We start from the raw sequence: 71,426 nt of genomic DNA on the forward strand, positions 1-71,426 counted from the left end.
CCAGAAATATGTATCTCTATATCTATAGATAGAGATATATGGCTAGAGACTCAGATATAGAGATAGGTATCTTCAGAGCAGGCAGCGTATCCTTTGCTGGGCTTGCCTGGCTAGGATTTGAACACCTGGGTGAAGGGAGCAGAGCACACCCCCTCCATCGCCAGGGCAAGACCTGAGCAGGAGTACACGAGTCCACACTGCCCAGTGAATGCAAGTTGGTCAGGAATGGGTGAATTCTCACTTAAGCCTCAGTTTTCCCGGAGGCAATGTTTAGATGAGGAAATCCTGCTACAACACATGGGAGTTTCATCAAATCTACTGTAAAACAGGAATTTCCCCTCCAAAAAAAAACCCACAGCGAAGACTTTTAGATAAGTGAATTAAAAACATAAACTCTGGCAGGAACAACGATTTTTTTTCCTTTACTAAATTAGTACCACTTGGTTAGAGGATAGTAGATCATATTTGTCAGGTTTAAAATTTATAGGATTCCTTTTGCTTTTGTCAAATTTTAAATCCATGAGTTAAACATAGTTGTTCACAGAGAAAATTAAACTCTACTCTTCATGTTGCCATTTATCTTTGGAAAACAAGGTGCTTCATGAACACCCACTGAACTTCTCAGAATTCCTGTTCAGTGAGTCAACACATGAATCCCATGTTGGGGAAGAAAATCTGAAACAGCAGTGGGCAATATTTTCATACACACGAGACATACCTATCTGTGCTGACAGTAGAACTTCAAGTATTCCACAACGCCCTCCTGGGTTCATTGCATGCACTATGTTTCCCAAGCAATCATGTCAGTGAATTGATTGTGGATTAAACCCAGCTTTGCAAATTGGTGTGAAGTACACTTATGGCAGACACTGTGATAATGTGTTTCTCAGGATTTATGACTGACACGTTAAAGAGAGTAGAGCAATGTAAGACATACAAAAAAAAAATCCAAGAGCTAGCACGATACAGCATGAGATGAAGTTCATGATCTGTCCTATGCTGAGTCCTGTATGAGTTACTAGGAACGAGCAAGGATTCTGAGTCAGATAAACGAGGGACAAATGATGGAAATGTTAGGCTTGGACAGGAAGGTTGAGGTGGGGTGTGCAGGTGAGATGAGACAGTCATACTGTGTGCAGACGCGCAGAATGAAGACAGAACTCAAGGTACCGATAGCATGGTTGGGGACTGAGGGCTGCTTTAATGTACCTGTAGGGAAGAAAGCTTCAAAGACACAAGGGAAATGAAAAGGTAGCACGTGGAACCCATTCTTGTCTTCTAGGTGAGCTTAGTGAGAAAGGTTTTCATCTGTCTGCCTCTCTTACCAGTTGGAAGAGAATGCATGTGTCACCGCTCTTCAAAGCCGGTGAAGGGAGGTGTGGAGACTGCACGGGGGTGAAGGGGTTCAGCTAGATGAGCAGCCTGTTAAGATGAAGCCTGAAGGAGCCAGGTGCAGGAGGAGGCCCACAGGCTGATGGAGAGACCGCTTTGCTGGGCACTAGGCTGATCCTGGGAGCCTTTCTGAGGGGCTGAAGACCTCTTCCCAAGCAGTAGGCGAGTCTTCTTGAGGCTACCACCACCGAAGTGTCATGTGAGGCCCACATCTGAAATGGCCTCTGCAGGTGTCTGTGAGGAATCTTGATGCTGGAGCAGGGCTGCAAGACCCCATGCCCGCAGGGGGCCTGTTCTCAGGGCCAGGGCCCCTTCCCTTCTGCCTGGTAGAGCTGCAGGAAGGAAAGCTTCTGCTCTGAAGCTCCCGTTGTCCACGGCACCCCCAACAGGGGAGGGCTGCTGTCTCCGATGTGGCTCTCTGGGAAGGTACCTTGGGAAGAAGCGAGACTGGACAGTGGGCATTGAGCCACTCAAAGAGGTTAATTGACCCAGATGTGCTCCAATTGTTCATGATAAACGCAGTTGTCCAGCATGGATGTGTTCTTCATGAGTAATTCCATCTAACGTCCCTTCAGTCAGCAGCTCCACCACTAGATCCATTCTTTCAGGTCATAATCAATACTTAAGGATAAATAATTAACTATATCATCCTTTACATCCTGAAGAATAAAGTGAGATGTTACTCAATGCTAATCTACATTGTATAAACTAAAAGGAGAAAAAGAAAAAGGAACTTAATTTATTACCTTTCACACAATTAGAAATTGATTACTGCAATTCTCATTTCTTTTTTTAGTTTTCATTATAGATTTTTCTTAACTTATACTACATATTCAAGGAGGATTCATTGGCACATTGTCACACATTTATACTGTCTTCCAATCAATCTCACCCCCTTTACCATGCTCTGTCCCCTTCTCAAAATATAGCTCCCTCCTTCCCTCCAGATTTCCTTGTTTGGTTTTCATAGTTGCAAATAATCTAGTTTGTCAGTATTAAACCTGTTTACCCCGCACTCAGGCACACACTGTCTGCTTGTTCACACTCAACTAGAGTCTATTTCTGTTCTTCTCATTCCCCTATTGACCATCAGCTTTTAAGTTTCTGTATGCTGTTCAACTATATACTTGCAATGTAATACAAAGTTATTTACCTTCCTCTCTTCCATTCTCCTCTCTCCTCCTCCTGAATATTCTCTTGATTCATTTTCAAAATTTAACCATATAAGAAATTAATTATATGCATGAAAAAATTATATGTATACCTACATATGGATGTCTATTTATATGCATGTATATAAATGTATATTCATATGTATATATTAACATATATACATATACACATATATGCATACTTATAACTATGTAAAGCTTTATGAATATGTATGACTTTTAACTCTAGATTTCATATACAAGTAAAAATATAAAATATTTTGTTTTTTGAGATTGGTTTGTTTCACTTTGTATGATACGCTCTAGTTCCACAGCTTCTTTTCCCAATGTATTTGTCACATCTAGAGGGTTTGTTAAACACAGGATTGTGTCATTAGAAAATAGGGATAGTTTGACTTCTTTCTCTAATAGAATTTCTTTTTATTTCTTTCTCCTGCTCGGTTGCTCTGATAAGGAACTCTGGCATAATGTTGACTATGAATGAGGGGAGTGGACATCCTTGTCTCATTCTTGAATGTAAAGTAAATGATTGCAGGTTTTCCTCATTTAATATAACATCAGGTATATGTTCGTTGTGCTTTATGAATTTTTTGTATGTCCCTTTTATTCCTAGTTTCCACAGAGCTTTTATTATAAAAGATTGAATTGTATCAGAGGCATCATCTGCATCCATTGAGATGATCCTGTGTTTTGTTCTGTGTCCTGTTTAGGTAATACATTACATTTATTGATTTGCGTAGGTCAAACCATTCTTGCATGCCTAAAACCAACTTGATTGTGGTGTACAATTTTGTTGATGTGTTACTAAATTATATTTGCAAGTATATTATTAAGAATTTTTGTACCAATAGTCATCAGTGAGATTGATTTATAATTTTCTTTGTAGCATTTGTGTTCGGTTTTGGGATGAGGATAATACTTGTTTCATAGAATGAATTTGGTAGTGGCCCTTTTTTATTTCATGAAGGAGTTTGAGAAATTCATTTGATTTCTCTTGTTTAACTTCTCTTGGAATTAATCTAGTTTTAAAAATATCTGTCCCTTTATTTCATTGGCAATTCTTGTCATGACTCTAATGAGCTGGTTATCTGGACATTTCTCCTTCATGTTCACTCTCACAGCCTTCCTTATGACATTACTGGTTTAGTTTTTGTGGCATGCTGTCTTATTTGTTCATGAATTTCATGAAGTTTTTTCTGGGATTTACTTATCTGGATCCAGAGTATGTGGCGGTTTCAATCTCCTGAATGCTCTTTAGTGGATGACTCTGCAGCTTGGTTCAGGTCTTGTGTATGCTGGGAGTGTGCTCATCAGTTGAGTTTTTCATTCTCAGTGCTCAAGATACTGTGCAGGACTTTTTTTATACTCAGGGTGAGAAAGCTTGGTTCCAAAGATTATTGTAGACAGAACACTACAGTTTTGTGCTGAGGTTAAGTTCTAAAGAAGAGTTACTGCTCCTGTTGTGATCTTCTTAGATAAATTGTGGACTTATGGGATATCTTTGTGTTCTTTAACCAGAGGAAGCATAGTGAGGATGCTGAGGGGACAGTCCTGTTAGAGTAATTCCAGACATTTTCGTGTGTGTGTGTGTGTGTGTGTGTGCACGTGTGCACCTGTGTGAAGAAATGGAAGTTAAGCTTTACAGAAGAGGTTAATGGGAAGCTGGGTGAGGTAAGCAAGCTGAAAAAAGAAAGAAATAGTTCAAATTTTATGGGGTCAGGGTACATTGGAGATGAGCTTGGGAGAAATGAGCAAGTATGTAAGCACTCACAAATAGATGTGAGACAGAAGCCACGGATTGTCAAATAAGGAAAAAGAATAAAAAGGAAACAAAGAGAAAGACAGGTAAACGGACTAATAAGGTAAACAGAGGCAGAAAACAGAAAATGAAAAACAAAAAACCACAACAAATAAAACAGAACAACAATGAAAAAACCCAGGTCATATTCAGGTAGTCTGGTTCCTAGGTGTTCAGGGAGAGAGATTAAGGGATGGGGAAAACAGGGTTAGGAGAGGAGAGGGCTAGGAGTTTCACTGGTAGTGTAGGGTGGTATAAATGGGGAGAGGCAGGGCTTTTGGAAGGGCATGAAACTGTGATTCACAAGAGAAGACTAAAGGCAGCAGTGGTACTCAGTAGACACTATGCTGAAAATGAACTGTACAACTTGTGGGTGGAGATGGGAGGGACAAACTGGGACAGAACAAGGGAAGGGGTGACATTGTCCAAAAAGGAGTATACTCCTTCCTCCTGACTGTAACCCCTCTGTACATCACCTGTACCTCACATAACAATTTTTAAAAAATAATTAAAAAGAGAAGACTGATGATCGATTATTGGGTTCAGAAATGACAGTTTCAGTAAAACAGGGAGAGCAGGCAGCTGAATGTGTTACAGTTCTATGATGGAAGGATGCAATTGAAGATAAAGTGGCCTTTTTCTGATTTGTAGACGAGAGGAACCATAGGGCAAGACAAGTACAACACTCAGAATGGTTGAAGCAATGTGAGAACAAGGGCAGACAGACCTCACACAGCAACTAGGGGTTCCTGGATGTTCTTTGTGACTGCATACCCACATGTGCAGTTTCAGTCCAAGTGTGGCAGCTTTGCTTCCATTGTAAGACCTCACACAGGGGAAAGGCCTCGGAGTTCAAGCTAAGGCTCATGGCTTCCGCCTCCCTCCTGTGTCTGTCTCCGTGGAGAGTCCCCTGGTTGCTGGGCTGCCAGTAGGGACTGTTCCAGACGTCTTTGAGCTTCTGTAGCTTGGTGGTTCTCGGGGAGACTACATGGAAGATGCATAGTTCCAGCCTTCCACTTTCCCTTGTCACTGTGCAGCAGTTCAATGCCGGCCTTTCTTCCTCTTGGCTGTTCTTTGGGTCCATGTAAAGGTCCCGCTCAGTGGCCCACATAGAACAGTTCTCAATGTCCCCCAGGGCAGTAATGAAGTGGCTCATCCCACAGTGTGGAGACCCAATCCCCAGTCCCAGGCACCAGTGTCCTGGTGTCCTCTGGTCTCCTGTGCAAGTACGGGCAAGTGAGTCACTTGTGGACTCTTATTGGCTGTAGGTTCCTTCCTCACCTTCTTCTTTGGGACTGGACATAGGGCACAGACTAGCACCTGCACCCTTGCCCAGAACTCCCTTCTCTTTTGCCCACCTCCACCTCAGCCTGGGGCAGCTCTGAGCATACCCTTCCCAGACCCTTCTCCACCTGAGGGCCACAGGAAGATTCTTCCGCAGCAAGATATTACCATTGGTCACATACCTCTCCATCCCAAGGCTGTGTGGGTCTATTCTCCTGTGAAGAGAGTGGGCTGTGCAGCACCACAGATCTTTAAATTTAAATACAGAGTTTTGAATTGTACGCGAATTCTATTTGTTTCCTCCGGCTTTCTGAGTGAAATGGGTGTTCCGGGGACAGGCATCCCCCTCTCCCTCTGGCTTCACACCAGTTGGAGGGGAAGCGTGGAGGCAGGAGCAAACTGCTGCCCCCTGGCCACAACTCCAGGCACCATTGCAGAAAGGGGGTGGGTGGGTGGACGGGAGCTGCAGAGGGGTACACTGGTGGACTGTGCACAGGCAGACTACAAAGAGGTTCCTACAAAATGCACTCCATTGGAGCATTGATGTCCCAGAGGCCCCTCAGGCCCCTCTAAGCTGGATCTGATGTGTACCAAACATGAGTATTGTTCTAAAACACACAGGGAAACATTACCATCTGGTGGCTAAATGTTAGCATTACACCCACAGGGCTGGAAATCAATCCAATCAGGGATCACCTAATTTCCTTTGTATTATCTTCAGTTGTACAAAACAGGTTCAACAACATGTATGTTAATGAGTACAATACATCTTGGTGACTGCACCAAAACTATCATTAAGACATGTCTTGAGGGCAAGAAAGATACATAGTCTTTTGTAAATACATCTAGAGAAATAAGAAACATTCCATTTAGAGTTTTCCCCAGTTCATAGACTATTGGCCACCTCAGTGGAATCATGTATTTCTAAACTTAATCAAATGTCTCCTCACTACATTCAATTGCAAAGACTTCATTTCCCCAGGTTACAAGTGCCCGGGGACAGTTCAGGAGTGGAGTCCAGAGGGAAACACTTTCAGGTGTTGAGCCTTGACGGGGAATGGGAACCCATAAGTCCATCCTCGGGATTATAGCGCTTCTCTTGGCAGAAAAAAGTGTTTTTGCATCCTTCCCCCTGAGGATGTGTCTTAAGCTATTTTGGGTTGCTAAGAACACAATGCCACAACTGGGCAAGGTCCTATAAAGAGGTAAAATTCGACTTGTGTTCTGAAGGTCCAAGGCCCACAGGTTACACCTGGGTCTTCAGGGACTTCTTGCAGGCAGGGTCCCAGGGCAGCACAGGGCAGTGGAAGACAAAAAGAGGAAGGTGTGTGTGTGTGTGTGTGTGTGTGTGTGTGCACACGCGCGTGCGCCACCCCCCCTCATCTTTCTCTCTCCTCCCCGATTCCTGTCAAGCCATTAATACTTACCGTATTCATCCCATGGGGTCCAAGCCTGTTGACCTCATTGAACCCTAACCACTTCTCAAAAGCACCCAAACACGCTAAGCGCCAGAGTCAGGTTAGATGCCCACTCTCCAAATACTTAGAGATGGATGGGGATGAAACCCTAATAGGAGCTTTGGAAGTGACAAACCATATTTAAATGACAGCAGATTCCCCAACTTCCCCCCACATCGGGTCCCCATAGCAGCATACAGTCACTCCAAACAAAAAGCCCCAGCATCGCAACATGGTTCAGAATTGATTCAAGGTCAAAGCCTTATTCTCTGGGTAATTTTTTCTGGTGCAGAGTCCTCAAAAAGTCAAAACCAGGTTACCTCTGTCCAAGATACAACAGCAGCACAGACACAGCACTAACTCTGCTGTTTCAGAGGGGAGAAAGAAACTGAGAATCAGAAAAAAGCAATCAGCCCAAATCAAGGGCAGACATTAACTTTTAGGGTTAATGTCTGGCCTCCTCCTGGTTGGGTCAGTGCTCCTAGATGCTGCATGGAGCACTGCTCTGAGAGGTGCAAGTTTAAAGCCCAGAAGCTGCTCTCTTCAGATCCTTTTGACAGACCGCAGCTCTCTGTGGCAGATGCTGGAAAGCTGGTTGCCAACCTTTCTGGCTCCACTGTGCATTTGCAGCTGAGGGTACTTTGATGCTGTGGCAAATGTCTGCCTGGCTCCTAGGCTTTCTTTTGCAGTCAGGGTCGGTGGAAACTGCAGTGACCCTGCCACTTTTGTGTTCTATCTGCCCTGGAGCCCAGGGGCGCTTCCTTGTGAGCTTTACACTTGAACTATGGTTGTAGCTGCGCTTTGTCAGATGAAAGCAGCCAGAGAAATGCTGAGGCGGCGCTAGGCGCTGAGTTCAAAAGTGGTCAGCTTGGTCTCTAAAAACGCTCTGTCCCTGAAGGCCACTTTGTTCGTAGTGTGGGGCAAGGCCTCCTTCCTCCTCTCATGAACAAGCCTTTTCATTTCCCTGGCAAAGCTGCCAAGTTTCCAAATCTTTCTATTTTGATTGTTATTATCATTAATTATCAATTCAAGTCTCACTGTAAATCTGACTAACAGCAGCCAATAGATTCGCATAATAGTCTTAAGTGCTCAGCTTTGTAAGTTCCTCTACGGAGTAAACTAATGTATTACTTTTTAGTTCAGCCATTCACAGGTCTTAGGGCATGACACAATGTATGCACGTGTCCTCACAATTTCCAGCCCTATAGTTATTTACACCGGAAGCTATTCTCAGTCTCACGTACCAAGCCTTCACAAAAACCTCCCCCCAAAGCTTTGCTGCAACATTCTGGTTTTTGCAAGATTCCCTCCGCCAAATTTCTATGACCTTTGCCTGTCATTGAGTTCTAATGCCTAGTGCACATGTTCAGAAAGGTTTTGCTTCGTAACTGTAGTCCTGGATTTTGTCTGGTCTGTTTTCAGATGGAAAAGCCTGGTGCGATCTGGAGGCGCAGCTAACATTCTCAAGGCTCCCGTCGAATGGTTTAAAGGACCGGGCAGCCACAGGTGTCCCGTGCAAATGTGGGTGGGGATAAGGTGTGGTTATCCCGAACTGGTCCAGCTGTGAGGAGAGGCCTGAGGAAGACCCAATCTCGGGGCGTGGCCGGGCCTGAAGCCTTTCACCCACGGCGGGTGGGCGGGTGGCGGGGACGCGGCGCCGGCCCGGGCTGCAGGCTGGTCCGGTGCGGACCGCGAGCCGGGCTGGGGATCGGATGACAGCTGGACACGCGGCAACGGGCAGCCCGGGCGCAGGCGCACAACCACCAGCAGCGCAGGCCGCGGAGCTGCTCCGCGCCCGGGCCGGCGCCCCCTCCGTCCCCGTCCTCCCCTCGGTCCCGGCCCCCCTGCCGCCCCTCACCCGGCCCCGCCGCACTCGGGGCGCATTACGCGGTTGTAAACCGTGCGCGTTCTTGTCCCGCACCGGGGGGGGGTGCTCCCGCTCCGGCCGGCGCCTGTGACGTCATCGCGAGTCACCTCATTCACGGCCGGGCCCCTTAGGTGTCTATTAAGAGCCTGTCTCGCGGTGAGCCGTCCATGAAGGAGCCACCTTCGGCGAGGGGCCGAACGTGTGGTGCCTCCACTGTCCCTGGCCGTCTGTGTTTACCGGCGTCTTTCCGCCGCGCCTCGAGGCGCCCCGCGTCTTCTGTGCAGGCACTGGGCCGGGCAGCCCCGCGGCGGCGAGGGGCGGGGCCGGCCGGGGCGGGGCGGGGTCCTAGCCGGGGCGCGTCGCGCCGGGGGCCGCCGGGGCGCGTTTCTCCCGGGTGCTGGCGGCGCTTGCGGCCCGCGGGGCGCCTCGTCGTCTCCACGGGGACGTCCGTGCACGGATGGACCCGCCCGGCGCCGGCGGGGAGCGGCCCGGCAGGCGGCGGCCCCGGCGGCGGCACCAGCAGCGGCGGAACAGGGCGGACGCCGTGGGTGTCTGAGGCGCGCGTGCCCCGGGCCCAGGGCGGCACCATGATGCCGGGCGAGACCCACTCGGCGGCGCCCGGGACGGCGGCCGACCTCGCGCAGTGCCAGGGCTGCGCCTCTCTGCAGCAGGTACGCGCGTCCCCGCGCCCGCGCCGCCCGCGCTTCCCCGCGTCGTTGTGGGGACCGTTCCCGAGGCCTTGCTGGGCTTTGCATCCGGAATTCGTTCCCCGGGATGCGGCCTTGCGGGGTGGGGTGGGGAGGGGGCGGGACGCGCACGTTCCGGGGGGGGCCCTTGTGTCCCGACCCAGCCCCAGGGCTTTCGGGGTCGGCGAGTGACAGGTGGAGGCCCGAGGAGATTTGCCCTTCTGAGAAGAAGGCCGTGCACCGCCGGCCCCCTCCTGAATGTGTGCAGTTCGCAGGCAGGGTATTAGGTGGCGTGCGTGGATTGTCTGGTTCCACGTTTGGAACCGCAGTCTGGCGTATAATCCCAAACTTAATTTATAAAGCTAACTGACGCGTTAATTGCAGGACTAAAAGAATCAGAAGCATCCGGAGGTATAGTTTGTAACAGCAGCGGCGTGGATTGTTTATTCTTTACGCCGGATCGGCAGTCTAGCTCCAGATCCTCAGGGAGCAGTGGGAACAGCCCCCAGTACTTATTTCCAGCGACGCCCCCAGCTAGCTGTCTGAAGGCGGAGCCTCCTTCACACTGTCTTCACGGTGAACATTGTGGTGAAGCTGGTGGACATCACCTTTCATAAGGAAGACCTTTATGGTGTTTGGGAAGGAAATATAGGAGGATGTTGAGATGGTGGTCTTGCCTCTTGGCCGGGGTGGTCAGGTGCCCAGTCTCGGAGGCAGTGACAGTCAGACGTTGGAGTGAATTGCTGATCATTGCTGAATGCCCTAGCAGGTGCGGAATGAACCTTCTGGGAAGGGGGATTAACAGGTGGAAAGACAGGTGGTGAGGAGGGCAGGGGTCCCTTTGACTAGAAGAACTTGGTCTGTGTGGCATGAGCAGAGGAGAGGGTAGAAAGAGCCACAGACTAGATGGCCATCATGGGAAGTGTGGCTTTTATTTTAAGTGCAGTGTCTCAAGTGACTCCCCACATATTTACAAATGGTTAGGAGCAGGAGATTGAGGGCTCAACGCTGGCACTCTGGTAGAACAAACCCAAGAGTCGGTTCATCGCCCTAGTTAGACTGCCTTGTGTAGCGATCTTATCCTCAATACCTCTCAGAAACATAGGTGAAAATCTTCTGAATCTCGAGTCATATTTATTAATTTATTCATTCAGCAAATCATTGATCCCCTGCTGTTAGGCCTAGAAGATCTTGGAGCATCATTTCTCGTAGGTGGGGTGACAAAGAAGTTAATGTTAGAAGATAGTAAATATATCAGTGATAAACAGGCAAGAAAAAGAGGGCATGCACGGGTAAGAAAAAGGGCAGTGGCTGTTGGAATTTCAGCAGTCCTAGGAAAGCTAACATTGAGCTGTGGGGTGAGAGAATATGCTGTTGAGTATTGGGAGAAAAACCTGTCACTGGAAGTCTCAAGTATGCAGCGCTGATGGAGTAGGTGCTTGCCCAGTTCCTTGGACAGACCAAGAAGGCCAGCAGGTCTGGAGAGAATGGATGTTTGGGTTTTGTGAGACTATAAGTGTAAGAGCAGGGCTGGTTATGTGAGGGTGTGACTGGCTTTTGGAATGAGATGGTGAGCCATTGGAGGTGTTTTGCTGGAAGACAGTGGATGTGAAGTGTGTTTTTCAGTCTTGGGTTGATTTTCTTTCATGAACATGTCTACCAGCCATAGTTCGCATTTTGTTAAAAGTGATGTCCCTCAGGATGTTTAGCCTGAAACTGGATGCCACCCTTACTGCCTCTTTTCCCTGGCAGCCTGCTTTTACCATTGCTTCTCTGGAGTCCTCCGTTGTCTCCCCTCTCCCCCCACATCTCCCCACTTACCACCATTTTCACTTTTTACACCATGGTCAGAACCCCTCTCACCTGTTACCTAGAGATCTTCGCATTGATCTTCTTTCTTACCATTATGCCACTGTTGGTTCTCAAAACAGCAATTGATGAAGTCATGTTTTAGTTACATCCAGAGTATGTAAAACATTCTGTATGGTACAGGATCATAATAAGTTTTTAGGCTTTGAGGACTTGTACTCGGTTTACTCAGTTCTGCTACAGAAGTGTGAAAACAGTCATGGGCAATATATAAAATCGTCTGTGTGTCTGTGTTCCATTAAAACTTTGTAACAATTAAGAGGGCCTTAGTGTGCAGATCGCCCCTCTAGATTAGACTTTGGGTTGTATGTTGGTTTCTGTTTGCCTGGAACTGGAATGTCTTTTTAGTGGAAAGGGGTAGCTATTATGAGTGATGTCTCCAGCATACTCCTTAACTGTATGACACATGAGACTGGAAGAATAGGTTCCTTCCGATGACAGAGAACGTTGAGTGGTGGCCACTATGAAGTTTTGTACTTCTGTCAGTTTTCTTGAGTGATGGAGCTTTACAGTGCTTGGTGTTGAGGCTGAGCTGGAGGAGTATACAACTGAGATAAATTGTTTTGCCAATACATTCTAGTGTAATAAAAGCCCAAATTAGTTGAAGGCTGATGGAAATGAGAATGGAGTAAACAGTGGTTCTGAATAGGAGAAAGTGAAGATAACTCTGGTTTTTGGAAAATGGAAGGGGTAGAGACTTAAAATATGAATGACCTTGAGAACTGTAGTAGAAGGCGAAAGGAAGAGCAAGACAAGTCAGAAGGTGTGTTAGAGATATAGGACTGATGTTTAGGAATGACATTAGGACCTGGATTTTCAGCCATTTTTTTCATTTATTCTTTTAGATGGTCTATTATACTTGTAAGGGAGTATAGAGGAAGCCAGTTTCGATGGAGACATTCATTGGGAGAGTTTTACTGGGAGTTGGAAGTAGGAGGAAGAAGAATGAAGGAATATATTGTGTTAGTTAAACTGAGAACCACCTACCTAATGAGTAGCCCTTGAAGGTGAGTGTGGAGAAAGAGAAAAGCAAAGGTAGACAAGCAGGGAATACATTATAGAGCCACCCAGTATTGAAAAGAATAAAAATGAAAGAAGAAACAATTCGTTAGTTAGATAATCACTTTTAGGAAAGCTATTTCTGCATCTGCTGTCTATTGCCACAGCAGGGACTGTATTTTATACCTGTATTAAACTTTTGCATGAGAGAGAAACCGTAGCATTGGTTCTACTAAACTGAAATGATCTGGCAAAAAATTGATGGGCCATCCGTGTCAGGGGTACTTCATTCTAAGGACTTAAGTTTCTGAATTGACCTCACTTGCTTGCACTGAAAAGCTTCCTTTCTTGTCTATTCTTCTATTTTTTCAGTAGTTGGCTTTGCTAAGAATTTTGCTTCCTGCAGAACTATATCTGAATGTAGTGCTTGAGTTTATTGTGCATATCTTTCTAATGTAGTTTTCTCTATCTCCTCATCTCCTGTCCACACTTTCCTTGGCGGCAGTGTTTTGTCATTGAAGTCCATGTGGGTTGCAACACTTCCTCAGTCCTGTAAGCCAGTGTGGTCTGATGATTGTATACATATGAAGTCTTAAGTTAATCACCTATCAGGTCACTTTATTCTGCTTTTGAGAGCCCTGGTTTGCCAACTTCTCTTTAGTGCAAATCAGCCATACTCTTAGGAAGCCAGATGAGAGTTTGAAGCTCTTGCCCTCATGAACTAGATTAGATTTAGTCAGTTGCGTGCTTAACCGACCTGGGACAAAATTGAGCTTATGATTTGGATAGCCTTGTGCTTGGCTCACATTGGCCACAGATAGAAGTTAAAGCTTCACTGCTTGGAACCTGAAATATATTTTCCCCCAGACCTATTTGTAGTAGGAAGACCCCTACTCAGGCAGGCAAGCCCACCAAGTCCTCCAGAGTGACAGAGCCCACCGCAATAAAGTTGTTAACAAAGAAGCAACTTTATTGAGAAGGTTCCTACCCTGACCGGCCAGGGCCGCAGCACCGGCTGGGGAGCTGATACTTTGGCCTACAAGCTAGGGTTTTTAAAGGCAAAATCCATGTGGTCAAGCCTGGCCGCACACAGGTGACCGACTACACACAAAGGATTGCATAATCATCTTAGGCCATACGCAGGTGGCCAATGGAGTTACAGTCTGTCTTATACTAGTTGTTTAAACTATCCTATCATTTTGGTTTGAATTGGCATGCGAATTTGGTGGGCAAAAAGCAGGTTTACAGTAAGCGGGTGGTATTGCCAGTTGAGCAAGATTACAACCTATCTACTTTCTTGGTCAGTCTTTAACTGAACAATCAAGGGTGAGTTAGGTTGTGAAGAGGAGGGGGACCAGGTGCATTTTTTTCATTCTGGGAACTAGGCCTGTTGGAGCCAAGATGTGGCCCTGTGATTAAGGTGGTTTTTCTAGTTTGAACGTTGTTTAAAGGTTTTTAGTCACCACCCTAAAAAATGGAGTCTAAAATCCGTAAAACAAAGGCAAAGCTCAAAATGGAATCATACCAGCTTGAGCCCCATCTCAGGATCCACTTCATATTGATGTACACATTGTTCTGTGGCAAGGAATGCTTACAGAATTGTAATTCATTTACCAATCAATGATGTACTTGCTCCTGGCATGGATTCTGATGCACAGTCTTGAGCAGAAGCAGCACGGAGCTCATTCTAGTTGGAGTCAGAGAGGAAAAGCACCCTCAGGTTAAGTGTAATGGAGTCAGTTTGGTAGGAGATCCCCAGGGAGCCCATCCTTGGGCCCCTGCGTGGGATGAGTGCGGCCTGCCCAGGGCTTCATGAAGCAAGCTCTGAGGGCAAGGGCGCACTTTGCAGGTCACTGGAGGAGGGAGAGTACTGTTGGCTGAGGCCACAGGCTGTACAGAGGACTAGGGGAGGGAAGGGTTCACTACAGACGAGGGACAAAGGAAGAGGTCCAGGACTGGCTTCCTCACTCTGGAACTGAGTGCCTGCGATTGCCTACGTGCTGCTGCTGCTGCTGGCACCAGTAGAGCAGCTCTACCCTTGCCGGCATCGTTCGTATTTGCTGCCTGGACCAAGAACGGCTCTTTTCCTTCCTGGTTGCAACTCCTGTCAGGAACACACCACATTTCCTTGTCTTGGCTCTTCAGTCTCCCTTCATCTTTGCCTTTTATGTTTGTGAAAGTTCATGCTGTACAGCCTTAGCATTCCTCAGGAGACCTTTGCTGAGACCTGGAGATGCTGTGGCGTCACATTGTGCTGGCGGCCAGGGGTGACACCCAGTCCCAGTGATTCCCTGGGGCTCAGTTGTTAGTGCCTGGTAAAAGTCCTGGGCGTGGCTTACTGCCGGGGAAGACTACCAACCAAGCTAGCGGAGGGAAGACACACCCCACACACTGCATGTGCTACAGCGTCTCCCAGCGAAGTCCAGCAGGGAAACTCCACAGAGACTCAGCATGGCTGGTCTTGTACTGGTCCTGTAGCATCGCAGAGAGGAAGCAGGTGTCCACCATAAACCACATTGCACTGGGATCTAGGGAACGAATAGGGGGAGGGAGCTGTCCAGATTTTCGAGTTTGCAAGTAGCAGCCTGTGGTTTACCTTGCACGCTGGCCTTTCTCAGTTGAGTATTCTCACAATGCTCGTTGCTGGGCTCACACACTTGGATGCTCAAGCAGGAGTGTGCTCAGAGGTCAGGGATGCCCTCAGCGTCTGTCCTTCCAGCCCAGAGCATCACCAGTGCTCAGGTTGCGAATCTCCTCCTGCCTCTCTAGATATTCCTATTTGTATAGCGAACTGGTTCCCAAATTGCTCCTGGATACCAACATCTTGATGTTCAAGTCTCTCATGTAAAGTAATGTAAGGCATATTTGCTTATCATGTGCACACAGACTATTCTATTCTTTAAATCATCTCTAGATAAGTTAGCTCCTGACACAACACAAATAACGTGTAAGTAGTTGCTGTTGTATAGTACTGTATTGTTTAGGGAATAAAGCAAAGTCTGTGCACTGTCAGAACAGAGAGCCGCTAGTGGTCAGGACTTCAGTATGTCTTGGGTGGGGGGCACGTTCTTCAGCCAGGAGCACATAGTAACCCAACCTAATAAACTATTATTCATCACAGACATATTTGTGGTTTACTTTCTCATTAGACGTTTTGAATAAGGAAGAGGCATCTGATTTTATGAGCCTTGTATATTATTAGAAATACTGGACATAGTACAAAAAAAAAGACAGAAAGGCTCCCTCTGAACTAGATTGGAGAAACTGCTTCAGTAGGATATTGGGAGACTAAATCTAGCAGGGTATGTAAACAGAATTAATGTAGCATTTAGTTGTTTTTATTCCAGGAATGTAAAGCTGCTTTACCATTAGAAAATCTGTTATAATACACTGCAACTCATGAAAATAAAAGGTGGAAGAAAAACGCATTTAAACTAAATAGAAACAAATTAATTTAGGAAAATTTATGCATATCCAAATCTTTTTAGGAGACTATGTATAGAAGTTTCATGACATGTTGAAGGAATATTAACCAAAAACATGGGACAGAGAAAATTGTAATTTAAGACAAGGAAGTCTCACTTGCTATTCATTGAGCACTCTTTCAATTCAGGAAGACCAGGTCTAACAGATGAACCATAAAGCCATCATTGTGGGCGGCTGTTACAACTATTCACATGGAACTTCTAAGGGAATCTGCAGATAAATTATTTAATGTTGTAAGAATTGTGTTGCAATACTCTGTTTAGCTCCTTGTATCTATTAATAAGTAGCATTTTTATACAATGAGCAAGCCTAGTTTAATTAACAAGCAGCATATATAGAGATATATATAATACCTTCGCATAGCAGTAAAAACAAATTGGGAAATGAAATGTAATAGAAACAGCACAAAGGTAGTTTTGTGGAAGGGGCAGAAACAAGTTATCTGAAGCAGAGTCGTAGAAAACTTACACAAAGAATTCAGGATTGAAAATAGGTAAACAGCATTTTATATATTTTGATTTCAGATACTACAGCTCTTGTACAGGGGTTTTCTCCCTCACATCAGTACCAGAGTTTTTATTCTGGTACAAGATAGTAGATGAAAGATGGATAATGCAGTGGATGGGGTGTGAATCTTTTATTGCAGTGTAGTACGGTGGGTGGGGCATGGACCTTTGTTAGTGGAATTTACACTTCCTGATGCCAGTAGGGTAGAAGACCTTTTGATGTGCCTGTTGTCCATTCTGGATTCTTCATTTCCGAATTCACAGTCTGTATTCTTCATTTCTTATAACTGATTAGTATGATCTGTCTATATGTTAGGAATTCTTTGTGTGTTCTTCTTATGAATGACTGTTTCAAGATTGCCATGCTTTTGTTAGCAATTGTATAGTGTTCAGTGCCACATAGATACAAGATTTTGTTATTGTTGTTGCTGTTTTTGTTGTTCGTGGGGCTTGAGCTCAGGGTCTGTACACTGAGTATGAGCTCTTTTGCTCAAGGTTAGTGCTCTACCAGTTTGAGCCACAGAACCACTTCTGGTTTTCTGGTAGTTAATTAGAGATGAGAGTCTCACGGACTTTCCTGCCTGGGCTGCTTTCAAAGATCCTCAAATCTCAGCCTCCTGAGTAGCTAGGATTACAGGCATGAATAACTGGTACCCAGGTAGATATAAAAATTTGATGTTGCTTATAAAATATGTTTGTGGTTTGGTGTGTAATTTAAGAAATCTGTATTTACCTTGAAATTATAAAGGCATCATCCTGTTATATCAGCCTGACAATATTTAAATTTTATTACTGTAATCTACATAGGATTTATCTTGCATACATTAGGTTAAATGTGGAATGCTAAATACAGTAATACAACTGAATAGTTCATTTGTTGCCTTTCTGATTTATATTTTTAGAGTATTCATTATGGTATACCCAAGAATAAATTCTAGTGGACTTAGAGATACAAATATTTAATAAAGACCTAAAAATGCTCAAATGACACAGAAGAATTCTTTTATCCTTTGGGGGTGGGAGAGAACCTTGTAAATATGATTCAGGGAACTAAGGCTTAACACAAAAGTCATTCATCTCTGTGTTTTAGAACTTCTGTGTGCATGTGAGTCTATGTTAAGGATCAGTTGGCAGCACATACAGATTGGTAACCTTTGAGAATCTACTGCCCGCCCTATGTTGTAGCTTGTAAGAGGAAACATCAGTTGCGCACATGATGCATACATTAACAGGCTCTTACTATGAGAAAAGTATGAATGTGCAGCAGTGAATACTGAGGTTTCTCAAGATCATTGTTAGCATTAGTTAAACCCTCTTAAATGCCCCTGACCGGAACGTGGGAATGCAGGTGCTTTGGGTGAGGCTGGCCTGCCCTGTGGGGGTGGAGGGACTGTCATCCCTATGCAGGAGAGCCTGACAGCACTCAGTGTACCTCGGTAAGAGCGGCCAAATGGAGTGTGACCCCTTGGAAAGATGGTGGGAACAGAGTGGTTGTCTGTAGGCGGGGAGGGTCCAGGAGGGCCTCGCTCAGCTTTCTGGCCTGTAGCCCATGCCTGATCTCTCTTACTGACAAGCCAGTGAAACTACAGAGCATGGCGGTCGTCGTACGTGAACATGCCGTTGTAACTACTGGACCATTTAAGTGCACAGTATTGCTGCTCCTGTCCCACTGCCTGAATGTGGACTACCATAAGTGAAACCATCAAAACAGCTGGCTTTTCTAGAAAAAGACCTTTTTGAGATTCTCAGTGAATACGGGGCAGTCTGGATGGTATAAAGGGATGATTATTTGTATTACATATGAAGAAGCTAGTTAGCTACGTTTAAAAATATTATTACTGAAATATATACGGATAGAAAAGGATACATTAAAAGCTTATGTTAAAAGAAAAAAATTGGTTTTAAATCTTAGGACCATTTGAACAGTATAACAATGTTTTCATTTTTAAATTTGAAAGTAATAATTGAGCATTGAATTTGTGGTTGGCACCTAAAGTATTTTATATATCCTTTTATAAAGTGAATCTTGGCCGCATGCTTTTTCTTTCTTTTTTCTTTTTTTTTTTGTCGGTCGTGGGGCTTGAACTCTGGGCCTGGGCGCTGTCCCTCAGCTCTTCAGCTCAAGGCGAGCGCTCTACCACTTGAGCTACAGCACCACTTCCGGTTTTCTGGTGGTTTATTTGAGATAGGAGTCTCACGGTCTCTCCTGCCCGGGCTGGCTTTGAACCACGATCCTCAGATCTCAGCCTCCTGAGTAGCTAGGATTACAGGCGTGAGCCACCAGCGCCCGGCTTTTCTTTTTTCTTTTTTCCTGTCTTGGGGCCTGGGTGCTGTCCCTGAGCTTTTTTTTTTTGCTCAAGGTTGGCACTTTACCACTTTGAACCACAGCTCCACTTCCAGCTTTTTGGTGGTTAATTGAAGATAAGAATCTCACTGTGGCTCAAGTGGTAGAGCACTAGCCTTGAGCTGAAATGCTGAGGGACGGCGCCCAGGCCCAGAATTCAGGCCCCATGACCAGACCAAAAAAAAAAAAAATAGAACCTCACAGACTTTCCTGCTGTAGCTGGCTTCAAACCACAATCCTCAGATCTCAGCCTCCTGAGTGGATAGCATTACAGGCGGGAGCCACTGGCACCCAGCTGGTCCTATGCTATTTAATTTTGACTATTTTGTTGCTTTTTAATAGTCTCTGTCATTTGGGGTAGTCACAATCCTTTCAGAAACAGTGCAGGGTAAAGACTGGTGGTTAATGGTGATGTTCTAGTCACTATATATTGACTACTGATACAGCATTCACTATGGAAGTATCTTTATTGTTACTGTAAAAGGACTGTGAGCATTTTCATGTGGAGGCTGAGGAGGAGACCATAGGCTACAGATGTGTTGTATGTAAAGTATGAATAAGAAGTTTGTGGGGCTGGGAAGGTGGCTCAGTGGTAGAGCGCTTGCCTTGCATGCATGAGGCCCTGGGTTCGATTCCTCAGCACCACATGAACAAAAAGAAAAAAGCCGGAAGTGGCGTTGTGGCTCAAGTGGTATAGCGCTAGCCTTGAGCTGAAGAGCTGAGGGACAGCGCCCAGGCCCAGAGTTCAGGCCCCATGACCAGACCCTCCCCCCCACCCCCCCAATAAAAAAAAGAAGTTTGTTTATTTTGGTGTTTATAACACATAATGTTAACTTAAGCAAAACAATTACCTGTGATAGTAACACAACTAACTGAAGCTTTTTTCTTTCAGAATTTAAATGAATATGTTGAAGCATTAATTACCTTGAAACAAAAAATAATCAATACGGAGTAAGTATATGTGCGTGTGTTTGGCAGAATATTGTGAACCTGACCAACTGACTGGGTGGTTGTTGGGCATTTGGGATGGGCCTGGTGGTGCTGTGAGGACTTAATTCCTGTGGTGTCTGTGGAGTCCCATTAGCATCTGAACTTTTTGTTGCTTTTGTTAAAGTTTCGAGTTAGTAGTTTCTTTGTTGGCAGTATGGGGTTTGTACTCCAGGTCTCATGCTGACTGGCAAGTGCTCTTCTGTGAGCCACAGGTCTTCCTCCTTTTTACACCTTTTCCTTTTGGATCAGTTGTGGGGCTTGAACTCTGGGCCTGGGCGCTGTCCCTCAGCTCTTCAGCTCAAGACGAGAGCTCTACCACTTGAGCCACAGCACCACTTCCGGTTTTCTGGTGGTTAATTGGTGATAAGAGTCTCTCGGACTGCCTGGGCTGGCTTTGAGCTGAGATCCTCAGATCTCAGCCTCCTGAGTAGCTAGGATGACAGACGTGTGCCCCGTGCACACTTGCTTCCTTGTCTAAGGTTGTGCAGGACCTTGTTCCGCTTATTTTTCACTCCTATTGTAGCTGAGATCACAGGTGCACACCACCATGCCCAGCTTCTTCCACTGAGATGGGAGTCTCATGAACTTTTCTGCCCAAGCTGGCCTGGAATGGTAACCCCCTTGATTTCAGCCTCCCACATGTATGCCTGGGCTGACCTGGAACTGCAGTCCCTTCCAAGTAGTAGCTAGGAATACAGCCTAAAACTTTAAGCTATCTCCCCAAACTTGCTCACAGTATGTTACAGCTATAATGTTAGATTTGTTTATCATTGGAATTAGGTAATAGTCTCATGATTGACCAACATAGATGAAAGAGATTTTACATTGGAAGCTCATAATGTCATTTCACTGCTTTTGAGGATTGTGATACATATTTGAAGCGTGATTTTAACATAGTATATGCTCTGTATAACAAAGTATCCTAATTCTTCTTTTCTTGGTTACAGTAATTTGTTAACAGAATATCAGAAGAAGTGTGATGATATCCTTTCACTGGCTTTTTCTTTTGTATTTTGGGAGTGTACAAATGTATAATAATTAAAAGAGCTATGAAGTTTGTCTGTCAGTCATTTTTAGAGGCCATTTTTATTACTGTTTATCTGCCCAAGTAAAGAACCTTCTCACAGGCACATTAAACAACCAGTCATTGTGATTAATAAATTCTCACAGGAGGAAAGCATACAGTCTCATTTGTTTCTTTACTGTATCTTAGGAGCTTTTTAAGAAGATGTCTCACTGGTGCTGAGAATGTGCCATCTCACAATGTGTGTTTAGCTCTAGGAATCATTGTTGCTACATTGGGTCTTGCTGTGTGTTCATGTTGAATATGCACAGTGTATACTGTGAGGACACTGTGTGGGAAATTGACTTAATTATTTCTGTGACTTGCAGAGAACAAATGCATATGCCCAAAATTATAGAAATGATGTGATCTTATGTTGATAAGACAGTTCCTGTATACTTACCAGATACTGTTTGGGCTTTGAGACATAGCATTGGGAGAATGCCTGCAGGAAAGTCAGCTCTAGGCAAATAGTTACTCAAGTGCATACAGATGATCCTCCCATGTATTTTGGGGGTAACCCTTGATTTGTAATCTCTCCATCAAAATAGACATCTCTGTTTGACTGTAGAGATTCCTGCAGATCCAGCGTGGTCTCCGTACTGTCCTGACAGTGGAATCCTGGTCTTGTCAGTGACTGGAAGCTTGCTCCAACAGTCCCTCTAGCATGTCTGAACTTACACGTGACCACCAGTTACTTAAGTGTGATCATGCCATATCTAATTTGTATGGGCAGAATAATAAAATCATATCATTGCCCAGATTTACTTTTAGTATCTGGAGTTATTTGAAAAATAGAAATCATTATTAATTTTATGTTTTATTTGTTAAAATAGCAGTCATTTAAGTACAAATGCATGCTATTACAGGAGTCATAGCTTCGGTTGTAAAAGTATGCAGCATGTTACAACTACGTTTAGATAACTAAACAGGAAAATTGATTGACTGGTCAAATTTTAGGAGAGCATGTGTTCATTATGTCACTTGGGAAAAATGGTGTAAACATTTTGAGTTAATTATTCACAAATCTAGTAAGGAAAATGTTGGTTTACTCTTGTAGTCTTTTTCTACCAAATGCTAAAATGAAAATTAGAATAATTCTAAGCAGATACAGTCTTCATATTAGTTTTGAATTATAGAAATTTGTTCTGTGATTTGATGTGGGGGACTAGTGTCAGCATATAAATATTTATTTGTTTAGATAGCTGTGCCATTGGCCCACATAGGTATTAGTTAGACCTCAAAATGCAGTGCTGTGGCCTACAGTGCTCGTGCTGCAGTTCAGTATGGCTTTCTCAAATGATTTGATGCCTTTGCTACTGAAGTACGGATAGGTTTTTCAGTGAGTTTACTATGGCAATTAACATATTTCAACTCTGTATAATTCTAACCATTTTATTTATTACTCCTCTTTCTAAAGGGCAGGAAGTATTGAACTTTTATTCTGCAAAACTACAGTAATTACTGAAAAATAAAAACGTGCTTCTTAGCTTTGAGCTTACATTGTAAAACAGAAAGCTGTGGGTGTGTTTTCATAAACATGATTTTCTTTACTGTTATATAAATTTGAATGCCTAAAAATGAAAGACAAGAATTATGTTTAGGTATTTTAGAATATTTGAGACTCATGATATGGGAACATAAGGTTACCAGATTGCAGAAATTATAAAATGATAGCTGATATAGATTCTATGTTCTGTTTGTATTTCTTTTCTAATGTTCATTAAGTGTAGGTGTACATGCTTTTTTGTAAGAGCATGACCCCTTTGCACAGGTGTTATATGTGTACTGCTTGAGAAATGAAGTTCAGGTTTTTGGGGAGATCTATCAGTCATCTGTCTTCTAGCTGCAGATTGATTTGTCTTATAGTGTAATTTTAACCCAGTCTTCTATTTGTTCAAATAGATGTCTTTACTTCGGGTGGCAAGATAGAATCTCAAATATAGTCAACCTTTGTGATCTTTCCTCTATGAATATAAACATAGATTATTAAAGTAGTAAAACAAGTTTTATTCCAAACAAGTATCAGGAGATAAATTTCTTCAAGTTTTCTTTAACAAGTTTTACAGCTGCAGTTTGCTCGAAGGTGAGTGACCTTATCTTCATAATGGATGATGCCCCTGTTTGAGTTCTTAGTTAAAAGTAGACATGTCAGGCCAAATGTTTAAATGGGTTTTAATGAAATCCACTTAGATTGACTCTTCATAGAGAATGTTGTTTTTGTTACACCATTCCAATGAATTTATTACTTAGGGCTTAAATTACAGCCTGTGTTTTTTTTTTCAATAACTTTTAGTTATTGCATTGTTATTTTAATGAAGCTTTACTCTAATTACTATTATCTACATGGATCAAAGGTTTGATGTTATTTATTTATTTATTTAATGATAGTGGGGATTGAACTCAAGAGTTTATCATGCTTGCCAGATAAATGTTATACCACTTGAGTCACAAATTCCAGTCAGATTTTGGCAATGTTTTATACTCTGATTACATTTATTACTTAGAATAAGGTAGAATGTGGTTATACTCCAAGCAGAATTGTACCTGGCTGAATCCTAATTATATCATAAAGCGATGAAGTTCAGTGTTGACATTACCAGGTCATTAGCAGTCTTCAGGGTGTCACCAGCACATGGCGAGATATGGTATTTGTTTTCAGGATGCTTTTTGATTTGCTTAGTCTATTATGTAGAAGAACTAAAATCATGAAGAAATTTTTTAATGTAAGTAGAAGGAATGAATTTCAAAAGAAAAAATTTTAATTCTTTTTTGTTCCAAGTTGTTAATCTCACATTGCTCGCGCGCACGTGTGTGTGTGTGTGTGTGTGTGTGTGTGTGTGTGTGTGTGTGTATTTTTTGTTGTTGCTATTGTTGTTTGTTTTTGATGCCAGAAGTAGGACTTGAACCCAGGATGTAGGTGCTGATCCTTAGTTTTGTTACACAGGGTGGTACTTTATCACTTGAGCCATAGCTCTACTTAGGTTGTTTTGTTTTGTTTTGTTTTTGTTGGTTAATTAGAGATGAGAGTCTCATGGGGTTTTTTTGCTCTGGCAGAATTTCTTAGATTGGCAGTTATCACATCTTGGCCTCCTAACTAGCTAGGATTAAAGGTTTGAGCCATCAGACCTTGAGGCATCAGCATACCAGTGTATATTTTTAATTACTCACTGTGGGGACTTTTACATAAGGGTGTTAATACTGTGTTGTCCATTTGTAGAGAGAACAGTACTCTACATCACCAAGTGGAGCAGATGCTCCAGAAGATTTCTCCTCTGCAGAAATGCCAGGAAGAGTTGGGGTCATTGAAAGCAGAGCTAGAAGAGAAGAAGGTACCAGGCATCGTTTTCTTAAGAGTCTATTATCAGTAAATGAGAGTCACTCCACACACACTGGGATTGAATTACAGGGGCTTTTAACATGTTAACAAAGGAGATAAGTGTTCATTAGAACTCTCTAACTCTATCACTGTGTGTAGGGAACCTGGGAGGAGTTGATAATTGGCTTGACAGTGATTATTAGCTCTCTAATACTGTGATCATAGTTTGGGGGAGGATTAGTAGCTGTGATGTTTTATGCCTTTTGTCACATTTTCCTTGCCTTACATGGGAAATACCAAACAAAACTCCAGACAATAGAGGTAGAGAGTGATGGTATTTGACAGTGTAGAATGCATTTGATTCCTTTAGTAATTCTGGTCTGGTAGTGAAACATCAGAGTCTTTGCTCTAACCTAAATACAAATGTCCTTTGAGGAACTACTGTCCTCATTCATGAACCAATGTTTTAAACAATTGGTTTATTTGATCCTTTATAGTTTCTCATTGTCCATGAAAAGCATAAAAATACGAGTCTTTAAATAACATATCCCTTGCTCTTATAGGTAAGTGCTCAAGTTAAGTTCATGTCATGTCCTTTCATTGATTTTTTTTGATAGGTGGTATTAGGTGAAGACACTACTTTGCCTATAAAATTTTGATAAATTTATTCTGTAATAAATAAGGTTAATTTTCTTTCCAGTATTTAGTGCCTGGAAAAGAGATTAACGTGCTGTGCAGTTGCTTTTTCTGTATCAGTTTTGACTGACTTTCTTCTGTGTCCAGGTTGGGAACGTTTGTCCCACGGCCTGTGAAAAGCGTGCACAATCACTTGATAACTGATAGGACAGACACGTTTTCTGCTGTGATCGTCTGCCTATATTGGCAGCTTTATATGGCCAAGAACGATGTAAATATCCACAAGTCCTTAGCAGAAGAACGATTCTCCACCTCTTTTATAGAACTCTTCGAAGGGAGTTCATTGCTTTCCTAGATAACTGTGAAATCATAGGGGTAGGATTTGCACAGAAAGGTTACTTACTTAGCTTGCCTAGCCTAACTCATGCCTCCCAGCCTGCTCTGTTGGGCTTTCCACAAAGTATTTGGACTTCCTGGTCTTCCTCACATTGGCTATTATCAGTATGAAGTCTTGTGTGCCCAAACAGTTGTTTGCCAGTTCTAGGGCTTGAACCTCAGGGCGTAGGTGCTGTCCCTGAGCCTCTGTGCTCAAGTCTAGCATTCTATCCCTTGAGCCACAACTCTGCTTCTGACTTTTTTCTACATAGTTTATTGGACACAAGAGTCTCGTAGACTTTCTTTGCCCATGCTGTTTTTGAACCGTGATCCTCACATCTCAGCCTCCTGAATAGCTGGGATTATAGGCATGAGCCACCGGCACCTGGCTTGTTTTCTTATTATCATAGACAGACTCGGTTTGTTGAATTATGCAGTGAAAGTTGAACTGAAATGATCATGACTTTCAGTTCTATCCGTCCTTCATATAAGCTCTTTAGCAATAGTAGAGAGAAAATGTGAACATTGAGAAAGACTTCAGTGGTTCAATGATAAACCCTAATTAGGCTCAGTGAGAGCGTCTTTGAAAGAATAAGTCATCCTGTCAAAATGTCATACGCCTCATGTGGGTGATAAATGGTTGAGGTTCGATAGTAGTCCAGTGCGTGCTGCGAGTCACCTCGGCTGTCCTCTGAGGCTCACCAGCCGGGGCTTTCCCAGCCTGTGGGACCGTCTAGCTGTGGACCCCACACATTTTACCCAGCTTCTGTTGCACTTCATGATTTTCCAGTTCGAGAGTGTTAGTTCTGACCACTAATTCTATGCTCTTTCTTCCGGTTATATTGAATTTTAATTGGTGATGGTAAAAGTGTGGATTATTTGATACTCAGACCAATTATAATGACAATTTCAAATTGACTTAAAATAGTATATTGTTTTAAGTTTTATAGCTGTGTTTGGTTATATTATACATTATGTTAGATCCATCTGTCACGAATCTGGTTACATTCATGAAAATGTTCAGTAAGTTGTACTTTGGTTTCTTGCCAAATAGATATTTCTTTAGTTAATTTTATACTAATAAAACAGCTTATCAAGGTCAGTGACTTTAACTTGGACAATCTTTTTTTTTTAAGAGTTCTCTAAAGTTATATCAGGCTTCTCACCAGGAATATGCTCGTGTGAAAGAAGAATGCTTAAAAAGCGATGCCCAGTAAGTAATTTTTAAATTACTATATAACTAGTTTCATTTTTGAAACAAGATAACCTATAACCAATAGTATTTCTACTTTTTCTCTGTCTTTAGTTCTGTTGACCATAATGAACTGTGTGATCCTAAGCTAATCTTACACCTTTAATTTCCACCTAAGGACATGAGTCAGACCTATTTAAAGATGTAAGACACAGTTCTGGGCCCCTTCCTGTGTACTACTATATAACAGATGTCATCTGTCACAGGATCGCATCTGTGGAATGGGTAACTTTGTTACCAGGAATGAAAGGGCTATGGAGAGCATCTTCTTCTTGTTTTGAGATTTGATATCATGTCCACGTTATTTATGTGGCAGACCTCAAGCTGTACACACACAGTTTACTATGAGGTAATGGGACAGTTATGCAGTTCTTTCTTAGTGAGTTACCTGATTTCCCTGAGCTCAGAAATCCATCTTAAACAGATGACCGAGCTTGTGGGGCTGTCACAGATGTGTTTCTGGCAAAGCCTGGGGTAGGTCCATATAGTGCACATTTCATATGCTAACGGAATGTTTTAAAGCCATTTTAGAAATTGTGCCCTCAAAGTGGCACAGTGTTGTACAGCATTCTGTCTTGGCTTATTCTACTCTCCAAAGACTTGATGGCAATGCTAGACAGTCACATGTGATACTAGTTATGATTAAAATTTTGTTATACAAATCTTCCTAATTAGAATTAAGAATTATAGTACATGTTTTTGTTATGCTTTGTTTGCCATTTAACTTACAACATTTGATTACTAGGAAGAAGAAGCTAGAAGCTAAAGTGAAGAAGCTGGAAGGTAAGTAGCGCTATTCCTACTGGGTCAATGAAAACCCTTGGCCATACAAATCCTTGGTGACAAAGGTTGTAGAGCTTGCCCAAATGGTTGAGTTTGTGGATTTTGATGATACAGACCAGCACAACTGTATCCAAGAATCTGTGAGGAAGCAGGTATGTACATTCCCCTGCTCTCTGTTGTCAGATCAGTACATGGAGATGGAAGATAGTCTCAGAAAGCTTATTGTTCTCAGAAGAGTAACAGACAATTCTTATGCTATTAAAAAAGCAGTAATTATCTGAGTACCAGGGGCTCGTGCCTGTGACTCTGCTTGGGAGGTTGAGATCAGGAAGATCAGGGTTCTAGGCCAGCCTGGGCATAACTGTGAGAATGTCTTATCAAAAGATAGAATGATACACTCCTGTTGTCTCAGCTGTTGTGGGGAATGAAAAAAAAGGGATATAGTTCAGGAGCACGGAACTGAGACCGTGTTTCAGATAGAACTGGGGCAAGCTGCACACTAGCATTTTGTGCCTGTTATCTTAACTACACAGGAGGCTGAGAGCTGAGGATCATGGCTTGGAGCTGGTCTCAGCAGGAAAGTCCATGAGACTCTGCTATCCAGTTAACTAGCACAGAACTGGAGATGGGGCAGTGGCTCCTGTGGTAGAACTTCAGCTGTCAGCAGAAAGCTGAGTGAGAACCAGAGCCCTGGGTACCAACACGCATGTGTGCACGCACAGATAAGGAAATAGTTAGTGTGAAAAAGGATCTGAGCAGTAGTGTGCTTGCCTGGTGAGCGTGAGTGCCACAGAGGGGAAAAGCAGGAATTATTGAAAATGGTTTAACTTGGATTGAATCATATTGAGAACTTCATATTTTCTTAGTAAATGATACTAGAAAGAGTATTATTTTTAGTATAAAAAATGACTACTTTTAGTGTCAAAGACACCGGTAGAGAACTTTTTATGATTTTTTTTTTTATTGGGAGTTGTCTGACATCCCGTCTTCTCCCCTTCACAACCTTTTGCTAGGGGCTTCTAGCCTCAACAAGTAGGCAGAGTGTAGAAGGACCCCAGAAATATACCTCATCCTCAGTTCACAGACTCAAAGTTGTTTTGTTTGCTTTTTATTTGCCATCAGTCACGGTGTGGTTGCACCTGGACAGAACATCCAGTAGCAGGAGGTGGGGTTGGCATTCCCACTGTGCACGCATCTTCCTTTAATTCCTGTGGACCTCAGCAGTTACCTCATCTGCCTCACGTTAATTGTGCCCAGCTCCAGACATGGCGTCTGTAGTGTGGAGCGTGAGCTTCAGGGTGGTTGGGGTAGGGTCTACAGAGGGGTCATTCCTGAAAGCATTCCCAGCCACTCATTTATCTAGGGTCAGCTATATGTTTGACTGCAACTCTAGAAATGTTCCAACATCATCCTTGCACAGACATGGACAGAAGACATAAAGAACAACATTCCAGTGCTCTAGGTCTTGCCTTCTGCTTGTATGTGCAGGTTTGTTTTTAAGGAAATACTGTTAGAGATCCGTAATGCCTGTGCACCTTGGAGAAGAGCTGTTCTATGAAGCAAGATGTAGCCTTTGTTTTCACATAACGTATTTTTTCCCAGAAGATGATATGGCCTAATAATTGTTGTCCAACAAATACTTGCACATTAGAGGAGTGAGTTACTGCAGCACTGGGGTCTCCTTTTCCCCAGCTTTGTATCTGAACAGACCCCTATGTGAAGTTGGCACGGATCAGATTCTTGGAAGTGTGCACACTCTGGTACTTGGGACCACAATTGGAATACACAGTTTGCTAATGATCCAGACGATAAAAGTACTTAATGAGTCCATCTCTAATCAAAGCACGAGGCAGGGAATTCCAGGAATAGGTAGCAATAGCTACGGTAGCATTAAGAAGGTTGTCTCCTGATTACCAGTTAGTGTGATTGGGTCTAACTAACTAATCCTGGGACCCGATTGCTATTCTAACATCCGAGATTATTGCTGGTTATTGAATTCAGAAAACCCAGAGATCAAACACCATCTTCCCCTTAAATGTGGTTTCTTGTGAGTGGGAGGGATTGAAATTGCTTTGGTTGGTTTAGGGAAAAAAAATATGGTCTCCCTCAATATCATAATTAATACACAGTTTTATGTAAAACAAAAGGCTTTCCTACATTTAACTTTAGTGAAATACTTGCAGTCCTTAGCAATACAGGGAAGGACAGGAAGGAAGAATGCACCCAGGTTGCCTAGGCATAAAGAGACCTTATCTCAGAAATAGCCAAGAGTTTCTAAAAGGGACTGGAGGTTTGCCTCAAGTGGTAGAGTGCCTGTCTTGCAAGTTCAAGGTCCTGGGTTCAGGCCCCAGAACTGAGCTGGGGTGGGGGAGGGGGGAGGATGAGAGAAATTTGTAGAATAGATTTTGAGTAGTCCATTAACCCTGTAGTAAAGTTACCACTTTATTTTCCTGTTGCCTAATGCACTTTTTAAATACAGAGGCTGCTGTCAAGCAAACTCAAGACTTCAAGCAACTAAGAATTGAAAAGAAGATACTGGAGAAGGAATTTAAGAAGACCCAGGTATTACATAAACCAGCACCCACCAGTGAAATTCCTGTCCTCTGTACTCCTGGAGTTTCTCTATGTTGTGAATACCAGAGCCAGGCTGCTTCATTGCCATAGTCCCGGCGACCTGCTAAGGTGCACCTGGCTTGTGTTTGGGCCCATGTCTGTACTCAGTTGTCCAGAATTAAACATTCAGCCTCTGTTTCCTCCTTCTCCCACAGGAAAGGCTTGATGAGTTTTCTAAACAGAAAAATGAAAAGGGTAAGTATTCCTTCAAAGCTCACTAAACATTTCTGTTTCATTCTGCAGTGTTTTTAAACTATTTTCCTCCACATGTTTTTAGGGTTGAGACATATTGGAACACAAATTTCAAGTGATTCATATGGAAGCATAGATAAGAGTGAGTATATTTGAACTTTTATTTGCTATGTTTAGTGGTCTTGGAGTCTGTTTATTGTTCTTTTGCATGACTGAAAATGCCAGAGCTCGATAGATCTTTCATGTTAGATGAAGTCATATATGTTTTTGTGTGCTAATTTCATGTGCGTTTTATTTTATATACACAAACACAGAAATTCACTGTATTATTATTACAGTGAACTAAAGAGTTCACAAAAGAATGTAGTTTGTTTGGGAAAGGAAAAGTAGAGATAATTTTCAGACCTTTCAATAAGAATAGATTGTCTCTGTAGGTTACATTTTATTACACTAATTTAAATCAAATTTCCTCAATGCCTAATTTATAAGCAATGTTAAAAGTCAGGAAAACTAGAATCAAAGGCCTACAGTGTATTTTAAAAGTTCTAGGGAGGTCTGAGAAAAATAAACTAGAAATCTTGGAGCCAGGGAAGTAAGTACTCTCCTGTTATTGAATGACAGTGACAGTGATGGTACTTGGAGATCCTTACGGATCACAGTGGGAGACTGTGGCCTTCATTTGGTGCTTGTTTGACCCTTGGCCATTTGCTTTTTTTGCTTTCCACTTTAGAAATGGTAATTATGAACTTGAATTTTTTTTAGGGGCACAAAATTGAAATGCTTCACTAGCAAATGATGATATTTTCACCTAGCTAAGTGCTTTTTTTCAAGCATATATGATTAAAACCCTTAAGTGTTTTTTGGTCCAAGTATGTAGTATATCTTGAGAAGTTAGTTGCCCTTTTTTTCCTCCTTGAATTTAGAGAGATAGTTTTTCTTAATTGAGATAAAATAAGCTTGTGTTTTTCTTGGATTAGGACTTTCGCTAGTTTCCACTCCTCGAGGTGAGGCACTGGTATTGTCGGTGCCACTGACACTGATGGTCATACCACAGCCATCTTTTTAGTGTCTGTAGGAAGGGAGGCTGACAATCTGTGGTCCCCGGAGGAAGAGGACCCTTGGTAGTACTTCACTTTCCAGATAGCAGTCCACAGTTAGCTTAGCTTTTCTCACAAGAGCAGCAGAATTGCTTTAGGTCTCACTGTTTAAAGCAGGGTCCTTTACCTTTTCAATGAACTTGTTGTCTCAAGTGAAATGAATGATGATGGCATGAATATTGTCTTGTATATTTGATTTTTCAAGAAAATAAATACACGAAGTCAACTCTAGACTTGACACATTTAATTCTCAACTCTAAACTGTATCCTTAATGCTTTTTCCTGTTACTGCTTGACTTTGAAAGAAATGAGCAAATTTGGCACTGAGGAGTATTGAGTTGACTTTCCTTTCAAATCCCAAGAAAAATGACCCAAATAACAAATCACTCTCCAGATGACAAGGTGGTGACCACCTATAATCCCAGCACTGGGAAGACTCAGGCAGGGAAATCATTATACAAGCTCAGCCTACCTATAGAGAAACTTTCAAATAAGTAAGCAGCTTTCCTGGATAGTTCGAAGCGAGCCATCAGTAGAGGAAATTAATGAGGAAGATAGAAATCAGGTAGTAACAACTGCAAAGGAAGTGGCACCCCTCACCAAGCAAGGTCCCAGGTCAGATAGCTGGTGAATGCAGGGCGTATGTGGGCAGGTGTATGTGGGTGGTGTATGTGTGCAGGGCAGCACACCAGCACTTCCAGGTCAGGGGCAGGTGTGGGCAGGGCAGCACACCAGCACTTCCGGGTCAGGGGCAGGTGTGGGCAGGGCAATACACCAGCACTTCCAGGTCAGGGGCAGGTGTGGGCAGGGCAATACACCAGCACTTCCAGGTCAGGGGCAGATGTGTGCAGGGCAGCACACCAGCACTTCCAGGTCAGGGGCAGGTGTGGGCAGGGCAGCACACCAGCACTTCCAGTTTGGGGCAGGTATATAGGGCAGGACAGCAGCACTTCCGGGTCACGGGGCAGATGTGTTCAGGGCAGCACAGCAGCACTTCCGGGTCAGGGGGCAGTGTGGGCAGGGCAGCACACTAGCACTTCCGGGTCAGGGACAGGTGTGGGCAGGGCAGCACAGCAGCAGTTCCCAGATGACTGATTAAAAGGTGAGAGTATGTCACACAAGTTTTTTTTCTTCTGTACTTACCTGTGACATGACCTAAAACCAAGTGAAGCAGCAGGACTGGGGAAGAGTAGGTCAGCATATTCCAGCAGTGGTAAAGTGAGAACAAGAAGGCACATAACACTCTTAGTGATTTTCAAGCCCAGACACACCTTTACATGGACAGAAAAGGTATATGGAAAATGTGAGGGCAACTTGGTTTTGGGTGGGTATCGTTCTCTCTCCTCATCCCAATCTGTGCTCTGGGATTTAGAGGATGATGCCCTCTGATCTCAGAGGAGCATTTGTTGCTGAAGAGAGTACAGGTCATCTCAAAGAGAATGTTGAGGTTGAAAGTTACAATTCATGAACGAAGCACATGAAACCATGCCAAACAAAACCTCTTGATCATCCGAGGGTGAAAATGGACCATTTCTTCACAAAGAATGCCAGTGTTTTTAGAAATGGGGAAGAATTAAGAGCTAGAACTGGATCCACAGTTCACAGTTGCCTGGGACATGTTTAGAAATGAAATCTTTAAGATGTTTTCAAATGCATATAATTTTTGCCTAATGTACAACAAAAATCTCAAATATGATGAGGTAATAATAAAACCCTCCTCTCTACTTCCCTAAGTCAGGGAGGTAGGAAAGCAAAGCTGCGAGACTGTGCAGCATCTTCCCAGCCCTCTGGCAGCAGTGCTGAGCCGTGGTGCCGCAGCCTGGTGCCCCCAGAGCACTCCTGGAGATTCCCATGCCAGCCACCCACAAGCGCCACCTTCAGATGACAGGCTGTTAATCTAGAACATACTCACATAGACTCAGAATAGTTGTTGGATTTTGAACAGAAAATAACTCAGAAGAAAATTTTGTAAGAATAAAGTTCTGATGTTGTAATAGATCATGTGATTTATGGGGGATCGTTCTGAAGCCTTTCTTCAGTATTCGTTTACTGGTTTAGAACTTAAAAAGAAAACTTGGAATGTGTTCATTCTGTTTGCTTAGGCTTCCAACACTGCAGCAAAACCAAACGAGGGCCACTCTGGTACAGCTGCAGAAGTTCTAAATCATGTTACAGAAAATGAGAGTAATGTGCAGCTACCTTTTTCAGACCCCTCTGTTACAACACCTAAGCATGAACTATTTAAAATATAAAGTGATTAAATTGCATTTAAAATACGAATTGTGGTAATTCTCAGGAACATGAGAACTGATTCAAAGAGTATTGTTTGTCTCAGTTCAACACCTGTTTCTAACTAAGAAATAATGATGTGATGAGATGAAAGAGTGTAACCTTGAGAATGATGAGGGCTTGCTCTCAGAAACAAGGCAGGGACGGTTTTAGTTACTACCATCCTTTATGCATAAATGCATGCTTAGGCACTGCAAATACCAAGTCAGAGGCCAAGTCGCCATTATTCACTCTGCCCAAAAGACTCCGCTGGAAACAGCATCAGATGTGCCACAGCACATGTGTTTCCTGTGTGCATGCCTGTGTACCGCATGCCGTTTCAGACATGACCATTCTCCAGTGGTTATTGGAGCATTAAGTTTCTAGGAGAAGGCCCAGACAGCTTGCAGTGCCCCTAGGAGGGAAGCCAAAATGTGCTGAAGATGCAAAAGGAAGACCTGAACACAGTATTGCATTTCCTCAGAGTATTCCCCACAGTATTACATGCCCCTCTTGCTTGAACATAGCTGTGACGAGATAGTCTCACTGGAAATCCCAGTAGAAGGGCAAACAGTTGGTGAAGATTTATCAGGAAAATAGAGGTTCAGAATAATAAGAGGAAAAAACTCAGTTGGGCCTCCTGCTTTCATACCATAGTTATACATCTTTCATCACTAAACAAATGTGTTATTGATAAGGAAGTTGATAGTGCAGTGGAGAGGAAAGGCCCTGAAGTAATCATAAGTGCCTTAAATGTTGATAATGGAAGCTTTAAAAGAAGTTAAAAGTTGTATGATAGTGGTTGACTGAGAGGTTTTACCTTCACAACCAAGTACTGAACCCATTCAGGGTTTTTTTGTTTGTTTGTTTGTTTGTTTGCTGTGTCGGGGATGGATAGCTTGGTGTGGGGCGTCAGACTAGATGTAACGAGTAGGTGGTCTTTTAGAAGCCATAAGCCTGGTTATTAGTCTCCATGAGAATGGAAAAGTAACTTTTTTTCTTTTTTTTTAAGGTTCCCTGTTTGCTGCTTTGGGTATACGTAATAAGCAGGGATCCTGGTCAGGTCATTTAAGCAAAAGGGATTACAGTGTTTGGAAGCTTTGGGTAGGTTAAATCACAATGTAGATAAGCTGCTCAGTCGTGGAATTTTGGAATTCAAAATCTTGGAACCTCACACACAGAAGTGCCAGGTGGACTGCGCAACAGGAGAGGCTGCTTAGACTCATTCAGTAACTGTCCCCGTGTTTCCTATCCCCTTTTTGTGGACTTCACTTCTGGAGTGACTTAGTTTGCCATTTTAAGTAAGACTATCTTAAAACCTGTAATTGATTCCTGGGAATAATTATTTTGGTGTAAGAGATTAGTCTTTTCGTCTCTGAACTGGCTGAAAACTTTTGCTGCTTTCAACAAATGTTCAAATTTAGAAGCTTAAGTTTAAGGAACTTGAAACCTTGACATGGTCTGAAATTACCTAATACTTTATTTTTAGTTGAATTTTAATGTTTGGTTGCTTTTCTATGCATACTTTACCATAAGCTGTTGTTATGTATATTTTTATGATTATTTTCTGGTTTTGAAGGTATGTTTGGAATTTGTGTACTAACTAAATTTAAAAGCTTTAAAATCTTAGACTTATAATCTTAGAATTTCATTAGAGCAAATCGTGTTGTACTTCTCTTGACCTTTCAGCTTGAATCGTGGTTCTTCCTATTTTAGGAAAATAGATACCTTTGAAGATGGATACAGATTTCAAAGGTTTTATGTATGAAAGCATGTGCTTCTGTTTGTTTTCGCACGTGTGTGTGTGTGTGTGTGTGTGTGTGTGTGTGTGTGTGTGTGTGTGTGTGTGTGTCTAACGCACCTGCTCCTACATACACATGTTCTGGCCCATGCTCCCCAGAATCCATGGGTCGCTACGACAGTCCCTGGCCCCCCTTCCCAGCCCATTTACTTACGGCATGGCCGTGATCTTTATTTAGCCTTTCCATCCATGGGACACTTCTCTTCAGTTCTTGTGCCGTATCTGCAGCCCCAGACTCTTACATTGCTGTACCACGGACTTGTCTCTGTCCCTGTCTGTCTCAGAGCTCTCTGCAGGAAATGCACGGGCTAAGAATTTATTTGTGTAATGCAGAATCAACAAGTAGATTGGATCAAGTCTTATGCCTACCCACCTCCTCCAAGATATAAGAAAACCAATATTTAGTGATTTTTTTTTAAACAAAAGCATTGTAGATGTTTCTATCAATTATAAGCCACTTGTGCCCAATGACTGAGTTTGGTGAGTCCCTATTAATGCTGTTTCACAGGAATGTATTTGGACCCAGATGAGTTCAGCCAGTTGGCATGATGTTAATATGTTGCTCTTTCACAGGAAAAGTAAAACTGCTCCTGAAGGAACTCTGGCTGTGTGTGAACACAGCACACAGGCTCCCCGGTGACATTGGCAGGCACACTCCAGGTGAGATGGGCTTACTTACACAGAAATGGGGAAGTTCGCAAGCCAGATGCACAGGTTCAGTCCTGAAGTCCCAGCCATGTGGGACATGGAGAAGATAGTGGTGCCAGTATAGCCAGGGGGAGAAAAATTGCAAGACGGGTATTTCAAGAGAACAGGCTAGGCACTGGAGGCAGGGATTGAGGGGTCACAGTCTGGGGCTAGTCCTGGCCCAAAAGACTGTGAGACTCTGTTTCAGCCAGTGGCCAGGCACCGTGGCAAACACCTCCATGAGGAAGCACAAATAGGATCGCAGTCCAGCTGACCTGGGCAAACAGTTGTTCACCTAAAAATTAATCCATAAAATAAGACTAGCAGAAGTGATCAAGTGGTAGAATGCCTGTCTAGCAAACTTGAGGCCCTGACTGTAAACTCCAGTACTTAATTTAAAAAAAAAAAAAAAGGAGGTAATGGAAGCAAAATACAGTTGAACATGGGAATGCATAATTGGAATTGTAGCCATGGCAGAAAGTGTTCATGTTAATGGGAGGATTGTGGTCTACACAGCCTGAACAGAAAGTGAGACCTTGTTTCAAAACTAACCAGTAAAAAGGTTGAAACATAGCTCAAGAAGTAGGCCACTAACCTAGTAGGAGCAAGCCCTGTGAGTTTAACCCTAGTACCACCCTTACCCCCTGTGCTTTTGGGTTTTTGTTGTTGTTGTTGTTGTTGTTGTTTTTGGTCGGTCGTGGGGCTTGAACTCTGGGCTTGGGCGCTGTCCCTCAGCTCTTCAGCTCAAGGCAAGCGCTCTACCGCTTGAGCCACAGCGCCACTTCCGGTTTTCTAGTGGTTTTATTGGAGATAAGAGTCTCATGGACTTTCCTGCCCGGGTGACTTTGAACCGTGATCCTCAGATCTCAGCCTCCTGAGTAGCTAGAATTACAGAGGTGAGCCACCAGTGCCGGGCTGCTTTTGATTTTTTAATATTCCATGAATCTTAACAATGAAAGACTGAAATAAATGAATGAGTGTTCTTGTTTATACACAGTTTCTTCCCTTGATTATGATTGGCTACCAGAAGATACATTTAACTTTTAATTTTTAATAGCTTTCATCAAAGAACATTCGGAAAATGTGGGCAACAACCAGGTGTGTCTGGCAGGTGTATGTACAAGATGGAAGGGTGCGCTGTTTTTAAATCATTTCATGAGATTGATCCACTAGGAAGCTTATTTCTGACCATTTATGAGTTCCTCTCAACTCTTTATTTGCAGAAAGATGTCCTGGAGACATTCTGCCATGTTCTCAATCTACTCAGGATTTCAGATTTGGAAATAAGTAATAGCCCTTCCTAAAAAAGGGAAGAAAGTAGCTGACTTGTGGAAGATTAAAGTGATTGTAATCAGGTTTTTATTATTTTATTTCTTAAGTTCTGATTAATAGAGCTAAGTGATACAAATGTGCATCTGACTCTCCTCCTAGGCTTTTCTGTAGACAGTTTCGTCCAGAATGGTAATGGGCAAGTTGCCGATTCTTTTTACTGGATTCAGAACTTGCTGATGTACAGAGGCTCCCTCCGTGTGGCTCTTTTGAATCAATTTCTCTCAATTCGCTTTCTGAATAATAATCTTGACAGCAGACAGGTGAAAGCTGCAAGTCTTAAGTTAGTCTCTGCAGTTTAAAACATATCTAGTTAGGCCGGGGCTGCCTAGGGATTCTTTTCAGCCTTCTGTACTAATAAGTAATCATATTTGATACACTTTACACTTTTAATATGTTAGTGAAGTGAGTTTCTTCATTTAATAATCTGATGTTTTCATGTAAAAACACCCTTTTAAGGATATGTGTATTCTGTTATCTTTTCCAAGGTAGAAGGAAAAACATGGCAAGTTTAGAGTCTTCTTATATCTTAAAATATATTATTTTTTCCTCCATGCACTGGTGGATCACTTGTAATCATAACTATTCAGAAGGCTGAAAACCAGAGAATCACAGCTTGTGACTGGCATAGTAGAGAAGTTTCTAGAATCTATCTACAGAATAATCAGAAAAGCAAGGACTGGGAATGTAGCAGAACAGCAAATCAGTAAGAACAAGGCCCTGAATTCAGCCCCAGTGCTTCTAAAAGTGCACGCACGCGCACACACACACACACACACACACACACACACACACACACACACACACACACACACACACACACACACACACACACACACACACACACACACGCATATGTTTTTCTGAATGTTGTGATCATATCAGAAGAGTTACAGATCAGTGTAGAGAATCCCTTTACCATCTCAACTTGGATTTTCCATTACCAGAGATCAAAGCTGGAGTATTTGGTATAATCTTGTGAACTGAACTCTAGAGCTCTTGTGATTTGCACAGGTTTTCCCACTCAAGTCCTCTCCCCTTCGGGAGTCCAGTCCTAGCCTGGAATCATCTTGCTTTCATTTACTGCTCAGTGGCTGACAGTTTGCTTTCGTCACTGTTCATGTCTCTGACCTCATAGTGTGTACTTACTTTATAGAAACTGATGGTTTTGGCGTGCCGGACCTCAGTGGGAGTGTCTCCCTGTGCTCAGGGCACTGAGCTGCAGCAGTGTGGATGTGCATTATTAGACTGCCACCACCGAATCAAGAATTCCTAAGTGGATCTTACTCCCACGATTGCTGCTTGAGTATTTGTCCAGTAGTGATTTTTATACGTGTCATTTTTTTCTTCATTTATCTACTAGAATTCTTACATAAGGAAATGTTGTTGGTCCTCCAATCATTGTTTGTTCTTTTATCTATTTGTGTATATCAATGTTGTTGCTCAGATAATTAGTCTGTACCTTACAGTTCAGTTCTCTCCATGTTTGGTTGGTGATGGTGGTCATCTTAAGGGTAGCTCCCATGCCTCTTGGTACACCCCATTCTGTGTGGAGTGCTCATGTTTGGCACTGCAAGATGTTTTCTGTCTTAAATTGAATCTTCTTTTAATATTCCATGAATATTAGCCTTATAACCCCATGTTTCCAGAGAGCTCTGATGTTCTATAAAATACTCTTAAAACACTTTAAGATGTAAGCAGAGGTTCATGAAGATTTGCAGGGACCCACAAATCTTTGCAGATAATCATTACCAAAGTCAGATTCCTAAAAAGCTTCTCTAGTAACATTTGTGTTGCCTTATGATGTGATGGGCTCAGTGTTGTGCAGAAATGATCACAGACAGGCAAGATCCTGGGTGACTTGAGAGAGAAGGTGGTATCTCAGCTTGTGTGCACAGAATGGATTCCCTGCCACATTTTCCTGTTGAATGGAAAATTCCATGTAGAGCCTGAATGAGTTGGCAAGGCCCTTTCCCACTGGGTGGTGAGGAATGTGGTCTGGTCAGCCCATCTGCCCTTGTCGTCAGTCAACTTCTGTGACGCTATGGGATAGTGTTTAGAAACGGATCAATTGCCTTTTCAAAAAACATTTCAGCTGATTAGGACCTAATATTGTAAGCACGTTGAATTGTTAGTATGTTTCTTTTAAAAAAAAAAGTTTTCTTGATATGATGAGTATTTGATATCTATGTATCTCTGTTCTCCTGCCCCAGAAAAAATTGGCCAGGACGACAGTAGCTTCACAACATCTAGGGAGGATGACACACCGTCTCCATCACAAGGGAGTCCTTCCAGGGCCTCAGGTGTGCAAACGTGCCAGGCAGAACTGTCCATGGAGGTGGAAGAGAGCTTCGCTCCCTGTGAAAGTGTGGCAAAGGAGAGGCCCTTTGGAGCTGGGCTTGGTCCTGGCCGTGCTCCTAACGAGGTGTTAATGCGGAGTCCTGATGAAGAGGACAGGGCTGGCGCTTCTGCCCATGCTCCATTGTTTGATGAAGATCTTCAAGCTGCAATTGACTTCTTTAGACTTCCTCTTCCTCTTGTGTCTCCAGTGCCCTCTCCTCCTCTGACGTCCTCCACAAACCACCTGCGCCCCTTGCCTTCCTTGCTGGCACCTGTGAGTCAGTCCTCTGAATTTAAGTTCATTAGGTGTCTGTCTTCCGTCTGTGGTCCTCCGAGGGAATATAGTGGACCGAGGCAGTTATTCATCTCAGCCAATCTTACTAGACCACAGTGTAAGAAGTTAAAAAATCATCTAGTGCGCACTGGTCAGCACGTATAGTATGTCTTTTGTTTTGTGTTTGCATTTTTATTTGTTCTTAACCACAACTATCTTACAAGTTTTTTGTAAGAACACTGTGTCCTTGGCTTTATCCCTAGTGCCAAGCAGTGGTAATAGGTAAAAAATGAAGTGAGCACAGATTGGCAGGCATAGAGGTCCGTGTTAGAAGAAGCCCCAGGTATAGCCTATGTGTCATTGGCCTCTAGTAGCTGAATTCTTCAGTTTCACTCAAATTCACATTTTTTAAAATTTGTGATAGGTATTTCTCAGGGGAGCAGTCTTGACGAAGCAGATTTACAGAGCTTTTAGCTGAAGGGTCAGATAAATTTGGGATATAGCTCATATATCTATTAGACATCAAGCTAGGCACGGGGCTGGGGCAGGGAGGCAACAAAGAATGCAGTGCCAGGATGGTTGTGTAGAGGACGGGGAGGAAGGGTGTGGATCATGGCGGCACTGCATTCGAGCCCTATGGCACTGGGAGGCACTGCAGGGGACGAGGCCTCTTCCCGAATGGAGGCCGGTGGGGAGAGGTGCTTCTGGAAGAGAGAGCCTTCTCACTGCACTTTAAGAGTTATTTCTCCAGGAGCTATTAGACCTGGGGCCATCAGGCACCGGGGAAGTATTCATGCAGGCCATCCTAGAAGGGTCCTGGGTCTCTTCATAAGGAGTTTCCATTTTATCTTCAGCGCAGTGGGAAATCCTAGATGAGTCCAAAGGCATAGACTGTGAGATGTTCATTTGATTGTTTCTGTTTAGTCACCTTGCAGGGTGCCTGAATAGAGAGAGCCAGAGGGATACTCAGAAAGCAGGAAGGACTATGGCCAAGGTCGAATTTAGTATATAGTGTACTTTTAGTTTGAGAATGTTAGTGGTCAGCAACAGTTGATAGGTAACCCTTTCCATGTGATCTTCAGGCACACCTTCGGTCCTAAGTAGAACAGGGTTCAGGAGGAGGACATTTATTATGTGAGGATGATGAGAGTGGGTGGGTGTCTGGGGATTTCTGGGCTTCTTTACAGAGAGGGTGGGGTGGGATCACACTAGAGATCCAGACATTGCCTGTTGGAAGATCCCAGAGCCTAGGCTGCCCTCCTTGGGTGATTTACAGAATTCTCCAGGGAACACAGACCCACATATATACATACACATGTAATTGATGCTGTTCGTCATGTTTGGTTGTTGAACACATGTGTAATTCACATAATTTGTGTTTTAAGGAAACCTACTTTGGAGAGTACACAGATTCCAGTGATAATGAGTTTGTCCCACATGAAGATTCTGCTGAAGATGATGACACAGCTGACTCACAGGCTTGTTTTGGCCTAGCCAGAAAAAATAAAGGAAATGGTACCTGGGAGGAGAGGCCCAAATCAAAAGAAACTGTCCAAGTTCTAAATAAGTTCGCAGTAAATGAAGTGAAAACGGTTGGGTGTAAGACATTAGCAGCACCCCTGGGAGAAGCTTCAGCCACATCTGCTTTTGCTCAGGAAACGCGCTGGACGGTGCCACCAGACTTCTTGAGTTGCAGAGGTCGACTGGCAGATGAGGGGTTTGGGGAGAGGAGGAGGTCTGTGCAAGCTGAGCAAGTGCTTCCCGGTCCCTCCAGGAGCCTGTCGGTTGAAAAGTTGTCTGGTGGGCTGTCAGGAGGCCGGGAGGCCGAGGCTGGGAAGTCCGGTTTGTATTTCATGCCCCTTGGCAAGAGGCCTCTGAATGAACTCATTGGCTCTGATGAGAAAGCCTCGTCATCGAAAAAGATAGGATCACCCCACTCAGAGTTTATCAGGTACACGCTTGCTGATGAGTTTCCTTCCACATCAGGTGGTGTCACAGGTTGTGGCTCTTTTCCAAAGACACCTAGAGAAACAGCAAAGGAAAGGGAAGATGATCAAGAATCCACTTCAGAATCATCGGAATCCGAGGATGACGACCCAGGCGACGGGCTGGGTCCAGTGGGACAGGACAGTGGCACAAAGTCTTCCTCGACCTCGATGTCAGTGTCTAATTTCAGTCACCCTCAGCCCTCGAAGCTACAGTATGTTAACATCGCAGAAATGCTAAATAAAACAATGCCCACCCAACTGCTTCATTCAGAACAAACATTACCCACTCGAAACCTGTTACTTGCGCAGTCCGAGCCACCAGAGCCCTCTCCGCAGGGAAGCAACCCGGGGAGCCGCTTATGTTCTTTGAGCCCAGGACTAGAGTCACTGACGTTTAGAAATCAGAGGAGCAGGCAGACAGCAGGTGCAAACATGGCAAAAGACACGACCAGAATCTCACTTTCTCAATCAGTGTTTAGGAAGATGACAAATGGTGGACAGAGTGAAAGCCGAGATCCTAAGTCGGCTTTGCCTTCCACAGGTTCTGAGTCTGGCTTGAGTGAGAGGGACCGTGGTTGTGATCAGAGCACTTCGTGGCACCACAATGATTCAGTAAGGAGAGGCGGTGAAGAAAGTCCAAGTGCTACCTCAGAACATGAACAAAAGTCTAGCCATCAGCTAGAGAAGGCCGAGACAGCCTCACAAAATGGGGCATCTTCAGCCACACTTGAGCTGCCAAGAGAAAATGCCAGTCCTGCTTCTTTACTGCTCAGCCCAGCGTTGGTCACCATGGGACAGGCAAGTCCCGAGCAGGATCTGAGGGGCAATGTGGATGTGGGACACCGTGAGAATGAGTTGACCTCAGCCCCAGAAGAGGGTGATAACCACGCTGATGATGTGCCTGCGGCGGAGTGTGCTGCGGATCCGGCCAAAACAACAGGAAATGTCCAAGAAGGGCCTGCCCAGAGGAGCACTTCTCCAGAACTTTCTGTGTCTTGTAGCAAACTGGATTTTGATTCTCAAGGTGGTCCTGTACCAGCAGAAAATGTTGATTGTTCCACAAGTAGGAGATTGTCGTTCTCATCTGAGGATGCCCCCTGCCAAAGCCAGGACTCCAAGGAAGCCGCAAGGCTCGAGGAGGGGCCAGGCGAGGCTCTGGGCGAGGCACCGCGGCCCTCACAGGCTCCACCTGCCCCAGATCCTGACCCCCTCTGCCAAAGCCAGGACTCCTCCAAGGAAGCCTCAGGGCTTGAGGAGGGGCCAGGTGAGGCTCTGGGGGGGACACCATGGCCCTCACAGGCTCCACCTTCCCCAGGTCCTGACCCCCTCTGCCAAAGCCAGGACTCCTCCAAGGAAGATGCAGGGTGTGAGGAGGGGTCAAGGGAGGGTCCAGGCCGGGCACAGCAGCCCTCACTGGCTCCGCCTGCCCCAGATCCTGACCCCCTCTGCCAAAGCCAGGACTCCTCCAAGGAAGATGCAGGGTGTGAGGAGGGGCTGGGCGGGGCACCTCAGCCCTCACAGGCTCTGCCTGCCCCAGATCCTGACCACTCTGGGGTGGAGAGCGGTGAACTGCTTCCCACTGAGTCCGCCAGGTCAGGGGACCGTCCTGCAGAAGAGAGCCCCTGTGGGCATGCAGGCAGTCCAGGCGGTGATGCTTTGGCTGTTGCAAACGATTCTGCTACCATGCGGCAGAGTTGTGAGCTTTCCAGAGTGACATCCCCCGCGCCTCCAGCTTCCCCCCAGCCGGACCTCCCCACGGCCACCGGGCTCTCCGGAGTGCCTTTCAGGTCAGCTGTGGAGATGCGGGGCATCCCCAGCAGCAGCCTTCCTGGCACTCCAGAGCGGGGAGAGGAGAGCAGCACGGACGGGAGTGAGCCTTTCAGCTGCAGCGAGGGAGAGCTTGAGGGCGACGCTGTGGCGGGCAGCGGGCGGCAGCAGACAGCCAGTGATGCCCAGAGCACTGCGGGGGGAACGGAGGGCGCAGCCCCCGCCCACCAGCCTGCGGTGGATGTGGGGTACCTGACCTTGGCTCTGCAAGACTTTAACATCAGTGCTTTTCCTGACATAGACAGACTTTCTACATCAGACGTTGCTGTGTTTCTTGAGAGTTGTCAGTTACAGGACTATAGTTCAGGGGACTCTGTTTCGGAATGTTCAAGCAAAGGAACAGAGATGAGCAAAGAGCTAAAGCAAAGTGGAGTCTCAGGAGAGAAATGTGAGGAGCAGCTTTGTGAAGAAGAAACAGCGGGCACCTCTGAGGAGTGGATTGAATCGGAAAAGGTTGACAGCTCCTTAAAAAGTCCCCGTCAGCTTGTCCAGTGTTCTTTGGAGACCCTGACTGAAGTTCTCACCAAGATTGGGCAGGAACTTCAGCCAAACTGTGAGGACTGCGATGATGCGGACAGTGGTGATTTATCGCTCGTGAGCGTGAATAGCCCAGCTACTGAAGCTTTGAAAGAGAGTGGCCCCTCCGAGGGAGCCAGTGGCTCAACACCCCATTCTCCAGAGCAGTTCCTGCTCGTCACTGAAGAGCATGTTGAGGACCGCTCGGGCGGGCTCGGGAGTGCGGACGCTGGGAAGGGTGGCCTGGCTGCACCTGCAGACTCTCCAGTCCCCGCCTCTGTCTCCGTGACCCAGTCCAGGATGGAGCAGAGCTCTGGTTATGAGTCGGAGACGTTTCAGATCCACACGTCTGCAGGGACCTCCGAAGTTACGGACACACGCTCGGAGAAGGATCAGACGGGAGGCACCGAGAAGGAGGTGGAGCGGGCGGCGGGCGGTACGGCTGCCTCCCCCACTGCGGACACTCCTCAGGCTCAGGAGGAGGTGGAAGCTGCGTCTGTCTCCATGGCTTCCACAGAGAATTCTCCAGAGACTGGTCACACAGCCCCTCCGTTTCAAGAACCTCCAAGTGGCAGTGCCTTTACAGCGGCCCAAGGGGAGGTGTCAGGCAACAGCCAGAGTGCCAATTTTGATAAAAGTCGCTTGCGTAATAGACCTGTTAAGCCTAGTATATGGATTAGTTCTCAAATATACGACCAGACCTTTGAGGCTCAGAACGTGGCATCTGATCATACGTATTATAACTCAAAACTAGAGCCATCTGGCAAAAATAAGACGCGATCCAAAATTTCAAACAAAGATCCATCCAACAAGCCAGTGAAGACTTCAGCGAGCAAGGGAGAAGTTCACACCGACGTCCCTCAGTCCCTTTCAGGAGAGAGTGGTATGAAAAGTCAGAGAGGTCAAACTCAGCCCGTTCTGGCACAGGCTGATACCTCTGGGTCCACAGATGGCCCTGTGGACACTCTGAGCAAGATTCGCCAGGAGGTGGGGCCCCCGCTGCCGCCTCTTCTGGCCCCGCTGATAGCTACGCCCCCACGGGCTGCCCCCGCGCCCTCGCCCCTCCTCCCCAGTCCGTCCTCCCCAGCCTCTCCCCTTGGTAAGATTTCCCCGGCCTGTGAAATCCCAGTGCCTCCTCTGCTGTCTCCGTGGCCAGAAGAGCCCCTGAGCTCTTCCCCACCCGAGCCCTCTCCGTCTCCGTCTCCAGCAGCCGGTGGGAGGATACTGTCCTCTCCTCTGCAGTTCTGTGCGGCCACACCCAAGCACGCCCTTCCGGTGCCTGGAAGACTCCCACCCTGTGCCCCAGGCCCGGCTGCGGTGGCAGTGCCGCAGGAGAATTCTGTGAAAATCCTTGATACCATGTATCCCGAGTTGTCCGCCCGGGCCCGGACCCTCAGCATCCTCAAAGGCAACATGCAGCTGTCTCGAGGGACATCTGCCGACGGTAAGACCTTGCCAGGCCGAGTCAGCGCTCTCCTGGGCCTCAAAGCCATCACGTCCACATCCACGGCCTTTGTCAAAACAGGAAGTAGCTCTGGTGGTGACAGTTGTCAAGGTAGGTCGAGAGACTTGGGACCTCAGCAGGCCCCGGGTAGCAAAAGAACATTGTCAGCATCTGCACCGAGGAGTGCCAAACGACTGCGCCTGGACAGCGAGTCCCCAGAGCCGGAGCCCCAGGGGGACGTGGGGGAGGGGGTCCACGGGAACCTCCCGGAACACCCCCGACAGGCCGAGGTCACCACAGAGGAAAGGAGCTCAGTGCTGGCCAGCAGCCCCGTTCCACAGTTGCTTGTGAGCCCCAAAGAAACCGTGGAGTCCCATGATCAGGCCATCCTGCATGCACTGAAGAAAGTGGCTGAGTCGTCCTTCGACCTGTTGCCTGTCATTAGGAGCCATGTCTACGTGGGAAACATCTCCAAGAAGCCTGTGATGAGAGACCAGGAGAAAGAGGTGGTCTTTGAGTTTAGCACAAGGAAAAAGGTATGTGGCTGTTTTTCCCCACGCATGCTCATACTGTCCTCAGAGGCAGCCGTCTGGTGTCAGCAGCTTGTGCAGATGACCCTGAGGTCACCCCAGTGATCTGAAGTACTGGGAGGCATCCACTGTTAACTTAAATTTTTACCAGGGAAAAAGTATTGTGCCCTAAAATGGTTTGATCCTGGCACATGTGTAAAGGCTCAAAATGCTCAAATGGCTGTTACATAATACATCTATCACTGCTGAGTGTGAGGACAGGAGGAAGGGGGCTGTGGTGGTCTGTATGCCCTGCTCACTGGACCTTCTAAGCCTTTACTCAGGTTCTAGTTACTGAGCAGGTAGCATCTCCTTTTGAAGATGGTCACCAGCACTTAGTGCCCATCCCTGGACCTTTGTGGTATATATGTTTTGTTTGGTTTTGACTGCTGTGTTCAGAAAGCAAGAAGAACATGAAAACTGTATATTTGAAAGGGTTTTCTTTCTTTCTTTTTTGCCAGTCCTGGGGCTTGAACTCAGGGTCTGGCCTCTGTCCCTGAGCCTCTTTGTGCTCAAGGCTAGCACTCTACCACTTGAGCTGCACTGCCACTTCTGGCTTGTTCTGAGTAGTTTATTGGAGATAAGAGTCTCATGGACTTGAACTGGAATCTTCAGATGTCAGCCCCCTCAGTAGCTAGGATTGCAGGTGTGAGCCACTGACACCTGGCTTGGGTTTTTCTTTTGATATGGAATGAAGTCAAATGATCATTTAATACTCCTAATCACTAAACATATCACCTAGTGTCTTATGTTGTAAGCAGTATAACAACTTTAGGAAGCAAGAATGTGAATAGAAGTAGACTGGACCTAATGAACACACCGATTCTTTTTGCAAGAACCTGGAAATGATGACAATAAGGCAGTCCGGGTGTACCCTGGGCATGTGCTGTATGATCCACCACAAGGAGCAGAAAGACCTGGGATGGCTCATTGCCTCCAGTGCTGGTGGCTCCTTTGCTGCTGTTGTACTTCTAGTCCTGGGCAAGTTTAGACGCCTAATTGTGTGATACGTAGCTATTTTTAGAGATACTAGACATAAATAACAGTGTACTTTGCTTTTTTCCTTCTTCCAATCCAGCATTTAGCAGAACGCTTGCTTCGCTCCATTCTCTCAGAACTAAAACTTCAGAAGAAGTCTATAGACCACAGTTATATCCATGCCCTCTGCAGGGTGTATGTGGGCATTTGCCGGCAGCTTGGAGACTTGGAAAGAGCTCGCTTGTTTTGCTATAGCCTACTTAAGGAAGGTATGTTTAGGTTAAAACATTTTTGTGTCCATTTTTATGTGTAGTTTTCTTCTGTTTATTGTTTATTTTTTATTAGAGTTGTATTGTACATCTATTAGAGGACAGCTTTGCTATTCTACCTAACTTTGCTATACCAAATTTTCAGTACAATTAAAATTACTTATTGTCAGCACATTCAGTTCTACTTCTCTGTAAATACAGTATCTTTCCTTACTGTGTATTTTATTTATTAATTTTGTTGTCGGTCCTGGGGCTTGAACTTGGCTTGGGCACTATCCCTCAGCTCTTCAGCTCAAGGCGAGTACTCTACCACTTGAGCCACAGCGCCACTTCCAGTTTTCTAGTTGTTTACTGGAGATAAGAGTCTCACGGACTTTCCTGCCCGGGCTGGCTTTGAACTGTGATCTCAGATCTCAGCCTCCTAAGTAGCTAGGATTACAGGCGTGAGCCACCGGCGCCCGGCTTCTTACTTTGTATTTTAAAGTCCCCCGTAGTCGCAGTAAAATGCCGGACTCCTCTTCCAATGGCTAGGCAATGGTAATGGCAGCAGCTGTGAGATAGAGTCATGGCACGCAGAAAGAAGGTGTCGGGGGGGGGGGGGGGGGGAGTACTGTGTCTTCTGTTTCTTGTAAGGAATGGAATCGGGAGCCACTCCTTCAGTGCCGTAGATCATCAGTGTCTGTGAATTGCCACTTCATACTATATATGACAGTCCGTGTAAAGGGTGCCCACTTTATTTCTATATTTGCTTCTTCAGTCACTGATTTGTTCATCACATCATTATTATGGGCATCACACTTAGTGTTTGGAATTTTGTGGTGGCCAAATCAGATGCAGGTGTGACTATTCACAGTGACTGAAAGGCCATAGCTACATTCCAGAAGCTCACCGGCTTTACTAGATGCTGGGCAGTGGAGAGGGATCGGGGCCCAACCACATCCCTGTTTATTCCTAGCCGGGATCCTCTTCCTCTTTGCCTCCACCTTACCATGGCTCACTCTATGACTACACATAACTCCGCCTCAGTCTGTGTCCTGTATTCTCATTTGTCTTCCTGGCCTTAACTGGTCCATGTCATATGATAAAATTCATTTTGTCTTCTCACTCTCATTCTCTGGGTTGCACATTCTGAGAAAACAAATGTGTCTTCTTCTCGTTTCCCTCTGCAAATTGTTGGTAACCATGCACCATCTACTGTGTGAATGATTGGACCTGGGATGGTAGCTTTGATAGTTGGAACAGAGTGGTAGTGTTCCTTGTCAAAGAACTTGCTCTGTGATGGGAAGATGCAGAGAAAGTGTGCAGTAAAGAAGGGAAGAGAGAATTCTAGGCAGGGAATATGTGTGCAAAATATTTTGAAAGAAATATCAACAGATGGAGTCAGGCTGTTAAAAACTAACAGATAAAGAGGTAGGTCAGAGAAAAAGAGACATGTCTTCATGACAAACCGGCTAAAAGCCTTCACAATGACATCAGAAAACTCAATCATTTTTATAAAATAAAGGCATTTGTTGACTTTGTGACCTAAAACTTCCAGTGCTAGGCGTATGACTGATAGAAATAGACATATCCGTGTATAGCTCATAACTGGAAACAGATGTGGATCAGCAGGGGAATGGAAAATTGAACTGTGACCTCCCCCACAATGGAGATGATCCTTAGCTGTAAAGGAATGGACTACATCATGAATGAGTCTCAGGAACTGTGCTGTAGAAAAGCCAGATGGAAGAGTTTGAGAATGAAAAGACATAGACCTCATAGTGACATAAACCAATCAAGGATTCTCTGTGTCTGTGAGGTGATCTCCCGAGCAAGGTTGGACAGAGCAAGTTGTGGTGATGGTTACCTGGGTTCATTAATTTGTCAAAATACATCACCTCTAAACTTAAAAGAATACATAGTTTGTTAATTTTTAGCAAGGATTTATGACCAAAGGATTGTCACAAAAATAGGGCATATATATGTTTTTATCTATGTGAATATATATACACGTGTATATATTCACACATATACACGTATATACACATTACATATATATATATTGCTCATTACATCAAATATCTTTATAACTCATACCTCTGCGTTTGCCTTCAGAGAAGCTTCTTGTAGTGACATGGGTAAGTCGGGAGAATCTTGAGGCTGAGGAGATTGGAGACAAAATATTTTCCTTTTCTGTCTTATTTTTTCCTTTTGCTTCTACTGCTATTTATTTATATACCATGTTTAAAAGTTAACTTCAAAAAAGTGGCCAAGAGGAAATAAGAGAGAAGGTTTGAAATGGTTGCTGAGGTCAGATCTTATCTGAGTATCCATTTATATGCCCCTAACCACAGGGCAGCTGTAAGGCTCTGGTGGGATGAATAATACATTGTACTTGTGGCTTTAAAATTCATTCACTTGAGCATATGTCATTTTACCCTCCGGTTTTCTTTCTCATAGATTTTCCAGAGTCTGAGAAACTGGCTTTGTTTATTGCAAACATGTGGCATGATGTATTTGTTTCTCAGTCGGTGATTAGTAAAGCAATGCAGTTGGTTGCGAGGCAGCGAGCTAAGGGAGAGGTTCTCAGCTGTTTGAGAGCCTTCCTCAACTGGGAAAAGGTGAGCTTTATTTTTATTTCTTACAGTGCCATGCTTGAACACCGTACCTACATGATGCTGTGTTAGCTGTGTATTCATTCCTAGGGCGTTTAGAGATGCTGTTCTTCATTTTAGGTCCTATAAAATGCCATTTTAGCATGATTGTGTCCAGAAAGAACAATGGAGCTGTCTTAATTTAACTTCTTTTTACACTCATTTATGACTGATGAAATCCACATGCAAGTGTATATAAATCAAATGCTGTTGGAGCGATGAATTATTTAATTTTTACACAAATATTTAGAGAGGTGAAACGGTTGATATCCTCCATTTCTTCCATGGGTAGGCTTTTTCTTATTCTAATATTTTATATTTATCTTTCTACTTAATGGAACATGTTGTTCTAAATCTTTTTCTCTCACATTACCTTATATTATTTGATTTTTCTTTAGTTACTAATATGTCCAAGTAGGATATTTTATCTAATGAGAATCTGACGATATTAAATTTTTGGTTTTAGCTTTCAAATCGTTTTCTAGACATGGAAGAAGAGAAATGTTTCCTAGACCCAGGAAAGGAGAGCTCCAACTGTTTCCTAGACCTGGGAGGGGAGAGCTTAAATCATTTTCTAGACCTGGGAGTAAGCCTTGAAGAGGAGCGCTCAAATTGTTTACTAGGCACAGGAGAGGAGAGCTCAAATCGTTTTTCTAGACGTGGGAGAAGAGAGCTCTGATTGTTTCCTAGCTCTTTAGAGGAGAGAGCTTTCTAGTAACAGGAGAGGAATGCTCTTTTCTAGGGATGTAAAGTCAGTGTTTGAGAGGTCACTTGCACAGGACCTTCCATATCCAACATCACGGACACTCAGCCACACGTGCACGGTCCCTCTACAGCGAGTATTCTCTATCCAGAGTGATTCAATTGCAAGAATTAATGAGTTTGTTTTGCTTTGTTTTACTTTGAAATACTTGCAGACTGTACATTGAGTCTGCCCATTCTGAAACTCTAGAATGCTCTGGAATCCAAAGCTTTTTGAGCATTATGAGCATGAGTTTCAGATTTTCAGGTTAGGAGTACACAACTCACAGTACCGTGTTTGGAAGAATTCTCTCTGTTGGCATTTTCAGAGTAACATCTCTACCCTAGTTTATGCTGTGGGGTTAAAACTCCTTCAGAGTATACTTTAGAAATGACTGCTTGGTTTAAATTGCTACTCAGTTACAAAGTTGTAAAATTATTAACCTGTTACAATGGAATTTAAATTCATAAATTATGTTCCAGTTGTATACCAGGTAATAGTTTCAAAGGTAACAGAGTTACTGTAGCCATTGGTTTGTGTTAGGCTAACTCACATTTATCAGATTGCTCTCTTCTCAGTGATCGATGCTGTTTCTAGACTTCAGTATTTTAGGTGTGATTGATTTTAAAGTAATCAGAAACTTAACATATTCCTCAAAACACTTCAAACTAAGCAACAGAATATTCTAAGCACTAAATCAACTTCTGAATGCAAAAGATCAAATTTAGAATGTAGGATATGGATTCATTAACTATTCAAATATTGCCCACTGAACTACATTCTCTTCTAACATTTTTAGTTGCAAACATGATTCTAATATCAAATGATCTATACCATAACAATAGTTAAACATCAGGTGCAATATGAGCTGGAAGTGGGAAGGCCCTGCCTGCTCCATTGATGAGTGCTTATTTACTGGAGAGAAGTGAAGATTTTGTCCCCAAAAAGACTTGTAGTGGAATGGGCAGAGCCACAGTAACCCAGATGTCTGTCAGCAGGGAAGTTCACCTATTCACGCTGCATCTACATGCAGCAATATCCAACAACTACACGCAGATGTGAAGCGTGCAAGATTTAATTATGTAGTACTGCCTGGGTCAATTTTAGGACTTTGTAGAAAAGGCAGACTAATTTCCAGTGCCAGAAAGAAAACAGAATTTAAAGGAAGTTGTAATTATTATTTTTTGGTAACTAAGATTAGAACTAATGCTCTAGTGATAATGGTGAAAGCTTACACTCTTCTCTGGATTGCAGCCAAATCTTCTCTACCTGAGTGAATTTTGCCTGTAATTTTCAACCATTCCCATCTCACAGTCATTGTGTGATAACTATTATGAATAAGATAACCATAGCTTCTTAGAAAGATTTTCAAAACCTTCCTCTTGGTGTTCAGTGAGGTTGCCAACAGGATGCTGTGTGGCTCAGGCTTTGAACCGCGCTTCATGATTTGCTTTTCTTCTGCTAGAGCGCACCCGTGGATGTGGGTGTCATGGTGTCGAAGCTGCTGCTGACCATACAGTTATGTCCAAAGACAGAGTTCCAATCCAGCGAGACCTACGGTGAAGACCTCAGCGGTGACACGTGGGAATACATATTTGCCATCGATCTGCTTTGCTGCCATCAGAAATGGATTTGGACACATGATAACATTATAAGGTGGCCTGTTTTGCTAACTTAAAAAGCATTGTTTTAATTGCAAGGTAGTCTGTTGAATGTTTAAGTGCTTTGATTGCATTTATTTGTAACACAAGGTGGTTGAGATATTTGCAGATAACTTCATTTGAATGAGAGTTGATAAAAATTGCCCTAGAACATTGTCATCACAAGCAGTTGCTTTAGTTTTTGCTACTGTTCACTGCTTTTTGTTATATTTTGTTACTGCTTCTCCCTAGCAGGAGAGATCTCAGGAACTGGGACTCTTCTTCCACATGTAGACTAGTGACCACACAAAGGAGGGTGTAGAATAAAGAAAGCATTCTCTTAGCATACCAATAATCTGAAAACATGCAGAGGAACAGAAATATTTCAAATTACAGTTTAGCCACTCTTGACTTGAGACCAAATTCAGCCAGGATTCACCAGGATTCCACTGTTTGAGCTGTTCTCTGTCCATCTGTAATTCTAGCACTAGTTCTAACTTGCTGCTTCTGAGAGGGTGGGGACAGTTGTTCTTCAGATACTTTTATGGGACCCTGTCTGAGAAAGGCTGGTTTAAGGGAGTTTGTGATATTAAAAAGCATTCCAAATGTAAAGAGTCGATAAACTAGGTCCCTGAAATACTTGAAGAATGGAAACTGTAGAAACTGTCTTTGCAAAGATTTTTCTGTGTGCAAGGATGCTCTTTTACCCTAGGCATCCAATGCTAGGACAGATTAGACATCCAAATATCAGTAGGAATTGTATCATGTAGAATAAGATTGAGTTAAATGTACTTATCTAGTGTATGTATGTATTTAATGTTAAAAATGTATAACTGTAAGTAGAATTTTTGTGCATTTACATGGAAAAGTATTTCATCGTCAGTTACTAAGTAAGTCGGTGTCAGAACCCTGTGGCCAGTTCCTGACTGAGTAGCTAAGTGTCTGAGTCCTCTCATGAATCATGGGGCTTCTGTCCCCAGTGGGGAGAAGCCGACACCGTCAGAATGTGAGAAAACTCTATGCACAGTGCTCCCAACCAGCAGCGAGGTCAGCGTGGAGGATTAGGGCCTGGCGCTAGACCCACCTCTCCTCAGCAACTCAGGCCCCACCATGCAGTTGACCTGGAAAGGTCTCAATCAGTAGTCTGTATCTGAGATAGCATCCTTTGGAAGTTCTTTGCTTTTCATTTTTCCTTTGTCTGCATTTATCATTTCCAACTATAATAAACACCATGCAAGAAACAGAATGAAAGGAGGAATGGGCCTGATTGTCAGTCATGGGAGTTTGTTTGTCCTTCTATGTTGTGCTTGGGTTTGGACATTTCGGGTCCCTCTGGCTTGGCCCTGGAGCACCCGTGACTTTGTCTGACATCCACTGGTCCACTGGAGGCTCAGAGTCCATATTCCATCTCTTCCTAATTTGGTGATGTAAGGGACACTATAGAATAAGGACTGTACCAGAGTAAAGACGCAGGTATTTGCAGCCCCTGTAACCAGTGTGGGTGGGCACGAAGATCCTGAGAAGCTGGAGAAGATCTGAGCTCCCAGGGCCTGTTATCATAGAGAGAACGGGAGTGCTCGCCTCCTCGTGCTCTCAGGACAGCGTGTGAGAACGTGCCTGCTGCACGCCTAACCCCTGGGGAGTTGGGAGTCTGGAGGACTGCAGTTCAGAGCTAGCTGGGCTTCCCAGCTCCTGTTGTCCGGCAGAAAGCACGACTCATGGAGTACAGCGCCAGCTGTGAGCCAGCAGGCAGATCAGCGCGGGACCCACACAACAGTTTTGCTTGATGTGCTTATCTCTTTCCGTGTCTTTTTCTAGTAAGGAGCTGTGGCCTGTAATGGATAAGTGGATAAAATACAGAAAAGGACACGCCAACATTGCCTTCACTCCCGACGTCATTATAGCATCCGTCCTGAGACTGATCGGTGAGCCATCCCATCTTTGCAAACTAGCCAAAAGCATGAGAGTCAGCTAGGTGTTTCCAGGGTCCTTCTGGATCAGGAATTAGCCCGATTTCTGAGGTCATTACATATTTACTGGCTCTCTGTCACAGCATTCAACCATAAACTACCTGCATGTTTCCAGGGTCATCCTTGATTAGGAATTAGCCATATATGTATGCTACGGTCATTAAATATTTACTGGCCATGCCTGCATCCCAACCCTCAGAGTGTATGTTAACAGGCACCAGACTGGTTCCTTGGGGCAGACAAAGTAAGTACTGTGGGCTTCAGTTTCTCCAGATTTGAAGTCAAGAAGGTCACGAAAAGCATTTGCACACTCATCAGTTGCGAGGTTCACCAGGCATGCAATATAATATTGCAGTGTCAGTCCTCACCCCAGCGTGGGGCAGGTCCCAATCTGAGGACTCTGGGGAGCCGAGGGCTCTGTGCAGGTTGTCCAGTGTCTGGGTTGCACACTGGTGGCTGTTGGCTGTAAACTTGATGCCGGCCACCGCATACTTGGCCTGCCGCAGCCACTGCCCTCCACATTCAATTTGTTGTGTAGTAGCTTTGCTGAGAACGCAGCTTCATGCGTTCCCTGTGTGCAAACAGGTGATTCTCCCTTCCCACTGCACCGTCTGGAAGACAAACAGCACAGCATTGAGTCTCCACACGATGCTCTTTAACAGCCTGTTCTCACTGAAGACATCATTCTGCAGGCCTACAGTGCTCAGTGTTACAGAACAGAAGACATATGCTTGCAGTTCTAGGTAACATTGACCAGCATTTCACCAGAGACTTTAGGTGTTGTTTTGTGTTGTTTGCTTTGCCCCAGGTCGATTAGGCCAATTGGGTTTGAAGGAAGGATTTCCAACTGCGGTGAAAAATATTAGCTCTGTGATTGGGACGTTCATACAGCATGCTCAGGACGAAGGTAAAACTCTTCCATTAAAATTGCTTTCCTGTCGCTTAGCCTCACTTTCAGCCTGCTGCTTCTTTCCTGGCTTGTACCTGGGACGGGAGCCAGCGCGGCCAGCGTTGATATTTGCGTGTGTTCTGCCCCGGGCTTGGCCTCTGGGTGCGCGGTCGCGCGCTGTGCTGGGCCATGCCCCCCCTTTCTCCCTCTGCTCTGCCCTGTCTGTCCTCTGGCCGTGGCGCTGGCTTCCACGGTCCTCCTGCTGGCAGTTGCTGACTGTGGGCAGCGGTGCTGTGCCCTGGCATGGACACTGCCGCCTGCTTCCCGTGAGGAGGGGATGAGGGCCGCCAAGTGGAGCCGCGGGGATCCCCGTCCCTGCTAACCAGCCGCACAGCCCAGAGGGTAGGCCATTTTTCCTTAGCAAAGCTTAGCTCAGAGTCACCCTCAGAAGCGAGTGTCAGTAGGAAGTTGTGAATTCAACATTAGAAGCGTCATCTTATGCTGGGCCTGGACGCATAGCTTACCTTGGCTGAGAGATCTTTGTCCGTAGCACTCAGCATGTCACTGGACCTGACACCACCAAGAGCCTCCTGGAGTGCTTCTCTCAGGCACCTGCCTGACTTAGGGCAGTGGCCAGGTACGGCCCATTTTTTCCCCAGTCTCAAGGGCATAGAGCCTAGCGAGTCCTTTTGCCAGTGGTGCAGACTTGCTGTGTTGCTGTGGCGGGCATTTCCCTTGGGAGGAGGCACCGCACACCGCACAGCTAGGGAGCCAGCAGTCTTCTGGGCGTGACAGGGTCTGCACGCCACACACCGACGCCCAGGGGCCATGCGGCTTGCTTCAGTTCAGGAGCCTGGAAGTGCCCTGCCAGATCTGAGTTTGCAGGTGTGTCTGCCAGCGAAGCCCTCACTCAGCCCAGCCCCTGCAGACCCCCGCTGTGGGTCCCCTCACCCCACCCCTGCCATTCGGTTCTCACCAGTGCATTTTTGCCCATGGGCCATGTGGAGCTCTGCCCTCCTTGCAGTGCTTGTGAGTTGGAGAGGAAGTTATTAGAACAGGAGCAGTGCCTGCATTGTCAGAACTCACCTTTGGATAGGTGAGGTTTGAGGTTTTGTGCTGTGTGTTTACTTTAATACAGTTTGGGTGTCCTTAACACCCAGTTTACAATTTTTTTCCTAATCTGTTTCTGGATGCTGATAGATTACCACAGGCAGAGATTGTCCAGCGTACATCTTCCATTCATAAAATTATTAAAATATTTGATAAAATTACCCTTAGGCTATCCATGATGGTCTCTGAAAGGTAAATGAATTTCACATCTCCTCCCTAGTCCCATCCCTGAGTTCCGTGCTGTGCATGTGCAGGTGTGCCAGGGTACAGAATGCCTGGAGCAGTTGCCGTACGGAGCACTGGGCCACGCCCACTCAGTGGCCACGCGCCCCTGGTCGTGCGGTGCCCCCTTAGTGTGCCCTGTTGCACAGTCCCTTCTGCATAGACTCCACTCTTAGGTAATCTAGACTAAATTAAATAAGCTGAGCTTCAGTAAATTTTAATTAAATGACTCCTAAATAAACTTGTGCTAGAAGAGAACAGTGATGACACATTTGTAAGTCGTCAACTAGCATTGCACAGAATGTGCACTGGGTGTCTAGGGGCAGGGCGTGTGCAGGGTGGTGTGAGCAGAATGTGGGCAGGTCTGGAGTGTGTGGAGAGCTGGTGTGTGCAGGAAGGGTGTGAGCAGAACGTGGGCAGGGCAGGGTGTGTGGAGAGGCAGTGTGGGGCGGGGTGCACTCTTGTCCAGATCCCGCTCATGAGCCCTGCCTGGCATGGGATTTTGCAGGGCTGCATGGTGGTGGCATCATGTTCTCGAGTTCTCCGGGCACTGCGCCAGGCCCTGCGAGCTCGGCCAGTAGTATACAGCTCTTACAGAAATTTTAACTGCAATTGGCTAGCACTAGTATTTACTGCTGGAGTAGGAAGTGTGTAGATGACGGCATTAAAACTGTCCTGTGCTTGCTTGCTGTGTTACAATTAACCGGAAATCCCTTGCAGATATCCCGTGGGGCATCCAGCTAGCGGCCGTGTACGCCCTTTGCGATCTGAGCCCCAGCAACCCAGCACAGATCGCCCAGGTCCTGGAAGGCTGGCGCAGAGCGGCCTCCAACAGCGTGCCGTCCGCGCTCCTCGGCTACCTGGAGGAGGTGGGCACCCTGGGCCAGGAGGGCGAGCCCCGCGCCACCCCGTGAGCGGGGAGAGCCCCACAGGCTCACCAGTCTGCCTTCGGATACAGACTGCGGCTCCACGCAGCACCGGGGCTACCCCCCTGACCCTGCTGCCCCCACTGTGGCTCCCCCGACCCCGCTGCCCCCCCACGTCCCTCCAACCCCGGCCCCACGCAGCACCGAGACCACCCCACCCCCCCAACCGTGCTGCCCGCCCTGCGGACCCCCAACCCCGGCCCCACGCAGCACCGAGACCACCCCACCCCCCCAACCGTGCTGCCCGCCCTGCGGACCCCCAACCCCGGCCCCACGCAGCACCGAGACCACCCCGCCCCCGACTGTGCTGCCCGCCCTGCGGACCCCCAACCCCGGCCCCACGCAGCACCGAGGCCACCCCACCCCCCCAACCGTGCTGCCCGCCCTGCGGACCCCCAACCCCGGCCCCATGCAGCACCGAGACCACCCCCCCTACCCCCCGACCGTGCTGCCCCACCGTGGCCCCCCAACCCCACACAGCACCGAGACCACTCCCCCCCAGACCCCGGCCCCATGCAGCACCGAGGCCACCCCGACTGCGCTGCCCCCACCGCGGCCCCCCAAACCACGGCCCCAGGCAGCAATGAGGCCATTCCTACCGTGTTATCCCCACCGCGGTCCCCCAGACCCCAGTCCCACGTAGCACCGAGGCCCCCGGATACCAGTCCCACACAGCACCGAGGCCCCTCCCAGAACCCAGTCTCACGCAGGACTGAGTCCCCCTCCTCCAGACCTCAGTCCCATGCAGCACCGAGTACCCCTCCTCCCCCCGCCCCCCGTGGCCCCATGCAGCACCTCGTGAAGGAAGTGGGGCAGGACTCTCGGCTTGGCAGAGAGGAGCCGAGCAGGAGAACAAGCAGTGCTGACCACCGCCCGACCGCACCCCGGCCCTGGCTGCTCTGGTCTTGTGACGTGTCAGTTGTGTTACTGTGTTTTGGTCCAACTAAGAAACTTGAACTTAGCCCTTTTTTTGCTGCAGGAAGTGTCCTATTCGTGGCTTCTTAAAACCGAGTGTCATTTGATAATGAATTTAGCAGTAGGAAAACATGATTTGGTTCTTAGCTGCTGTGGACTGCATTAATGCTCACGTGAATGACTAGGAAAAGGCAAATTTGCTTTTATTAGCAGAAAAGTGTCATGTTCTCAGCCAGGGCGGGCTTGGGAAGTCCTCTCGCGATCTCCGTGTGAACTGCCGGAACAGCTCCCGCACTCGCAGACACTCACTTGGATGCGCTCGCTGAAGGAAGAGGTGGGCGGCGGCCTCCCTGCCGGGCCTCCACGGCCCAGGCGTGGTGCAGGCCGCGCTGGGCCGTGTCTCACGTGGGATGATATTCCACTTGGGAATTTTAGTATTTGTATATAGAAAATGGTTTAATAACTCGCCGTGATTCTGACCTGTCTTTATTCATTTCTTAAACTCTTGTATGTGTTTTTATAATAAAATAAAAGCCCTGTACCCTCTTGTTCCGACGCTGCGACGTGTCCCTCACTGCCGTCTCTGTATGGAGGTGTCTGCGCCCGGTGCCCGGCAGGGAGGCGCTGTTCACCCAGAGCCGGGTTCTCGGGGCGCTGTGGTTGGTCTGTGGTCTGTGGGTAGAACCGTGGACTGGCCGTCATCCAGTAAGGGAAGCGTGGGGGCCCGCTGTTGAGAACAGCCCCGGACCTCACGTGTGACACAGCAGGACCTTAAAGGAGGGGGCTGGCCTGCACTGCAGAGCGCCCTGCTGGACGAGGGCCCACGCACAGGCTAGCGCGTGAACCCCAAAGCGGTGAGCCGAGGCGTGGCCTGCACTGACAGCTCCTCCTAGGAGAGGCGGAAGGGCCAGAAGGAAAGCAGAACTGAGGGAGCGCCTGGCTTTGGGGAAGGCTACACAGGTCTGTAAAAATCACAAGTTCCAAGATTTCCATCTGCTGTGGAAATGAGGAGACATCCAGGCATCAGTGCCTGAAGCAGGTTCTATTGAGATGGGGACACAGGTTAGGCGGTTGACAGGTTGTGAGGCTGTGTGTGTGTGTGTGTGTGTGTGCGCGCGTGCGTGCACGTGTGTGTGCGCGTGTGTGTGTGTGTGTGTGTGTGTCTGCGTCCACCGAGGGAGAGGACTGACTGGAAGCAGCTCAGCCTGTGGTTGGCAGAGGTGTGCTGAGAGGGTGAAGAGGACGAGGGCAGGGCACGCAGCAGTGAGCCGGGCGCCACACCCATGAGAGGAGGACGTCAGTGGATGAAGCGGAGTGTTCTGGGAGGGGGAATGGGAAGGCAAGGTGGGACTTCGCACGTGGGGTGTGCTCAGGCAGTTCACAGGTAACCTCGGTGTGGACGCATTGGAGCCTTGTGCTGTCTGGAGCCCAGCGCTGTGTGGCTCTGAGCACTGGCCAGTGGTCAGCCCTGCTTGCCTGCTGTGAACTGACATGCATGATGCTCATGCTCCTGGAGCAGAAGCGCTTTAAGTGGACAGGAGTTCCTGGTACCCACACAGAACCGTGTTGTGCAAGAGCAACACAAGTTGGGGAGGTTGAAGGGTGCGGGTGCAGGAGGCCGAGTCGGGTCTGTGGCCCGCACAGGTGCTGGTGCACTGGGGCCTGTGGGTGAGGTGAGCCCCCATCTGAGCAGGCTGGCCGCTCCAGCTGCTGATCTTGGCTCTGGACAAGAGAATGCTGCAGGGCGGCCTGGGACCTGCTGGGCCTGCTGCAGAGAAGAGGGCCAGGGGCCGGCAGATTGCCACAGGGACAAGAGGCAGGGGCTGGGCAGATCGTGGGCGTTAGCATAACCATGGCTGCCTGGTAACCCTGTGGAACAAAAACACAGAGTCACCTTAACGGAGACACCTCTGACGCAGGGTGCCAGCCCTGGGAACCCAGAGCGCCAGGCCTGGCCAGCCTCACTTGGCTGTCTGTGCTACGCACTTGGTGCTGTCTCCTTCCTTCATTTGACCTTGTTTTAATTGTAAAGGTGGTGTAAACTGTCTCCTGGTCTGGTGTCCTTCGAGATTTTGTAAGACAGCGCACCCTGTGCTGTTTGCCTCGTGGCCAGCAGGGGGCGCTGCAGCCCCGCCCATCTGGTTTATTTCTAGGGGAAATGAAGGTTGATTGATAGAACATCAAAAAAAGACAGAAGCAGATACTCTTCCTGTTTGATCCTTTTTTTTCTGGTGACTTTTTAATAACCCTAAAGCAAAATGTTTTGACAGAAAGGTGGGGAGGGGCACCGCGGTGACTGGCGGTGATGGAGGCAGCCTGCACTTCATTCACATTGCCCGCCAAGGCAAGCGCCCACACTCCCTGCCCCTGTCCTGGCCCGCTCTCTCGTGCAGTCTTGTCAAGGGTTTGTAGTGTGCCTGTGATGTGAACGTGGCTGCCTTCCTCTCTAAGACTGACAACGGACCGGGTCTCAAGCAGAAGTTCTAAACCTGGACGAGAAGATTGCAAGGTCAGGCCAAGCCATTTATACACACACCGTGTTTTCTGCTTCCTTCCTTTTACCTGACACTTGTTCAAAGAAAGTGTGCGTGATTGTGAAACATGGGAAGTGACTTGCTCCCCCAAACAGAATTAGGAGGAGTGCCTGCTTTTATACCAGGAAGTCTCCATCTTAATATCTTTCAGTATCTTTGTGACCAGAGCTGCTGCTGTTTGGGAAATCTGTCTGTCTAGCACAGCCGAGTTCAGGTAATGCAGGCCAACTTAAACTTGTGAGCAGCATCCAGGGAGAGGCGGTGCGGTCTGGGCTGTCCTCTTGCTTTTGAGAAAACCACACACCAGGGCCTCAGCAGGCTGTGCCCGCCTGCCCTTTCCAGGTGCCGGTGTCCACGCTGAAGCGCAGCCCGCCCGGACCACCTGGCTCTGATTTCCTTGCTCAGCTCCACTACCACCCCTGCCTCTTTGCAGGGGTGCCGTGAGGAGAGACGCCAGCAACTGCTCCCCACAGCCTGTCAGGAGTACGCTGGAGCCCAGTGAGTCCTGAAACACGGGCTGCACACCCGCCCTGCTCTGGCATCTGCCACGCACACCTGCCCACACACTCCTGCCCACACACACCTGCCACGCACACCTGCTCCTCCCCACACCTCTACCCACACACTCCTACCACACTCCCCATGCACACCTGCCCCTCCCCACACCTGCCCCTCCCCACACCTCTACCCACACACTCCTACCACACACTCCTACCACACACTTCTGCCCACACACTCCTGCCCACACACACCTGCCCACGCACACCTGCCCCTCCCCACACCTGCCACGCACACCTGCCCCTCCCCACACCTCTACCCACACACTCCTACCCACACACTTACCCACACACACCTGCCCACACACTCCTACCACACACTCCTGCCACACACACCTGCCCACGCACACCTGCCCCTCCCCACACCTCTACCCACACACTCCTACCCACACTCCTGCCCATGCACACCTGCCACGCATACCTGCTCCTCCCCACACTTCTACCCACACACTTCTACCCACACACACCTGCCACGCACACTCCTACGACACTCCTACCACACACTCCTACCACACACTCCACACACTCCTACCACACACTCCACATACTCCTACACACACTCCTACCACACACTCCTACACACACTCCTACCACACACTCCACACACTCCTGCCCAGGGCACCGCATTCTGCCTTCGGAAGGTTGAGTCTTCGCGTCCATCCCTCTGGAGTGGGGCGCTGTCCTCCAGAACCTGGAGAAAAGCTGCTGGCCACACAAAGGCCCAAGGCTGCTGTGTGCTCTGCTCAGGGCGTCAGGGCTCCCATGAGGGAGTCATGTTACACTCCTCAGAGCCCAGGTGGAGAGGATGAAGCCCTGAGCAGAAATCAGAGCCCCGTCTCTTCCTCCCCCACTGAGGGCCAGCTGCCCTGCCACCCTGGGGGCAGTGGCGGTGCAAGGCCCAACCCCCCTGCCCTCAGCTAGTGGGCTGGCACACCCAGGGTAGCCCTCAGTCCCTAAGAGCTGAGTCAGCCAGTCTAGACAGAAAGGCTGCATGTCAGATGAAGCAACTGCTTGGCTTTGTGCTGGCGTTCGTGTTTAGAATCTGTGACACTGCTTCGGAAAAAAAAAGATGAAGATGGAAACATGTCAAGAATGAGATGATAGGCAGTACCGGCTGTGTGATTGCCTGAGCCACTGCTGCCCGCCCCTGCCCCCTGCCCCCGGCCCACACCTGCCCACACCTGCCCCCTGCCCACACCTGCCCACACCTGCCCCCTGCCCACACCTGCCAACACCTGCCCCCTGCCCACACCTGACGCCTGCCCACACCTGCCCACACCCGCCCACACCTGCCCCTGCCCACACCTGCCCATACCTGCCCACCCCTGCCCCCTGCCCACACCTGCCCATACCTGCCCACACCTGCCCACACCTGACGCCTGCCCACACCTGCCCCTGCCCACACCTGCCCACACCTGCCCCCTGCCCACACCTGCCAACACCTGCCCCCTGCCCACACCTGACGCCTGCCCACACCTGCGCACACCCGCCCACACCTGCCCCTGCCCACACCTGCCCATACCTGCCCACCCCTGCCCCCTGCCCACACCTGCCCATACCTGCCCACATCTGCCCACACCTGACGCCTGCCCACACCTGCCCCTGCCCACACCTGCCCACACCGGCCCACCCCTGCCCCCTGCCCACACCTGCCCATACCTGCCCACACCTGCCCACACCACACCTGCCCACACCTGACCCTCTGCCCACACCTGCCCACACCCTCCCACACCCGCCCACACCCGCCCACTCCCGCCTACACCCGCCCACACCTGCCCCCTGCCCACACCTGCCCACACCTGCCCACACCACACCTGCACCTGCCCACACCTGCCCACACCCGCCCATACCTGCCTACACCTGCCCACACCTGCCCACACCTGCCCCTGCCCACACCTGCCCCCTGCCCCTGCCCACACCTGCCCACACCTGCCCACACCACACCTGCCCACACCTGCCCCTGCCCACACCTGCCCACACCTGCCCACACCCGCCCACACCTGCCCACATCCGCCCACACCTGCCCACACCTGCCCCTGCCCACACCTGCTCCATGCCCCCTGCCCACACCTGCCCACACCTGCCCCTGCCCACACCTGCCCACACCTGCCCCTGCCCACACCTGCCCACACCTGCCCCTGCCCACACCTGCCCACACCTGCCCCTGCCCCCTGCCCACACCTGCCCCCACTTCCCATACCAGTCCAGCTGGTGGAAGACCCTGACCCAGCAAAGTGTACACTAAGAGACAGTGGGCAGTGGACACCTGAGCTCTGCCTCTCGGTGCTCCACCCACGGCTCCCGTAGGCACAGGAGGAAATCCTCCCCACCCCTGCCCCCCCCGCCCTCCACCCCCCCCCCGTCCCCCCCGCCCACTATGAAGCACTCACTGTGGTCAACAGAAAGCAGACGTATTCACAGGTGTTCCCATGGTCCAGGCCTGAACTGCAGAAGCACGGTCGTGCCCAGGGACGGCTCCCGCATGGGAAGGGCAGGCTGGGAGCTGTGGGCGCGCCACTGTGGGGAGGCCAGGCCCTCCATCTGCAGCCCGGTGCCTTGAACCAGCACTTGCTCATCCTCCTGGGAAGAATGAGCTCCTGAAGAAGGATGATAGAGGCCTTGATTTAAAAATTAAACAAAGCAAGCACCATACAATCTTACACTTCATATTAATCCCCATGACACCCCAGAATGCAAACAATTTTCATGGTTTTATGAATCTGCTAAAACTTAACCCAAGATGAAAACATGTTGAAAAGCAGAACTGGGTCCCATGCTGACTTTTGCTGGTGCACCCAGTGTCCTTGGAGAGAAATCCCTTGAGAAAACCAAATAACCTTAAAAACAGAGAAATGAGCCAGACACTGGTGGCTTACTCCTGTAATCCTAGCTAGTCAGGAGGCTGAGGTCTGAGGATCACGATTCAAAGCCAGCTGGGACAGGAAAGGCCATGACACTCTTATCTCCAATAAACCACCAGAAATCCAGAAGTGGCTCTGTGGCTCAAGTGGTAGAGCACTTGCCTTGAGCTAAAGAGCTGAGGAACAGTGCCCAGGCCCAGAGTTCAAGCCCCATGACTGGCATACAAGCAAAAAACAAACAACAACATAAAGCCCCCAAACCAGAGAAGTGCCTTAGAAAATGCCCAGCATCCTGTGTAGTTCTTCCCATTTAATACACGGGGACTGGATGTGTACTTAATGTGCCTTCATCAGAAGAGGCAAATGGTTGCCAAACCTCCTACATTCCACATTTCTGTAAGTGAGGGCCATTCTTTGTGTGCTGAAAAAAATCTGTTGGTGAAATCTCCAGTGGAGCAGAAAATAGAATTTTTAAAGTCCTCCCACCTGACCTTTTCTGTTTCATACTTCTAAAGTCTAAAATTCAACCTTTATCACAGTGGTAATCATGTAGAATAATACTTCGCATGGCTCTTTTTGTTTGTGAATGCTGTTTCTTTGAAGAAGAGGAAATAGGTTTTGTGGATCTTTATGCAGTTTTGCATGTCTTTAATTTCTAAATAGAAACCTTGGCATTCCACAAAACCTAAAGCAAGAGTGAATACAATTCCAGAAATTGTGAGCCTATTTTAATTTTTCAGCTTTTCTACATCTTCATCTTTTTTCTGATCAGCTTGAGTGTAAAAAAATGAAGACAAAACAGTGTGCTCTGAGTCAATTTTATTATTTGCAAGTTTGTATTTATTTGCTTTATATCTTGTCCTGTTGATGGTTTTCAAATTCCACAACACAGCCAAGGAAGCAGAGAGAGAGAGAGAGTAGTGAAGAAGACAGGGATCTTAAAGGGTAGAAACCCTGTGCTGGGATCCTCTACTTGATTTTTTAAAATTATTCTTGCCAAGCTCACAGAAGTGTTTCTCAAGGAGACTTGATAAGCACCTCTTGCTCCGCTCATGTCTGCAGCAACCTGCTCTGCCCAGCAGGAGGTGCTGTGCAGTGTGGCTGGAATTCAAGAAGAGTGTGCACAAACACAGGCTTAGGAAGAAAAAGAAGCAAACAAGTGTTCCAGATCCACAGAGCCACCTTTTCCCCAGACCTGCCCCTGGTGCGAATCTCGGTGCAACACAGAGGCAAAGACGGCATTAGCAGCACACGTAAGGAGCTAAGGAGGGTTGTTCCTGCAGGTGGTTTGCGGTGCCAGTGAGAATTCTGGAACGCTGTAGGCTTCAGTCAAGACTTTTGTCGGGGCCTAAAAGCTTTTCCTCTAGGAAATGCCAAGTCCCCAAGGAACACCTTGAGGATTTAACCTGGTTCCTCTTGTCCTTTGGTTATTCTGGCAGGTCGTGTCTGTGACAGGGTCCTGGGGCTTGTGGTCACAGTTGGTAGTCACTCTTGGAATGGAACGTTTTGATTGCTTTCTTTTGTCTTTGAGTTGTCATTCCCTGTGTTGGAGATGGACTGAGCAGGGATTTGATTGAAATGTTCAAGTTCGTACAGATGGCCATGATGACTCTGTCATAGGGTGCTGGTTTCGTTTGCTGTTAAGCATCTATGCTCCATAAAGAACTCAAGAGTAGGTTGTTTTGTTTTAAATCCAAAGGCATCCTCCATCATTTTCAGAGCATGCTTGCATACTTACTTCTGAAGCTGCAGCACAGGTGGGTCAGGTGCGTGGGAGAGGCCTGAGGTGCTGGGTGGACCCTCAGAGTCACCTGCTGGCGTTCCGATCTTCAGGCAGAAGCTGACGCCCCCACATGGAGCGTGTTCCATCATCCCCACTGCTGCCTCTGCTCACATTAGAGATTCCGGCGTGGGGAGGCTGGACGAGGTCCTCAGCCACGTCACCTTGCAGGGCAGCCATATTGCTTTTCCCACCAGTCTGGCCAACAGGGCTGACCGCACAAGGGTGGTTGTACCAGGCAGCAAGGGCACGTCACCTGCCACCCCTGCACACCGGGGCACTTGTAGCCCTCCTCCATCTGCTGAATTCTGTGTCATGTGTCTGGCCAGCACAGTTATTTTGTTCCCTGCTATGTGGCCTGTGGCCAGAATTAGGTGTGTCACCTAGGCAACAGACCTGCCCCCAAGAGCAGGAGATGGCTTTGGGGAAAGAAACTGTGGAGGAGGCAGAAGGTGACAGGTGCCGGCCTAAACCCCTTCCCACCCTTGCTCTTGGAGCAGAAGAAAAAAACAAAACAAACCCAAGATCATCTCCCTGAGGACTCCAGCAGCCATGACGAGGCTGGGCTTGTGCCGCCCGTGGACCCAGGGCCCACAAGCTGGGCCACAGTCGTTCCAGTCCAGGAGTGCCAAGTTCTTGGAAAAGGCAAATGCAAAACCCCACTAAGAGAAAGTTATTTCAAACCCAGGCCTAAGCAGAGGCATCTGTAAAGGACTGAAAAGGCACATAGGAGCGCTCATGCATGTGCATGCTCACACACGTGCACACACATACACATGCATGCACACACACATACACACACACGTGCACACACACAGCAACTTGCATATCCTGAAAAATAATGGAGTGAAGCCAATCCTCAAATACGACCTGTATAATTTTCATTCCAGAGATGGCAAAATGACAGAAAGGGAAGACGGACTATTGGTTGCCAAGGCCATGGTGGGGTGGCTGGCAGGGAGGGGCCACTGGGCTACACAAAGGGGAATGAAGGTGGCCCATCCTGCAGTGACATCACCGCTCTGCTCCCCGTCACACCCACGGCTTCATCCCGTTACCGTGTTTCACCATCATGGCATAAGATCCTGTCATTGAGAAAAATGGGTACAGGAGGGCATGGGAACTGGATGTGACCCGTGATTGCAAGGGGAGCTTCTATTATCTCAAATGAAGAGGTTAAACAAAGAAGGCAAGCAGACACGCTTCCAAAGCGTGAAAGCTAAGAGGATTTCTTTCGGTCATTTTTCCATAAAAAAATACTGGAAGCATTTTCTTAGACGGAAGAGAAAGTATATCAGTCCCAACCCTGCAGCCCAAGGAAGCAAGCAATGAAGGCCATCAGCAGGGTCATAGTCACTATTAGAATAAATAGGTCATATTTATTATGAGTCTAAGTGGGCCTTATTATAGTAATACAAAAGAGCTTGTTAGAGCATTGCATGAGAGCAGAAGAGGGCAAAGGAGAGGGAAAAGGGAGAAAGATGATTACTCTTTAACCTCTGCCCGTGAAGGTTAAATTGGATCACTTTTGAATATTTATTTCAAGTTGTTGTAGGAAGGGGAGTCAGTTCTGGAAGTCAGGTCATGAGCAGCAGCATCTGCGTCCATGCCAGCCTTCCCCACCTCTCCCCAGCCCATCCCTGCCCTCAGGCTACGCTGCTCAATTTTTACATAACCCAGGGCAGAATACCAGCATTGGCCCATCCTTCCTGTGTCCATTCTTGTGCCCTCCCCGCCAGACCTGACTCGGGTCCTGGGACATTCATTTGTTGAACGGTTTGTCAGCTGTTCAAAGGACTCGCACCACTGGACACTCTGACAATACACACTGAGTGTATTGTCACTTAGGCTGTTTGCTTGTGTATACATGCTTATAGCCCTGCATACATTCTCATGTGTGCTTGTATGTTAGATCCAACTACCACAGGAGAGAAAACATGTGCTGCTCATCTCTCTGAGCCTGACTTTCTTCATGTAGCATAGTCCGCCCCCCCTCCCCCGACCCAGGTCCATCCATTTCCCTGCAAGTAGCATAATGTTCTTCTTTCTGATGAATGAGTGAAGTTCCATTGCACACATGTGCCATATTCTCTGGACACACTCATGCGCTGTAGGGCATCTGGGCTATTTCCATAACTTGGCAGTTGTAAATAGTGCACATATCTTTACCCTGACTTGTAACCTTCTGGGTAGATGCCCAAGGGTGGATTGCTGGATGAAACGGTGGTTCTATGTTTTGTTTTTTGGGAACATCCAAATGCATTATTTATAAGTAGAGAAAGATGGAAATGGAGGAAGGCTGTATTTCTGACATCCTTCCCAGGAACTGAGCTGCCCGCTGGGGAATGAAAGCAAGGGAAACGGCGGGGCAGCGAAGGGTAAATAATGGTTCAGAAGCAGGGGGAGGATCGGCTCCACATTCCACTCCCTGTGTACTGGCCAAGTGGAGGGAAGTTCCCGTTGCTGCTCTGTGCTTCTGGTTTCTAAGCGTCTCTGGAGCTCCCTCACAGAGACTAGGGCTCCATCGCTAGTCCCCTCTGGTGTCGCCAGTGAGTGGCTGCTGGGTCTCACTGGAAGGAAACAGAAGGCTTCTCTTGTTGTCTGAAGCCTTGAGATGCATAAAGATTTCTTAGGAGCCAAAATGCATACTCATAAATATTTTTTGGGGGCTGGGTTGTAGGGCTTGAACTCTGGGCCTGGCGCTGTCCCTCAGCTCTTCAGCTCAAGGTGAGTGCTCTACCACTGAGCCACTTCCGTTTTTTGAGTGGTTTACTGGAGATGAGTCTCACAGACTTTCCTGCCCCTGGCTGGCTTTGAACTGTGATCCTCAGACCTCAGCCTCCTGAGTCGTTAGGATGACAGGCGTGAGCCACCAGCGCCCGGCTTTCATAGATTTTTTTTTCTAATGATAAGATATACCTCTTCAAGATGAAAGTTCACCTCTAATTCCCTCCTTCTGCCTGTCTCTCAGCTATCTTGAATCACTGAGGGATCTCAGGACAGCTGGGAGAACTCAGGCTAAGACCCGAGCTGTGTCCTTGTCTGCACGGGCCGGGCTTCAGCCTCCTGCCTGGCGGGAAGCAGGTGGCCGAGTGTGAGAGGTCATTTATCTGGAAGGAAACATCCCTGCAGTGATTGATGAGATGTCTTTCAGGTGACATTGGGGACAGCAGCATTCATAGTTCTGAGTCCAGACGCCACACGGAGTGTCGCCTGGCTTGTCGCATAATTCTTCCCGAGGTGCCTGCTCATTATCGCCTCCATGAAAAATGGAGGTAAGCCACGAGGTCGGAAGCGGCAGTTGCTTCGTCTCAGCTCTGGTGGGGTTTGGAGGTTTTCTCTTTGGCTACAAGGTGACTCTTTCTCCTCAAGGCCGATGACAAGTGCTTGCACGTGTGTGTGCGCTCAGCCTCCGCGGGAGGTCAGGGTCTCGTGGGCGGCAAGTCTCACGTGGGCCTTGTCCCACAGGGAACTGGCTTGGAAGGCTTTGCCGACCCACCTGGCCTCATGCCGGTCCAGCCAGGCCAGCACAGACTCCTGGCCAGGGTCCCCGCTGCACAACTCCGGCCCTGCCCCTTCATGGCCTCCGGGAGGGACACCTGGTGTGCGGCTGTGGTTGGCTCTTGGCTGAACAGGTTAAACGGCCTCTCCGCCCTGGCTGTGCCCTCCCTTCCCCCACACACAGAAGGGAGGCAAGCTGGGGTGAGTGGGAGAAGGCTGTGGTGCCCTCACCTAAGGGCTCTGGTTGTGTGCCGCACTCGGGGCTGGAGGGCCCCGTGCTCACGCTCCGGGCTGGCACCTGCCACGCTGCCTCATTTGCTGCCAGCCCTGCCTCCCCCTGCCCTCTCCCCGCCCCCCTCCACCCGGAGACACCAGCCATGACTTCCCTCATTCTCTTGCCCAAGTTCTGAATGGGCCCAGCACTGGCCAAAGGCCCCATTCTTCCCTGTCCTCCTCTTGTCCTTCCTTGAGGTCTTCTCCCGCTCAGCTGCCTGGCTCCACCCCTGGGCTCCTCAGATCCGCACAAAGTCCTGTGGCTCCCTCCATCTACCTGCCGGCTCTCCTGGTGAGCTACCTGGAGTGCTGGGCTATGGGAGGGAGCTTCCTTGATGAACCATCATCTCTCCCTGTGGCCAACCCCGAGTGCTACACTGGGCTTTTGCCCAAGAACTTCTCAAGAACCATATAGTTGTCCTTTGTGCTATAACAAAACACTTAGGCACAGGTAACTTTCTAAAACGTCATAGCATACTTAGCTTGCTATCTTAGAGCCTAAAGTCTAAGATCAGGTGGAGTCAGCGCCCGTGGAGATCTCCTGCAGTATGGTGTGACCACAGTATGAGTGCATGGGAGAGACCACATGGCCACGGGAGATGTGCAGGATCATGTGACCACAGTGTGAGTGTGGATGGTGTGACCACGGTGTGAGTATGTGGGAGAGACCACATGGCCACGGGAGATGTGCAGGATGGTGTGACCACGGTGTGAGTGTGGATGGTGTGACCACGGTGTGAGTATGTGGGAGAGACCACATGGCCACGGGAGATGTGCAGGATGGTGTGGCCACAGTGTGAGTGTGGATGGTGTGACCACGGTGTGAGTGTGTATGGTGTGACCAAGGTGTGAGTGTGTGGGAGAGACCACATGGCCACAGGAGATGTACAGGATGGTGTGACCACAGTGTGAGTGTGGATGGTGTGACCACAGTGTGTGTGGGAGAGATCACATGGCCATGGGAGATATGCAGGATGGTGTAACCACAGTGTGAGTATGGATGGTGTGACCACAGTGTGAGTGTGGATGGTGTGACCATGGTGTGAGTGCCTGGGAGAGACCACACAGCCGTGGGAGATCTGTAGGGTGGTGTGACCACAGTGTGAGTGTGGATGGTGTGACCACGGTGTGAGTGTGGATGGTGTGACCATGGTGTGAGTGCCTGGGAGAGATCATGTGGCCACACAGGAAGCCAGAGAGATAGAACTTGCTATCTCAGGAACGAATCCTTCTAGAAGCAGCACCCCTGTGACCTAACTACCTCCCAGGAGACACCTCTCCATCCTGCCACCTCGCCAGCACCTGAGCCGGGAGGAGCAGAGCAATCCGAGCTGGATCAGTAGTCAGAACCCACTTTTCCAATGACAATTTCAAGCACAGCATGGCTCATTTTCTGCACAGTT

At 46.9% G+C, this 71,426-nt stretch overlaps 1 protein-coding gene across 2 annotated transcripts; it reads left to right on the forward strand.

The window, feature by feature from the left end:
- The first annotated feature begins 9,395 nt into the window (after positions 1 to 9,395).
- On the forward strand, positions 9,396 to 59,073 carry Ice1 (interactor of little elongation complex ELL subunit 1). 2 transcript variants are annotated; one of them, XM_070042152.1, is made up of 19 exons: positions 9,396 to 9,641; positions 19,753 to 19,811; positions 20,798 to 20,832; positions 22,981 to 22,999; positions 24,134 to 24,245; positions 26,380 to 26,456; positions 27,241 to 27,278; positions 29,758 to 29,840; positions 30,047 to 30,086; positions 30,169 to 30,225; positions 35,823 to 35,909; positions 39,479 to 39,879; positions 41,265 to 46,190; positions 47,302 to 47,470; positions 49,910 to 50,070; positions 52,311 to 52,501; positions 54,304 to 54,410; positions 55,264 to 55,362; positions 57,397 to 59,073. In XM_070042152.1, the coding sequence occupies exons 1-19, from the start codon at positions 9,558 to 9,560 to the stop codon at positions 57,588 to 57,590; spliced, it is 6,939 nt and encodes a 2,312-aa protein (XP_069898253.1). In that variant the 5' UTR covers positions 9,396 to 9,557; the 3' UTR covers positions 57,591 to 59,073. The 2 variants fall into 2 exon arrangements, with proteins under 2 accessions (XP_069898253.1, XP_069898254.1); XM_070042153.1 differs by lacking the exons at positions 9,396 to 9,641; positions 19,753 to 19,811; positions 20,798 to 20,832; ... (6 more) ...; positions 30,169 to 30,225; positions 35,823 to 35,909 and adding an exon at positions 37,169 to 37,291.
- The last annotated feature ends 12,353 nt before the right edge of the window (positions 59,074 to 71,426 follow it).

Source organism: Dipodomys merriami, unplaced genomic scaffold (assembly GCF_024711535.1).
Source record: "Dipodomys merriami isolate MVZ:Mamm:240054 unplaced genomic scaffold, mDipMer1.0.p SCAF_32, whole genome shotgun sequence".
NCBI lineage: Eukaryota > Metazoa > Chordata > Mammalia > Rodentia > Heteromyidae > Dipodomys > Dipodomys merriami.

Excerpts from the sequence above, each read along its gene's own strand:
- Ice1 (XM_070042152.1), top strand. The coding sequence starts at position 9,558 with ATGATGCCGGGCGAGACCCACTCGGCGGCGCCCGGGACGGCGGCCGAC. Across the intron at positions 30,226-35,822 it reads ATATGGAAGCATAGATAAGA|GAAAAGTAAAACTGCTCCTG; the intron begins GTGAGTATATTT and ends GCTCTTTCACAG. Across the intron at positions 54,411-55,263 it reads ATCCGTCCTGAGACTGATCG|GTCGATTAGGCCAATTGGGT; the intron begins GTGAGCCATCCC and ends GCTTTGCCCCAG.